The 72,089-nt window shown below is 35.7% G+C and overlaps 3 protein-coding genes and 1 pseudogene across 3 annotated transcripts; 1 reads left to right on the top strand and 3 right to left on the bottom strand.

The window, feature by feature from the left end:
* Positions 1 to 16,988: 16,988 nt before the first annotated feature.
* LOC121312717 (inositol monophosphatase 1-like) lies at positions 16,989 to 21,615 on the bottom strand. The gene is given in 7 exon segments (XM_041244416.1): positions 16,989 to 17,145; positions 17,515 to 17,623; positions 19,231 to 19,343; positions 20,016 to 20,057; positions 20,840 to 20,944; positions 21,146 to 21,285; positions 21,553 to 21,615. Coding segments are annotated over 7 exon segments (729 nt in total).
* A 14,116-nt stretch (positions 21,616 to 35,731) lies between these two features.
* On the bottom strand, positions 35,732 to 39,516 carry LOC121312715 (annotated as a pseudogene).
* A 457-nt stretch (positions 39,517 to 39,973) lies between these two features.
* LOC121312714 (charged multivesicular body protein 4c-like) lies at positions 39,974 to 47,772 on the top strand. The gene is made up of 5 exons (XM_041244415.1): positions 39,974 to 40,296; positions 44,262 to 44,439; positions 45,687 to 45,801; positions 46,252 to 46,363; positions 46,861 to 47,772. The coding sequence occupies exons 1-5, from the start codon at positions 40,110 to 40,112 to the stop codon at positions 46,926 to 46,928; spliced, it is 660 nt and encodes a 219-aa protein (XP_041100349.1). The 5' UTR covers positions 39,974 to 40,109; the 3' UTR covers positions 46,929 to 47,772.
* Positions 47,773 to 50,841: 3,069 nt separating this feature from the next.
* LOC121312713 (sorting nexin-16-like) lies at positions 50,842 to 63,082 on the bottom strand. Its single transcript, XM_041244414.1, has 8 exons — positions 62,935 to 63,082; positions 61,666 to 62,141; positions 59,386 to 59,472; positions 56,786 to 56,934; positions 55,341 to 55,410; positions 54,288 to 54,424; positions 52,229 to 52,345; positions 50,842 to 51,723 (listed from the first exon to the last, which is right to left on the bottom strand). The coding sequence occupies exons 2-8, from the start codon at positions 62,029 to 62,031 to the stop codon at positions 51,624 to 51,626; spliced, it is 1,026 nt and encodes a 341-aa protein (XP_041100348.1). The 5' UTR covers positions 62,032 to 62,141; positions 62,935 to 63,082; the 3' UTR covers positions 50,842 to 51,623.
* Between the last annotated feature and the right edge of the window lie 9,007 nt (positions 63,083 to 72,089).

Here is a 72,089-nt window from a genome sequence, read left to right as displayed (position 1 = left end):
TCTCTCAGTCATGTTTGATTCTGATTATTGAACAAGTAAAACAAACCCTTCCATGCCTGTTATTTTATAAAGCTGCCATTGCCAGTGTCAAGGCAACAAATCTCAGAGTTTCTAAAAAAGTTCCATTATAGATGGTCTCCAGTACAAATGAACCATTTCACTGCCAACTGTCATACAGATTTTTTCTTTCTAAAACATTACTGTTTACTGATATGCTGCTGAGAATGCTTTGGTTTTGTTCATAAAAAAAATCCTCCTAGTTTACAATCAGACGTTAGAGAAAAAAAAAAAAATTAATCTAATTCTGTACTGTATTTATCATTGGAATGAAATGTATAAGGGTACATATTTTGTCTTACAATTAAAGTGCTTTAGGGCAAAGCCCCAGGTATGAGTCATGTAAACATAGTTGCCTTCAAGGTAAATCTCTAGAGATAAAAAAAACTGCTAATAAAGCAGTAAGGGTATTATGATTGAATCAAACAGCAAAATGTGGTTTTATCTGGACATAGAATTGATTGATTCCCAGTGTTAAGAGATATAGGCCACCTGGCCCTTTTTAAAACGTTTTCTAAATACTGCCACTATTTAGATTGTGAAAATTTAAAAAAGTTATTTAAAAATGATTCTGGCTATCTTCTGAAAAAAAAAGTTCTATTCTGAAGAGATACCCCAGCTAAAGCTGTTACCTGGAGGTGTGTACATGTTTAAGAGATACAGCTGCTAAATGTAATTTCACATTTGCAGGTCTTTTTTCAGAGATATGCCTCAGAAAGTATTGGCAACAGTAACTAAAACCCTTATAACAGTACAATAACATATTTTAGAAATATATTAAAATATTATTTACTTATTTTGCATTGTTTCTGAAACTAAAGATATTGTCCAACACTACAAAACTTATAAAATGCTCTAGAAGCTAGAGGATGTCATGAAAAACCGTGGACACATTTGTTATCTTTCCAGTGCACACTGCATATAGTAATAGTGTCAGTCAGGGTTTTCATGAAATATCTTTAATGCCACAAATTATTACATTCGCTATAAGTAAGATATCAACAGCAACTACCCTGATTCATTAGAAGGTACTGTATGGTTATCATTACTTATAAGCCAGCACAGAATATGTGTTTTGTAAATGTTTTGAGATTCCTGTATTAAAATATCCAAATCTTAGTCAAAATTGAGTTTATTTCCATCAGAAAATATTTGGTATTGTGTGAATATCAACGTTTGGTAAATAGTTTTAAATGACACACAATATGTTTAGCAGTAGAATGTATTTGTGTTGCTGTTTGTATTTTTACACACCTTTACCCAGCATTGATCGTTTTATAACTGTCATCAGATTGCAGTAGGCTAGGGCTTATAACATTTGGCCATACCTACTCAAAGCTATTGTTCAGTATTATATATAATGATATGCTGTAGCCCGAGATGTACCGATATATTTTAATTCAATATAGTAACGAAAGTGAAGAATGAAGGTGGCACCTATTGAAGTAAGCTCACAAAACTGTGATCATGTCATGCTATTAAAACTTACAAAACTGCCCTGCTCATTTAAAAGCAAACTGAGCTGCTCACAAAAGAAGCCCGAGTACCAGAACAGGCAACACATGCAAGGCTATGTGTGGCTAGATACACTTAGTACCGTTTCTTTTATATAAAGATGATATGAGCTCATCATTTTATAGCCATGTGAAGTAACGCATTCCAAACTGATTCATGTTATTATAAGCATATGTCAAATTTGTGTTGGGTTTAATATGCACAGACATTTTAAAAAAATCTGACATTAAATAATAACTGCAGAAACAAACTGTAACAACCTAGTAATTATGAAGTATGAAAAATGTATTTATTTGCACACAGGCCATCAATGATAAAAAAAATCAAACAGGTGCACACAACAATAAGATGGTGCATTACTTGGAATTATTATTCTGCACTCCAAAAACTAGCACCCCCTCAAATAGCATTACCATACTAGAAGCTCTAAAAAACAAGAGATACGTTATTATGTTTTACACTTGTCAAGAAGCCAAGTGTCTCGCAAGACCAGTGTGTTGCAGTGTGAATGATCATGGCATGACCCATGGTAGTTTGCTAAAATTTTGGGAATAAAATTCTCTGCTTCACAGATCATTTGCACGTTAATGGAGTGAAACTTGTTCTCCTATTGCTATACATAACTTCAACATCAGCTTGGTATGAAGCCCATGTGAGTGCAGTCAACTGCAGAAAATTCAATGGTTGGGAAACAAACGAAATCTGAGGCTTGTTTGAAGAAACTAATACATGCATATGTGACACTTAAGAAATAAAGTGATAAACCTTGTCACTCACTATTGAATACCTGTGTCACAGGTGTGTAGTCGTGCCAGAGTGCTCTTGTCGCTCTCGTAATGGTTTTTGTGGTGGGTGCAGCTCAGCCACTCATTTATTACCTTAAGTCATCATTTTATTGTGGTATTTGTAGTTTATTGATAGACTCTTCATGGATCCCGGCCACAGCTCACACTGGTCATGGGTTTTTACACTTACATCTCGGACCTGGGCTGGCTTAGGGCTGATCCTATAAAAAGATACTTATCATTTGAGTCACCTGTTTACACTTGAGCTGGTTTTGGCCCCCACATGCACGCACTGAACTGTCGTGTGTGCCCAATGACATCATATCGATCACCCCTTGCATGAAAACATGTCCCTCCCCACAATACAGAGGCAAAAGTGTTTAAATCAATGACAAGCCTGTCATTTGTGTCACTTGTGTGTTTCTTCTTCAAAGTGGCCATTACATGCTAATTAAGATTTCTTTTTGCCGTCAGAAATGGAGTGAAGCATTGAAAACGTCCATATCAGTACTGTTTGCTTGGCAGACTCCTCTGATATGTAAATAGCACCTGTTTCTTCTTCAGGGGTAGTAGAGCTGCAAATTTGGTGCTACAGCTAGATTCTAGCACCAGGGTACCTCATATAGCAGCAACAACATTAAATTCTGTGCCAGCAGACTCTCTGGTGCTAAACTTTCAAAACAGTTTAGCACCAGTTTTCAAAACAATTTGCACACCTGGGTAGGTGAACATTTAAAGATATATGTGTTACTGTATACATTGACACATCAGTCTAACAACTCTTCTTATATGTAAATGTAAACAATAACTCCTGTTTATTTTCTTATCCATGAAAAATAATTATTTTTGTTATTCAACAAAAGCGAAACTCAATTTTTTAATAGCTAAGAAGAAACATCTGTGACTGTCAGTTGTGAACTGTTCCCCCCCAGAACTCAAGTTTATTCACCATATACTAACAACGCAACACAGTACTATCGATGACACAATTTAAAAAATAAAGCCTCTCATAAATAAAAAGATGTACTTCTCGGGATGAGTACGGTCCTTTGTTTAAAAGTAAAGTACTTTTGGACCTGAAGCTAGTACTATATATATATATATATATATATATATATATATATATATATATATATATATATATATATATATATATATAGACACACACCCACACACACACATCACTTTCAAGGATACTCTTTGAAAAACAAAGCCTATTTATTGAAATTATTAAACTTCCACAAGCTTGCTGCTTTATTTTTTAAGTTGTATAATTGTTAGTGCCAGGATGCATATAAACAAGTGCAATGTTCAGGTTTAACAGGAAGTTACTTTTTTAAAAAAAGGACTGTATTTGCCCTACGTACAGGAAACCTTTTATTTTCTTACCGACTTTACTGTCATTTTCATTTAATTCTAGATTGAGCGAGGACCCCACAAAACCGAACATTCCCTCATAATGATACATATAAAGATACCATCACAGCCTTTGTAGGTATGTGTAAAAAATAACATTTCTGACAACAGTATTGTGGCTTGTTTCACTTTTATCCTGCATAAATTATACATGTTTAAATGTCCTCTCACATTACAGCACAAATATAAAAGTCAGTTTGTATTTTGGAATCCTCTGCTTCTGTCTCTCAGCATCTTGTCAAATGTATGTTTTGGTTCTGTTGCCATAGTAACAATCCAAACTTCCTGTTGCTGTTGTCTGTGCTTGTTTGTCACTAACAGTGGGGGCGTTACCCACTAGTGTACATGGCCTGTGTGGGCTGGTTCAGGGACCAATGTGTTCACAGAAGAGCAAATAACAGACCAAAGCCGTCACAGCCCCCCTCTTCTAATGTAGCATACATTCACACAGAAACCCATCGTATAACCTTACAACATACCAGTTATTGAAAACAGAACAATTACTTTACGTGCCTTTGAAAATAACACCCTAAGTGTATATGACCCCCTTCTACCGTATTATAATAGGCTAGCACTGCACTAACAGATAAAACATGACTGTATAAATAGGCAGAGCTGAAAAATTCCTCTGTATGTGTAATGATAAAGGCAGTTTCTGAAATGCTTCTATTACACCAGTGTACCTCATTAAAGGTTTTCAAGTACTATTCATTAACTTGGGAGCAATAAACAGAATGAAAATACTGACATTACAGCTAATGAGTGTAAGTAAGTTTTCAGTAAATTAATTCATTAAAGATATGTGAAAATGTAACTCATCCTACCTGTAATAAAAATCAGAAAGCTAATTAAAATGTATACATTTAGACATGTAAATATACCCAAATATAAGTAGGTAGCGGAAAATCTGCACCTACACTGGATTATACTGTCCACTGGTACATCGATAATTGCCATTTAAATGTCATTTTAGAAGACAGTGCTGGTTATAGTCTGTATGGCTATGAATTTAAATATGGATTTATGAATTTAAATTAATGTCTGTTGTTTATTCATACTGTATTTGTGGCACCATTTAATTGCACTCTCTGTGCTATTCTAATTTTATGGTCTATGGTTTCAATTAACGTAAGTAGAATAAAAGAAACATGGTACTGGTAAACAAACAGAATATAAGTTGAAAAAATTAAACAAGCATGCATGTCAGATTGTTTTTCTCAGTATTTGATAGTATTTGCCTTTTTATTTTAAAATTCACACAATTCGCACAAACAATAAATTATACTGTAAGTCTGTTTGAGTTCTGGCAGTTGCCCTTAATTTTACTCATGCCAAACATGAATTCAGTGGTGCTACTACCAACAGTTTCCATTCTTTCAAACACAAAGTGCCGAGTACTTAAGAATATAAGCATGCCTTTTAAACCCAGAATAATTATTTTCGCTCTTCTCTGCACTCTTTCTAGAGCAGCAATATCCTTTTTGTAGCAAGGTGACCAGAACTGAACAAAATATTCAAGATGAGGTATTTATTACTAATGCATTGTATAGTTTTAACATTACTTCTCTTGATTTAAATTCAACACTTTTCACAATATATGTATTCCATGCGAATGGGATTGAGATTCCACAGCATGGGAAGAGGAGCAGTGCTCTGCCTCTGTTTCAAACAGCACCTCTCAGTGGATCCCACTCTGCTGCTCTTCAGTCAAGCCACCCCTGGGCCTTTTAAAGACTTCTAAATCATTACGGATCTTCTCACTTCCCTTCTTTGAGAGATCCAAAGCCTAATCACTCTGAACAGTCATTAGCAGATGATACAGTTCATTAAATGTCACATTGGTGAAATTTACCATGCTTCCTTTCAATTCATACCATATAAAGGATAAGGCTGGCCTGCTGGAAGTGTTTCAAGCTATTCATTCATCTACCGAAGCCAAAAAAGCTGCATTAGCTGAATACAACTGATTAAAAAATAGTTACCCTGTGCTCTGTAAATAAGGGAATTAACAGCTAATTTAAGAATAAATTGGAAAAAATGTAATTTATTTAAAGGTAAAAATAGCCTATATGTGCTTGCATTTGATAAGGTTGTTACCAAGTTGAACATTCATAGCCTTAAAGGTGCATAATAAAATAAATCTAAAAAAGGCAATTATCGTTTTTGTTTTATTTGCAGTGCTATAACACACTTTGAAGGAATATATTTGGAACCCTGCTGTTTTGAGTAATAGCAGAAGCAGACCTGTTTGGTTCACAGAGTAATGCTCTCCTAAGCATGAGCTTGAATGAGGGAGGAAAGCTTGATTGCCAACAAATGAATCATATATTTGTAAATTGAGCTTAATTGTGCAACACTGAAGGTTTTTTTTTTTCTTTTCATGTTCGAATGTTGCTTGTAATGATACTTTTTAAGGAAAGCTCAGTTAGTCCCAGAGGTGTTGAGTACATACAGTATATAATGTGCGTGGGGGCATTTTCTTACACTTACAACTAATGAAAAGCTGTGCAGATACATAGTCCCACATCCCAGTTGCTTTCTGCTGTATATAATATTGCATTCTTTCATATCGGCTTGCTTACTATCCGTTCACATTTTCCAAAGATACTTTACAGGAACAGAAGCTCAAAAAGATGTCCTTCATGTTGCTAAAAAAAAAAAAAAAAAAAAAAAAAACACGTTCTCAGTGAATTGCAACAACACTATTTTAATGCATACACTTTCCATTACGGAGCTGCAGTCAGCCCTACCTGTATTTAGAGGTCACCGTCACACTGTAATCAGACACATTGGCATTTAAGGCTTCAGCAGCAGCATGGATTTCTCTGGCCGATGCTTCACGAGTGCTTTATCTAAGTGTGGAAATGAGATTAGTTTCACATTTCTTTACATAAAAACCATTTTCTACCAACTTCTGGTGATAAACAGCTGAGAATAAGAAACATTTAACATGACTCTATGGAAATGTCCCACAGCAGGTAATTTTTGTGTTTCTGCTGGTTTTAAATGTACAGAATGCCAGCAAATGACATCGTTTGAAAAAAGTATAACAGTGACCTCTAGTGGAATAATTGACGTGGGAGGACATGCTAGAAAGTTTGACAACATAATGATAGTAAAAATAATGATTGTAAAAATTTAAATAAAAATTAAAAAACAGCACTGAAGAAATGTTAGAGTAGAGCATCCTATAACATAATTCAGTTTTCCCTGTACTATTAGAACATAAGAACATAAGAAGAAAGTTTATAAATGAGAGGAGGCCATTCAGCCCATCTTGCTCGTTTGGTTGTTAGTAGCTTATTGATCCCAGAATCTCATCAAGCAGCTTCTTGAAGGATCCCAGGGTGTCGGCTTCAACAACATTACTGGGGATCAGAGATACTGGGATGGAAATAACCTTTTTGAAGATGTCTTTAATGTTTTATTATTTAAATTTTAATTGCTAATATTTATTCCTAAAAAATTGTACTTTGAAAATAAAAATCAAAATAAAGCCTGGTGAGGTCCATTAGAAAAGAAGAAAAAAAAAAAGATTAAAAGCAGAATTCACATGTACCAATAATTCCAAACTGGGTAATACATATTGCATGACTAGGGAAAAGTTTAATAAAAAGTGTTTTTTTTTTTTTCTTTTTTTTTTCTTTTCTTCCAACAGTCAAGTATAGCATAACTCATGTCCACAAAGTAATATTGGGAGCCACTATATTCACACAGGTACAGTTTAATATACCTTAAATAAGAAAATATTTGAATTTCATACGAGAGGAACAGCTGCCTAGAGAAGAGGGGGGATAACAATGCATTTCATTCTCACTAAAATTGCACTCTTAAAAACAGGAAGGTCTTCTGTTCTGCATTGAGAATAAAGGATGGAGTGAGTTCCACAGAACAGAGAAAAGATAAATGGGTGACTCGAGAGAAATTAGAGAGAGGATTAATCAACTTACTGCACCAAGTGCTGGGTTACATGTCAGGACCAGCATGTACAAACCAAAGGTGATATGTTTATCCCTATACCTCAGACAGAAATTGCTATCTGAGTCATTTGTTTATGTGATTTAATGCTAAATATTATGATGATTAATGATGATGATGTAGGTAAAACAAATAATGTCATATAATCTTGCATTTGATTAATCACTTGTACCAGGAATGTTGAAAATGTATTGTGAATTTTGTGCACATACTAAATTCTTGGTGTTGTATATTATTACTGGGGTTGGACAAAAAGTATGAACTCCCAAACCAATCAAAAAGGTGAAGGGCCACCAGACCACCACTGATTTACTGTACCGGTTTAGTGATTGCTGCAAAGTCAGTTTCACATTGAAATCACATTAAACTGGTCTTCATGATATGCTTCACGATTACTTTCACAAGTGACTTTTAAAGGATATTGAGTGCTCCACAGGGGTAGTGACACTTGCCTGGCTGAATAAGTACATCCATCTAAATTAAAAACACCAACAGTGAGAATTTGCAACAACAAATCATTTTAAAAAATATTCCTTCTAAAAGGATCCAATAATATTTTGCAGACTTTTGTACAGAGACTATTGTTGTCTATTGCAATATTTACCTCACTTTCACTATGCATTACCTTGCTTTCAATATACTTTACCTTGCTTTCACTATAAAAAAAAAAAAAAAAACATTAAAATAGACACATAAGTTTCATAACATCAAACTCAATTCTAGCCACAAAAACAGACTTTGAAAAAAAAGAAACATTGTTTAATATTTCAGTAGAAAACACTAAACTAATTCCAGCACAATGTGTGAAGCAAGTCTCATCTTTTAGCCTCCTGCCAGTTATCTTGGTTCTTATTCCAAAGATGTTCTTTTACAATCCAGAAACAACCTATTCACATTCCTTTGGTGTTTGTTATTGGATTGGAAAGCATTTAAGACTCAAAAAGCCAGTTCATTTAAACATGGGTCAGTAAGGCTGGTGCTGCCTTCTTTTCCAGGTAGCATTGTTATGAAAAGCCCCCTGCAATGCCTTTTAAATATATCCAAACTAATCAGGTGTTTCAGAGAGAACCACGTGGCTGGAATAGAAGGCTATCAGGACAAAAACAGTAGCATACAATACCATTGCATTGCATTGTATCCAAATCCATGTATGTTTGTTTAGTTCTTCTTATTAAATATGATTCAGAGGCATAAAGCCACCTTACACTGATTCAAGCTACAACTTGCTGTAAAGCAAGCAGGCTTGATTAAATTAGCTGATCTATCGAAGGCCAGGCACTGCACTGTAAAGGCTATAAAGACTCCCTGTAGAAGGAAGGACTTTTTGATTCACGTCTTGACAGGATCGTTCCAGATTTACAAAAATTGTTTTTAAATTAAGAAAAAAAAAAAAAAAAAGGAGGCCATTTAATACAACAAGATTTCTAATAATACTTTGACACTAAAAGGAAATTTATGTTATTCAAACATAATTCACCCAGAGCTTACCTTAAATATATATCTGAAAATTATCTGTAAAACTAAGCAACTTACCATGATGACATTGGAAAAGATGCTTTTACCTCGAAGACACTGCAGAGGTAAAATGACTTAAGAAGTACAACGGTACCAGAAGCCAAGGAAAGCAAACTGACAACTTTTGACTAGTGTAGTACTAGATATGATGTTTTAAAATAAAATACATGTTGCATATTTCTAGCCTGTTGAATGTGTTAACTGCAACTGCTATAGCAGCCCAGCAAAGTTTTAATATACATTTGCTGGACCTGTTAGAGAGGTGGAGTGGGTGAGGCATGTACAGCAGATAATAATTCAAGTGAAGTCCCTTGCTAAACAATATGTTTAGCTAGACCTCAAAAGACGAGGCCAGAGGCCAAAGAATGTAATATAAATCATGTGCATTGTAGTAGTGTTGTCAAGTCTGTTTTAATAAATAATCGCATGAAATTTCTGACTGAACAACACATTTTATTTTTTCTAGAACAGTATATGCATTGATATGTTTTTGTAATAAATAAATATGCTCTCAATTACGTCATCGAATTTGACAAAGTTTACAAAGTTTAGTATTTCTAAAAAAACTGATATGACATTGGGAACAACATCACAAGGAGATCATTTTCCCATTGAACATTTTGTTGTTGTTGTTGTTGTTGTATTTTGGTTTTTTTTTTGGTTTTTTTGTATATTACCATTTATTTTTATACAAAAAATAAATAAAATATGTTCTTGTATATAGTAGACCAATTTTGTTTTTGTTTGAATTTTGACGCCTTAAACATGTAAAATGTTTTCCTTGTACCCAATAACAATTGTTTTTAATGTAAGGTAATACCCAAGAATACCATTACAAATAGTAGTAGTAGGACTAGATGGAGTGATCTTCTTAAAAATGGATTTTAGGGAGTGTTTCATGCAACATTACCAGCCAAATATCAAGTCAAAGTCTAAAGTATCTTGGTGCTAGTGCTATCACTGCTGCATTTGCTCTTTCCCCCATCCCCTACAACACGCTAAACCGTGTTTTTTTTTTAAATGAATGTTTGTGACATGCAAACCCATGACTGTAAATAGAAAATTAGAACAATCTGCAAAATAAAAAAAAAAAAGTTGATCACTGTGACCAACAATAGGACAATGGTTTTATATAGCAGATATATTTAATCCTGTACTGTAAATACAACATGTAGCCTCCAGACTCTGAAGCCAACAATAACTTGTGCTAATGTCCTTAACTGTTTAGAGAAATGTAAACTTCCAATGTGTACAATACAGTGTAGACAGATGTAAAGCCGACTGCACAATATCTGTATCCAGGGGGCAGCTTATCTGTCGCAGGTAACACAAACCAGAGCACGAGAACCTTTGCTACAGCTGTAGTTTAAGATATTTAAAAGGCTAGTTACAATGGGTTACAGTGAAATAACATATACATTTGTCTAGAGTCCAGATTTTGCAGTAAACTTTTTTTTTATTTATTTTTTTTTAAGAATACTCAATGCATTGCAATTTCTGGTTGGTAAGAAGTGTAAGCGGTTCTCTAACAACAGTCTTATTGTATTCTGTAACTGCATGTGTTATTAGGTGTATCTGCATTAGAAACTAAACCCTCCTTCAGGATAAATTCATTACCTAACTCAAAGAGAAGAACACAAATACCAATGTGCACAGTAGCTTCTTTAACTTCAATGATTCCCTGTGCTTTGGGTTTCAGTTAATATAATTTATTCCACCCCAATTTGACAACAAAGGTCCAATGCGGATATTCCAAGCAGAGAAAAAGCTCAGCTATTGACTTTACAGCTTGATGCACAATCCCACCTGGGAGTGAAGTATTGATGGGTTTTATTTTTTTTCTGTCCATGTTATTTTGTAGCAATAGCTACAAGAATCTTTTGTCATAAGTACATTATTCACACAGATTGCTGTCACCGTGTCTATAGTAGGCTGAAGGTCCATTCCCTTCATGTACAAGTTCGTTAGAACCTGTGGGAGCATCAAGGCAGATTATTATACTACACATGCTTTTTTAACTTGCTATGACACGTCAGTTAATCACAATGTTTGAGAAAAACTTAAGAAACTGCTGATAGTGTTGGAGATCGTGGGTGGAACCTGCACAATAAGAGTCTTTCAGTGTTAGCTATTTGTACTTCCACAGCAAGTTGCAAATCTCTGTCAGGTAACTTATTCTACTGGCAAGCACAGATAACTGTGGCAGGGAGCAGAGTTCGTAAACATAACCGATTTTCTGTAAAGTCAAGTAAACGTTAGAATTTTAAATATCCAAACTGGTTAGAATGCTTCAGCAAAATGCTTGGTTTTGCCATTTCTTTAACGCTGCTAAAATAAATAAGCCATTCACTGCCACCTGCTGGACATTGCGCAAAAGTAAATACATTCTCTTTTGCTCCTTGAAATGTCTGTTATTGTGTGTTTGTTATTTTGCCTTGAGGCTTTCTCCCATCAGATTTAAAGGGTTAATAACAAAGGCCTATCAAAAAAATAAAATTTGCATTCACATAAAAACGTTCTTGAAAGTCCATTAATGTAAATCACAGATGCACCTGCACTGAGTATTCACCTCAAATAAATATGTATATAGAGCAAAGGGAGTTTAAAATTTCAGCAGGAGTCCTTACACTGTTCCACACAGAGTCAGTGTACATTGCCAAGGCAGATTAAAAAGACTTTACCAGAGTCAAAATGAAAAAAAAAAAAAGTGCTAATGAAAAGTAAGAAAATGTCTTGGTAAATTTGACCTGATTTTTTAATTCACTTACCAATGGCTCACTTGACCACTGTAATGCAGGGATACACTGCATGCTCATTAGTCAGTGATCAGTACATTTTATTCATTAAAATGTTCTTAAAACAATTAAATAAACATCTGTCATAATGTGAACATATTTTATATGTAATTGAAACGTGTTATCTATGGAGGACCTTCGTACCAAGTCAAGAAACAACGTAAACATATCGTAGAGCATTATCTCAAGGATGGTGCAATGTAGACCTGAAACTTTCGCTAAATATTTTGGTTCTTCACAACATAAAGACAGGTGTTACATTTAATACTGAGTAATCAAGCATATTTTGTATTTGCGCAACCTTGAAAGCCTTAATTAATATTGCACTTTGGCAATTAATAAAACAACTTAACGAAATCTGTGAGTACACCCCGTGTGCACTTTTAATTGCTGCTACATGCACAAGTAACATTAAGCTTACTAAATTGTGTCAATGGATTTGTACAACCCTAGATCACTGTAACTACAAAACATAACAAATATAACTGTGTGGTTTCAAGGGCTATTTCTCCTGTTGTTAAAGAGAAAAGCAGTGTCAATGTGGTTTGCCCTTTGTGCACCAAACCAGAGGTAAAAACAAGGAGACACACAAAGGAAGTAATAGCTTCCCACATGCATTCAAATGTTTTCATAACTGTGATGGAAACTGTAATTTGTCTCCAACATTTACATATCCTCTAACAAGATTAAGATGCTGCCCCTCAGTAGTTCAGATGTGTTTTTGTTTACCTTCTGTTCCAAAGGTGTACACTGTGCACTTATTTATTTTTTGCCTTTAATTGCCATATCTCACCTAAAGCCTTGAAAGATATATATTGTTCATGCATATTTTAGCTGATCCTTTTAAAAAAGTATCACTAAAAAAAGTATTCATTTTTTTAAAATATTTTTTAAAAACATATTTGACCTTCTAGACTTACCTTTTATTTAAGAGAACCACCGTCCTGGGTACACTCAAATTGAAGAGCTTGACACCCATGTGTTATAGTTAAATGATTAGACATGCCAACAGTCTTGAGTACATGGTCACTTATTTTTGGAAATAATTATATCCCATTGGAAACAAAAGATGCAAAGAACTGTAAATGTTATCATGGGTTGGTACAGTATTTAATATATAAATTATAATATGTTATACTAGTCTACTCGGAGAAAAGATCCTCGAGCAGGTTCGGAAGCATTTAAACTAGAAAGGAAGGGGGGAGAAATCAACAAAAAAACAGAAGGGAGACCGCATCAAAACAAGAACAACAACTCAGGTAAGACAACCATTAAATGTATTTATCTAAATGCTAGAAGTATCAGAAACAAAATTCTAGAACTTGAAGCTACTGCACTAACAGGTAACTATGATGTGATAGGTGTTACAGAAACATGGTTATCTGAGAGTGATGGGGACGAATATAATATTTGTGGGTATACACTGTATAAGAAAGACAGGCAGGACAGAAGAGGAGGAGGGGTAGCGCTAGACATAAGAAACAGTCTTGAAGCCCAGGTGTTAAACCTGGACAAAGAAAATAAAACCGAATCAATATGGGTCAGAATAACAGACAAAAATTCAAAAGGCATAATAATAGGAGCATGCTATAGACCGCCAGATTCAGACGGTGAGCACAATAATCTGTTATACAATGACATTAGAAATGTGTGTAGCAAAGGAGAAGCCATACTAATGGGGGATTTCAACTTCCCCCAAATAAAATGGGAAAACCCGGTGGGTAGCGCGAAGGATGAAATAGAAATGGTGGAAATGACAAATGACTGCTTCCTAACACAATTTGTGAAGGCACCCACTAGAGGGGAGGCATGCCTTGATTTAGTCTTTTCAAATAACGAAGATAGAATAACTAAAACAGAGGTCAGAGAACCACTGGCAAACTCAGACCACAACATGGTCTCATTTGAAGTGTTTTTTAAATCCCCCAAAAGTAAAGACTAAAGCTAAGGTTTACAATTTTAGAAAAGCAAACTATGAAGGTATGAAACAGAGACTAACAGAAGTAGATTGGAGTAAAATAGAGAAAACACCCACAGAAGAAGGATGGTTGTTCTTCAAAAATGTAGTACTAGAGGCGCAAAACAATTATATCCCTAAAGTAGACAAATCTAAATGTAAAACTAAATTGCCAAAATGGTTTAATAGATCAATTAAAAAAAATATTCAGCGAAAAAAGGCACTTTACAGAGCATTAAAAAAGGACCAAAAAGAAAGTACGCAGAAAGAGTACACAGAACTGCAAACGCAAGTCAAAAAGGAAGTTAGAAAGGCCAAGAGAGAAATAGAAATGAACATTGCTAAGGGAGCTAAAACCAATTCCAAAATCTTTTTCCAATATTACAACAGCAAGAGAACATTCAAAGAGGAGATTAAATGTTTAAGAGATACAAATGGCAAAATCGTAGAGGAAGAAAAAAAAATAGCAAATATGTTAAATGATTACTTTTCACAAGTTTTTACAAAGGAAGATACTGACAACATGCCCCACATGTCATCCAGTTCCTATCCAGTTTTAAATAACTTTAGCATAACTGAGGCAGAAGTGTTAAAGGGACTAGGAGCTCTTAAAATAAACAAATCCCCTGGGCTGGATGAGATCCTCCCAGTAGTACTCAAAGAAATGAAAGAAGTAATTTACAAACCGCTAACCAAGATCATGCAGCAGTCTCTTGACACAGGGGTGGTACCGACAGACTGGAAAATTGCAAACGTAATACCGATCCACAAAAAGGGAAACAAAACTGAACCAGGTAACTACAGACCAGTAAGCCTGACTTCTATTATATGCAAACTTATGGAAACTATAATAAGATCCAAAATGGAAAATTACCTATATGGTAACAGGGTCCTGGGAGACAGTCAACATGGTTTTAGGAAAGGGAGATCGTGTCTAACTAACTTGCTTGATTTTTTTGAGGATGCAACATCGATAATGGATAATTGCAAAGCATATGACATGGTTTATTTAGATTTCCAGAAAGCTTTTGACAAAGTCCCGCACAAAAGATTAATTCTCAAACTGAACGCAGTTGGGATTCAAGGAAACACATGTACATGGATTAGGGAGTGGTTAACATGTAGAAAACAGAAAGTACTGATTAGAGGAAAAACCTCAGAATGGAGTGTGGTAACCAGCGGTGTACCACAGGGATCAGTATTAGGTCCTCTGCTATTCCTAATCTACATTAATGATTTAGATTCTGGTATAGTAAGCAAACTTGTTAAATTTGCAGACGACACAAAAGTAGGAGGAGTGGCAAACACTGTTGCAGCAGCAAAGGTCATTCAAAATGATCTAGACAAGATTCAGAACTGGGCAGACACATGGCAAATGACATTTAATAGAGAAAAGTGTAAGGTACTGCACGCAGGAAATAAAAATGTACATTATAAATATCATATGGGAGATATTGAAATTGGAGAAGGAATCTATGAAAAAGACCTAGGAGTTTTTGTTGACTCAGAAATGTCTTCATCTAGGCAATGTGGGGAAGCTATAAAAAAGGCTAACAAGATGCTCGGATACATTGTGAAAAGTGTTGAATTTAAATCAAGGGAAGTAATGTTAAAACTGTACAATGCACTTGTAAGACCTCATCTTGAATATTGTGTGCAGTTCTGGTCACCTCGCTATAAAAAAGATATTGCTGCTCTAGAAAGAGTGCAAAGAAGAGCGACCAGAATTATTCCGGGCTTAAAAGGCATGTCATATGCAGACAGGCTAAAAGAATTGAATCTGTTCAGTCTTGAACAAAGAAGACTACGTGGCGACCTAATTCAAGCATCCAAATTCTAAAAGGTATTGACAGTGTCGACCCAAGGGACTTTTTCAGCCTGAAAAAAGAAACAAGGACCAGGGGTCACAAATGGAGTTTAGAAAAAGGGGCATTCAGAACAGAAAATAGGAGGCACTTTTTTACACAGAGAATTGTGAGGGTCTGGAATCAACTCCCCAGTAATGTTGTTGAAGCTGACACCCTGGGATCCTTCAAGAAGCTGCTTGATGAGATTTTGGGATCAATAAGCTACCAACAACCAAACGAGCAAGATGGGCCGAATGGCCTCCTCTCGTTTGTAAACTTTCTTATGTTCTTATTTGTGCTGATGGGTATTTGTAATTGTCAATATTTTAGTGTAATAAAATTGTATTATTAATGTGTATCTGTAATAATGAAATAAAACAATGTGAAAAATGAAACAAAAAATGAATAAATAAAAATAATCTCTCTCTCTCTACATTATGAAGAAAATCCATCCCATTCAGCTGACTTCATGATGACCTATTTAACTTCAAGTTTACGTGACAACATTTGTTTAAAAATATTTTTAATAAATATAATAAAGTACACTTATAAATTCCTCAGGCTTGCAGATTATAACAGGAATGTAAAGGAAAGGGTCTGCATGTTACAATGTGTGTCGTTTCAGAATGAATGCATATTTTCTGAAATTACACCAATAGTTTAATGTATACAATTCACACTAGTACACTAGTCTGAGAAAACTTATGAACACTAGTAAAGTATTTTTGCAGTAAAACTTTCACACCAAGCTGAAAAATAAAAACAATACATGGTCATCATTATCCATGGTTTTCAATATAAATTAATATACAATAAACAGTTTTAGCCAACAATACTGACCTTAAAATAATCCAATGTAATTAATCTTCTTTCTTTCCATCATCTCTTTCACACAGAAAGGCCTGAAGCTCTTTCGCTATTCTTTCTCCAATGGCTCTATTGCTTGATGTTACCAATCTTCGGGACATTAAATCAAACGGTCCTCCTGCGAAATAAATGTGGGACAAATGTTACAATACTGGTAGTTAGTTTTTTGCAAAACGTTATTAAAATCTACTTTCAAAACATATGTTGTTGCCATATACAAGTATGATAACCTACAGAGTCAACAGACTACACTCTGCTACTTACCAGTGACATCCATTACAACGCTTCCCGCTGTAACTACGACTGCAGCTGCTGCCATGTCCCAGCAGTGGATCCCAATTTCGTAATAAGCATCTGCCCCGCCTGTGGCCACTAGGCACATGTTAACTGCGGCTGTTCCTACCGCTCGGATTCTGTAAAAGATCAAAACATTTACAGTAGCTGGAAATATGCTGGTAATCAGTTAAGGAATGTGCCATCTTCTGTATGTCTATGGTTACAGGTTCCGTATGTCTATGGTTTATTGTAATATTTATAAATTAATATTAGAATAAAACTATCTGTACAGTACTAAATATGATAAAACATTTGTCACACAAATACATTATGTGAAAAAAATCCATCCCATTCAAAAGCACAGCAACGTGGCAACTGACGTTTTACTTGCATAACTGTTAAAAGTAAAATATTCAATATATAATTTTCCATTTAATGCTAAGGCTTACAGAAATATATTAAAAAAAAAAAAAAAAAAAAAAAAAGTGTACATGGAAAAAGCTTACCCGTGAATTGGAATGCACAAAAGTCAATCCATGTTTGCAAGAACCCTTTTCAGAGTATCTGGGTTTCGATTGGAGCCCAGTTCAGTAATTATAAGTGATTTGGTTATATCTAGAGAGAAAATAAAAAATAAAAAAATTGAAAATGAGCTGAGATTTCAAATGCCATTATGCAATGGCTTCAGTAGACAGAATAGCGGCTTAACAACATTCCAAGCACTGCTGCTTGGATCACTGCCTCATTATTATAAGGAGTTTGTTTTCTTACACTACAAGTTTTTCTTGTCCATTTTCTTTTGCAAAAAGACACATTGTGGAGAATAACCACACAGATATTGGTTCTGCACAAGGCAAACAATATACCGCACCTAGAATATATTCTTATATAATTCTATATCCTTTATATTAACAAAACGATAGATAGAAAAAATTGGATATACTGCTAATCAGACCATTAAAGTAGATCAAAACTAAGCTTAGGTCACTATTAGACCCCACTGACATTTGCGAATTAAGACGGCCCAGGGCCAGCCTAGATTTAGGCCACCGTTTCGATGTGGCCCAGGGCCTGCAATCCAGGACCGGCCTTTACATATATATGAACGCAAAGCAGACTTAGGGCCCCCTTTTCATATCACATTACCTATTTGATTATGTAGTGCAGTAGCAGGGATACTAGGAATTTGTTTGAGGAATAACAAAGAATAACATGGATTTTCTATGATGTCAGAGATGTCAGAGTATTCAGAGGTGTTCAAAGATGCCAAAAACAATAACAATCACCCATAAAGACGGGATCAGCGAGTTTGGCAAGTACACATTTCACGTCGATGGTAATGTGCTATTTTGTACTTCATGCACAACGCCAGCTTCTCACAACAATCTGACTGGAATAATTTGTTTTACAATAGCCATCTGGATGATGAAGATTCAGCTACACACCATATATAATATATAATATATATATATATATATATATTATATAATATATATTATATAGATATTATATATATTATATATATAAAAATGTGTTTTTTTTTTTGTTGTTTATTCCTTTACAACAGGGAACTAGTTGTAATATGTGAAGTAAAAAAAAAAAAAGTAAGTCTATTTGTTTTATTGATTAATGGCACTGGTAAGGTTGTAGCTTGCTCAGAGTTTGAAAGTATAATAATTTTTATTTCCGCTGTAATATTTCAAGCATGTCATTGTGATTATTATTGTTCATGCTAATCTACTGGCAATACAGCAGTAATTTATTATATATCCATTACATATTGCCATAGCTATACACATGGAACAAGGGTTTTGTTATTGCCATATGTTCGGTAATCTTCCAAGACAAGGGGTAATGCTAATGTTCAGTCTTTACTGGTAATAGTTAGGGACTCGAGAATAACAACGATAATAACAACAACAACAAGTAAGCAATAGAATAGTTGAACAATATTGTTTGTAAACAGAGACGGTATTCAATCAGTTTAAACAAATAAGTATAAATGAGAAGAAACATGAGTAAAGTATATGAATGTTTATTGTAAATGGAATGAATGTTAAAGTTATAATTTAATTATTCTTATCCTCTCAAGGTGTGGACAAGTTTCTATAGTACAGCATCCTAAACAATATTCTTTCTCTCTTGCTCTCTCTCTCTCATTCTCTCTCATCTATTCTACAGGTTTTCAATCATTTATTTTTAGAATTGTTTTGCTATGTCACCTTCTTGCCCGGAGACCTTTAGCTGCACTCCATTGCAAAATGCTCCTTTCCCTTTTCTTGCAGTGTATATTTTGTCCTCCATGCAGCTGTAAACAACTCCAAATTCTAGCTCTAAAACAGAATACAAAAGGATTATTTACCCTTATTAAAGTGAGGCGGTTTTAGAATTAACGACTGCTGAGTAATTTCGAACTGGAAACAGTAATAGAGCAAAACCTTAGGGTGGAGGGTTAATTGGAATAATTAACCAAAGAGGTATTTAGTTTGGGATTCTGCTTTCAAGAGAAAATGCTTGTTCTACACAGACATGTGGACTGGTGAAACCTTGGATACAATAACAATCTCAATCTCAGACTCCTGCTAGTACGGCAGTTGTAAAAAGCAAAGATACAGAGGTGCACAGACAACCCCATCACTGTTCCTGGCTACACTGTTAAAGACCTCATCCTCAACCAACTTCTAAGGAACAGGTTCAATGAGTATAAACAGGTTCACATAACATTTCTACAGTCTGGGATACCGCCTTCCCACACAAACTTAACACATCATTGAAAATAAACTCTGTCCAAATGATCAATAGGTCTAGTCTGGTAAATAAATGTATACAGGGACTTGCACCGCCCCTCCAGTCTTGCCAGTGATCACTGCAGAAACATTTATTTGGTAGAATCAAGAACAATTATGCCACCTATTCATTTTGGTTTTATACAGCTGGAATGCAAATATATACCACCCATCTTAAAGCTGGATTTAGTTCCTATAGAAACAGAAGCATAGGTATATCTTTCTTCACAGCAAAGCCAATAGACACGGCTACAAATGGAAATCTAAAAAAGAAAAAAAAAGACAATAAGAAAACGTACTTTGAACACAAGACCTTTAAGATTTCGGATCTTATCAAACCACTGAATGGAGCTGCCAATCATTTTCTCTCTGGGTTGTGTTAATGTACAAGAGGTGCAATTTTAGTGGCTTGTGTGATCTGTCAACTGTGCTTTGCTATGTGGAACTTCATCAACAAGTCAATCAAAATACCTGAATATTTCTTTTAATCATCAAGCTTCAGCAGTACTTTCTAGATACACCATCGCTCACACACACACACAACTTAATCTGTTAACACAACATCACATTTCCTACGATGGTTGCTAAAAATAGCATACTATTGAATCTGTTGGCTAATCATTACATTGCCAATGAATCTATATGGGAAAGCATTGAATTAACTATAAACTGTGACACAACATATATATTTTTTAAGTTATGGCAAACTGTATCATCAGTATTTTAAATGTAACAGTATCAGTAGCAACAGCACATATCCATATGTCAAGAGGAAAATCTATAAATCTGATTAATCGTACTATAAGATGTAAAGAATGTTTAGTCAAAGAATGAGCAAAAACCCTACAGAAAATAATGTCTGTACCTGAGCTCTAAATAATAACTTTACAATTCAACCAGTTATTTAAAATCTTGCGGTTCATGTGACTGATATATTTTCATAACGCACATCATTCATTAGAATGTATGAAAATATGGTAATGAAATAACTCCGGGTATGGGGAGAGTCAGTCTCTGTGTCCGTTGAGGAAAGTTCAATTCAAACCTGTGCACAAAGTTGGTTGTCCCATCAATGGGGTCGATAATCCAAGTGGGGTTGTCTGTTAGTATGCTAGATTCTCCTGCTGCCACAGACTCCTCTCCAATAAAACTAAAATATAACAAAACACAATTTCTCACAATCACCTGAACATACAAAATAAGAACACAAATGTATTTACAATGATTCAGCACATGAATGTTTCATCTTGGGTGCTCAAGGTCAAGCATAAATAACTTTTTATTCTCAAGCGCACTTTAATTCTGGTCATGAGGATTTTCTTAACTTTGAACACAGTTACCTGTGTGTTACCTGTGAGTTGGAAATTTCTCTCTGATTGAAGATATAATCAACGACTCCACCTTCTGATCAGTCTCTGTTACCAGATCAGCTGGAGAACTTTTCAGCATTACAGACATACAGCCTTCATTTTTTAAAGCTTCCCGAACCACCTACAAAGGAATATATTCAAAACAAAGATACTAACAAGTGTATTGGGAGCAAACTAAGAATTGTAAATACAGTAGCGTTTTTATATTGCAAATATTATTAGATTTTAAAATACCAGTAATAAAAACAAAAGCTGGCTTCCAGTAAACACTGTATTTTACAGTGGTTAATCTTTACTTTATACCTGTATGCTATCTTAAAAACTGTTGATAACGTTTGCTTAAAACCAGGCATGAAATTGAAGCACAAAAGGTAAGTTTTTCACTCACTTCTCCAGCTTTTCTAGCAGCAGACACTCCATGGTCCATACACTCTTGCCAAACATCTGACATTTTTACTCAATGTATTCTTGTGGGGGAAAAAAAGAAAAGAAATTCAAAAATTGTCCTCTTACAGTCTGAAAATAATAATAATTTGTAATCAACATTTAAAAATCTCATTACAGGTATGTATTTATTTCTACTCAAACACTGATAAACAAAGCAAACAATCTTACACTGTAACTGTTATCATTTTTTATAAAAACAAGTAACTTATCATTTTTTGGTTTCAAATGTTTTCATCTGTTCTAAGCAAAACTGTTACTAACGGGTTACAGATTTAAAATGAGTAGGAAGTGCTCAAGCAGTCCCAGCTTTGAAACGCCTATTATAATACTTGCATTACTTAAGGTATTTTGTAAAAGTAAAGGAAGTAGACATTTTCATGAACAAAACCAAACCATCCCCGATGGCATAGGGTAAGGAACTCTAAAGCAAAATGAATATGATGAAAAACAAGTCTTTTTCTGATAGACAGCAAGGCGATTAGCATCAAGAGTGACCAAAAAAGTCTAAAAGCATAAAAAGCCCTAACAAGGCTTCAAAATGACACTACTATAACTAGTATCAAAAACCTGAACTAAGCTTCAAAAGCATCAGCCAAGCATCAAGTTTCCTATTAGTGCTAAAACACACAGAATAAGACCAAAGTGTCAAACAAAATATAAAACGTGGGTGACAATATTCTTCACCTGAACCTTGGGTACCAAAGAAATTAATTAAACAAACAGCATGCGCATCATTAAAGGGTCATGTTATTTTAATAAAGTCAGCGTGTACAATAATTGAACCGATTGGCTATTTACCAAATGCATGAAGTTTGGGGGGAATCTGAAAATGTGATCTGAAACATTTGTAATATAGCACACATACAATTCCAGCAGCCTTTTAGAGACCCTGTATGCACTCATTTCTTTCCACGCTTCTGCTCTGGGTGTCTTTTCTTAGCAAGTCAATAAATCCAAGCTCCTTTTCTGGAGTATTTTACATGGTTTCATTTTCCTCAGATCTGCAAATCGAAACCTCATGTTACAGTTTTGTTTAATAAATCACAGATTTGTATAAATGTTTTAGGGTACCAATCATTATCTTCAAGTTGTTGTAGCATTTTGATTGATGCACACTTTGTTTCAGCTACACAGGGACAGGCCTACCTACACAAATTAAAAATTAAAATCAAACCAAAGAACTTCTGTTCATGTGTACAGGATATTTATTGTTATAAATGAATACTTTATCTGCATATCATTGGTGTTTTCTTTTCCTGGGAACTCTTTCACGTGGTTTATTCTGTATTTGATATTTTGTATTGGTTGGATATCTTTTGGCACATGTCCTATTGCTACACGGGTTGCAATCTCCTCTAGTGTTTGCAAGGATGGTCAGACACACTCCATCTGATACTTTCAGATGTGGTTAGTAAATTTCCCAAATACTCAACAGCAGAGATTGTCTTACAGTCGACGAGTTCCTCTGGTAACTGTTCAAACCATGTGATCCGTTTTTTGTAAGAAGGTTGACTTTTCAATGATGCATAATACTTGCGTAGACTAAAGTTAGTGCACTTGTTTACCTCGATTGCAGCGTACAAGAAGATAATCACCACAGGTGGATCATCTGCTAAATCGAACTAACAAGATCCTGATTGCAGCGTACCAAATCAGATGTGAGATGATCCTGTTCTACTGTTAATGGGAAGATGGCTATAGCACACTTTGAGGGAATAAGGACAATATACACTGTCTAGTTACTTTGATCATTGTTTTCTAACTGTTTTTAATGGGAAGATGGGCAATATACACTGTCTAGTTAAATATTTGTCACTGATCATTATATAGGCTACAGTACACACACCGTAAAATTAACAGGTTTCAGCCGGTTGAAGCTTGAGTGAAAAGCATGTAAAAAGTTGTGCATCTTTTTTTGGTCTTTTAAAAACCATTGCACGTGGTACATTAATAATCATCAACTTGATTTTTTGCATTAATACTATAACAGGAAAATTATAGCTTAAATGAAGAGTTTAGCATAGCAATACCATTTTATTATTTTCACTAAACAAAAAAAAAAAAAAAAAAAAAAAAAAACTAAAACAATTTAAGAACCACCTTCTCAGTAAAAACAATTTTAAAACAGTGATCAGAGTTACTAGACAGTGTTTATTGCCCATTTCCCAGAAAAAATAAAAATAAAAAAAATAATGTAACTGCCATCTTCCCAGTAAAAACAGTGATCTGCCTAACTAGGCAGTGTATATTGGCAATGTTCCCTAATAAATATTTCTGTAACAGCAGGTGTAACCTAGATAGTTAGAAAACAGTGATTTTGTAGTGTTTTTTTGTATGTGACAGAAAATAGGAATTGCCATCTAGTGCAATGGGGGACCAATTGCAGGCAACTATCCCCTCTTCCTTTAGTATCACCCATAAACTTGACAATTGCACTACCTAATGATATAATGTACCTTAATATATTGTTGTTACCCTATATTAAACTATTCTTCATTTTCTTAGGTAGAGAGCGAATGTATACAGTAGTTTAAATAAACTACTATAGCAATGTGGCACCCTTTTACTTTTTGTCAAATTTATAATGGTTGAGTGTTCTGAAGGGTTGGTTTTGTTTTCTTTTTTTCATTAAAATATTGAACAAACTTTAATGACGTGCTGCACAATAAGATACGATGTATTTACATAATTAAGACGCAAGCACGAGTAATGTATTCAATTTAAACTGAAATGACAGTGCAATGTGTATTAAATGTAATGTAACGTCCAGTGTCAAGAAGCAATAGGCTACCTGCAAGTTAAAACGCAAGTCTGATCCGTGTGGGGTATGTGCATAAAAAGACATGTAGCACGTTACACTTACATTATGATTACAGGTGTACTTTTACTAAAACGTGTTTGCCCGATTCACGCCTAACGTAATACAAACGCTTTTACCATTTTATAATTAATATATTTATTATTTGCTTTTTTCACACCACGATTTGCTAGACCGCATTTTAGTCCTCTTGATGCGGACTAAGTAAATCACAGTGGTACACTGCAATCCACCCGGTGTGTTTCTTCTAAGCACAAATTCTCAGATGAATTTGTTATCATTTTAACAACATTCCTTTACAGGTTGCCTCTCTAGATCTGTACATTAGAACAAAAACAACCCTTAACAATACTTAATCGAGATTATATCATTTCTTTAACATTTGAAACAGTATTTTATAATAATAATAATAATAATAATAATATATAATAATAATAATAATAATAATAATAATAATAATAAATCCCCATATAGCACAAATATTAAATATTTGCTTGTATGAAAAGTATAATAATTCAATTGGGGTGTAATTTCTAATGGAAGTGAGTTATACTTTTATACTAAATACTATGCAAAGGTATTTTGTAATATTCAGAAATGCAAAGAACTATACAGTACAATCACGTTAAGCACCTAATTGTAGATAATTGCCTCAAGAAAATAACAATACAATTTAAAAGAAGGTATGAATAAACGTAGATGCTTGGAATATATCATGTAAAAGAGTTAAAAGCATAGTAATAACTTTAATGAGAGCCGCCTCAAGTTGCACCTTGGGGAGGATCACTGCCCATGGTAACTGGAATATAGCCAATTACAATCCGAGGGTGGGGAAATTAAGCTACATTTACGATGTGATTACACTAAATTTGTAATTACAACTGGTTCTGGGGCCAAACTGCTGAAAATCATCAAAGTAACATTTTAGTCTTAATTATACAGCTGACGTAGTTGAAGTATAGAATAAGTGGCAATTATTTGGCAATAAACTAACTGTACTTAATATTGGATTGTGCTTGATGCTTGTGACGAATGTTGAATTCTCTCTAAATTTGGAGATAATAAAGAGAGCTCACTCAAATTATATTGAAATACTTTTAATGTTTCAAATATACCAGTTGATTCCTCTGCATTGTATGTGGATATTCAGTGTCCATGTTAAATTTAGTTGTTGAGGGGTGAGCACTCGCCTGAGTCCGATCATTTCAGTGCAGTCCTGGTACTTATAACACTAATTCTGTTAGACCGCTGACTGAAATATTTGATAATAAAATTGGCATTATTTGTACTGCATTTTCGACCAAGGGTTTCATTGGTGGACTACAGTAGGGTGGATAGCTGAGACACCAGCTTTAACTTCCTTTTATATTGTAACCAGTGAAAGGAGTGCAGTGCCCAGAGCCAGCTTTCTACACGTATGTTATTGTACAGCAGAGGACACTGGTAGTGAGAAATATGGTAGGGGAAAGCTGTATTATTTGTGTTTCATTATTAGTTATTGTAAAGTTTCAATATTGTTAAATGTATTACCCTATGATTGTTATTACCCTTCCAACTGCCTTGACCTGAGATCCTTGGTGTGTGTCTGCAGTAAGTCCTATGCTCGCTACAATATCATTCATCATGATTAATTCATTACAACAATTTATTTGATGTCTGACATTTAAATTATCTGAATTTTATAAAAACCCATACCATCATACTGTAGCACTTCAGCACGGAAGGCAGAAAACAGGAGAGACACTGATTTCTTCTCGATGCTTTATTCAGCACGCCTTTCTCCACCCAGAGTCCACAGCTCTGTCAGCTTCTCAGGTTACATGCACACATTACAGGAACTCTGGCAATCAGAACACCACACTAGCAGAAGCCCTAAAACACAGAACACATGCACATACAGCAAGTCACAGACAGAGACAATCACAGGGAAGACACAGACCACGCACCACAAGTGATACAGAGAGACAGGACCAATCACAGGGAAGACACAGACCATAAGCAGCACGACTGACACAGACAGAAAGAGGACCAGTCACAGGACAGACACAGAACATGTTCACACGCAGGCCAGGATTACACAGACAACAGGTAAACAAAACAAGCGGTGGGAAATACAGAACGGGAACACAATTACAACAGGAATTACAGTACAACACAAATGCACAGATCGTTACGATACCTTAAAATAACACCGTTTGATTGGCAGATGTTTTCAAAATCCCTGATTAGCCTTAATTTTGCATGACTACCTTCCCCAAGGTAAAGTTACAGTCCAAGATACTACAGAACATCAAAAAAATAAAAAATAAAATACTCCATAGAAATAAATCCTGTAAGTCTTTGGAATCAGGACCAAATTAGAGCGAGATCCACACAGTAGACCAGGGCTTCTCAAACTAGGTCCTGGTTTTCATTCCAACTGTGCTCTCAATTACTTAACTATACCCTTAATTGAACTAATAATTTGATTAATTAGAACTTTTTACTTGTTTTCAGCTCTTGAACAGCTGCATATTTCAAGTTAGCTATAACATTTGATAAGTAACTTGAACCGCTACTGTTTAAAAGCTGAAAACAAGTAAAAATGTCTAATTAAGCAAATTAGTTAAATTAAGTAATTGAGAGCTCGGTTAGAATGAAAACCAGCAGACACAGGTGGTCCCCAGGACTGAGTTTGAGAACCCCTGCAGTAGACCATTCAACAATTTAAAATGAGTGTTAACCAGAGGTCTGGACAGTGTCTTGTGGGATGGGAGGAGAACAGAGTAAAGTAGCCAAATAACTCAAGACTTTAATTTTATTCGTTTTATTCAATTTAGCTAGTTAACCAACAGCTCTCTGCCCTTATCACAACCTGGAGATTGTAATGTTCCTGTAGACTGGACTCTCACTTTAAGAATATATTAAGAAGAATACATTCCCCACCCCTCTAGTTGCCCCCCTTCCCAGAGTTCTAGGGGTGTGAAGTATGAGCTTGTCTGGGCCTGAGCTGGGTACAAGGTCAAACAAACTAATTCTGTATGCTGTAATTACAAAAATATTGTGAAGTGTGATTAGTAAAGTGTATGCAACTCTGCTTAACTGTGTGTTCGCCTTGTTATGGCGAGTTCCCCACAGCTAGCTGGAGCACATGTTCTCAATATGTCTTGTCCGCATTTAAGGAGCAAATGAAATATTTGTGCAATGGTTCATCAAGCTGTGTGTCAGTTTACTTCCCTACTCCTACCCCCTCCCCCAAATAAACCAGGAAGTAGAGGTATGGCTGGAGTGTCCAGAAAGAACAAAAGTTCTTGGAACAGGATACAAACTTAAGTGCAATTAATACATATGATACCAGTAGTGCAAATAAAATGACTGCGGAAATTCATTCACACCCATCAATATTGAAGAGCTCTTAGGCTACATGTATGCCACACCTGCTAGATTGTTACCTGGAAAACAGTGCTGGAAAGGAACAAATATGTGGCTTGCTACTCACCATCTGTATCCATGAAGACACCACCACCAGCTTTCTGTAACAATTATACCACCAGCAGCTATCCCAACAGTGCAATCCAATATGATAATAGGCATCAGCTTCTCCAGCAGCTACAAAACACACATCCGTTGCTGCTGTGCCAGCAGCACGGAATCTGGAACAATGACAAAAGTAAGATTTCTGCTCACTTGTGTTTATTCATTACTCCTCGGTTTACTCAATTACCATGGTCTATCAAATACAGTGTGCAAAGAAAGAAGTGGATTTGTATATCAAACACAATTTGAAGTTTAAAAAGACATTTCAGAAACATTACTTTTACAGAGTAGTTATTTAACTGTTTTGGATTGCACTTTTAGGAAAACAATGACTAATTTCATACAGTCATTAACCTGTGGTACACTAAGTGCAGGAGGCTTTGCATAAGGAATACTTTATTATATGACCTGAAAGCATGATCATATGTTTTGACGTTAGGCAGTCAATACAAAATTCAATAGCAGTGTAAGAATTACTGAACAGGCTGTAGGGTTTAAAACACAACACATTACTTTCCCTAGCTTTCTGCTTTGTTGTACATATTCTTGCAATATCCTTTTCAAAATAATTGCGACTTATTTTTTATTAACATAGTGCATAAATCAGTTTGAACTCGTTATTTTAATTTCAGGTCAATCATGCTTCAGGTCTTCCCGTCAAAATGTCCTCTGAATTCATAACATCGACTCTTCAGATCCAACCGGTTCAAATAGAAACATTAACTGGTTTCTGACTCCTCTCCCAAGGTTCAGCATTTTCATTGGTTCATCTGTGTTACCTGCTCACTCTGGCACAGGTTCAGATGGGTGGGAACAAGTTTATTAACGATGGATTAGCTTAGCCGGGTTGCCAGTAATATACCGTATAAAAAAAAACAGTATCACAGTACATCATATTACTTTCTTAATAATAGTCATTTGTACAGTAAAAAAAACTTTATCTGGTGAGCGAATTAACGTATAAATAATGTTATTACGGTAAAACCGTGTGAAAATAGTATCATACTTCATGTTTTTACATATATTAGGGTAATCGTTTTTAGAGATTTAAAAACCATACATTTACAGTAAAATATCATCAAAACACACGATTAGAATAGCTCAGCAAATTAACTCCCGATAAAAAAAGTTTACATTCGTTAGAGCTGCTACAGCAACAGCAAGTTTCAACCAGCAAAAATCGCGCCTCGGATTTACTTTTTAGGTTACGATACTGCCAGCATTGAACTCCGCTGAAAAAGGAGATACAAATAAAGGGAATAGAAGATCTGACCTACCACAAGATGGTGACCGCACAAACTATGAACAAAATACATAGAATGATAAGGGAATACAAAGTACATGTAGATTTACATATAATTGTTTTAACGTAATATAACAGTTTTAACGTAATACGGTATTTACGCTACCCTTTTTTTTTTTTTTTTTTTTTTAAGAAATGTGGTTTGTTAAAACAACGACAAACTGCTGCTGGATGGCGTTGTTCTCTATATAGATTATTTTCTTGGTATAGAAATTTTAGATGATCATATATATATATATATATATATATATATATATATATATATATATATATATATATATATATATATATAATCTAATGCACGGGCTGTATTGCTCATATATACTGTAGCATTCTTAATATTAATTTTAGCAGGAAAAATACATTGATAACATCAAGATAGTGTGTCGTGCACAGGATTATACAATCAGGTTACTTGATATCGGACATTATTATTATTATTATTATTATTATTATTATTATTATTATTATTATTATTATTATTATTATTATTATTTTATTTATTTATTTATTTATTTTTATTTATTTATTACCGGTGTATCATAACAGTGTTTATTATTCATTTTATTTTAAAATTGTGCTATTCGCTTAATATATCTTTGGCAACGTATATAACAAGTATTTATTGTTGATTTTACCACGAGACATACCTTTTGCGAATGTTACAATAACCCTTTTTTTCGTTTTGCAGTACAGTGCAGCAGGTCATTTACTGGTGAATACGTGTTTTGCCGCAGGCAGGGGGCGGGCGTTCACAACTGAAGGCACTCACTTGTCTCCGTCATAGAGAAGAAAAACGAGGGCTGCTACACTTGAAATGTATTTTTTATTTTGACACCAAACTCAATACAGAGCATCTCCATATTAAATATGCACAAGTACTTCGACATTCAATGAATAAAACAAATATTTTAACACTGCTTATTTTTTTTTATATTACTATTAATTTTACAAAATACATCTTTTACAGCCATAAGGTCCCTGAGAAATATAAAAGGTCCTGTTGAATTACACAATTTGAGCATCAGTGACAGAATATGTGAACATCCAGCAGATATGAAAAGTAGCTTCTTGCTCATAGAATACCAGGCTGGTAAGAACTCCAAACCACGTGGCCTCAACAAACAGGAATTTCATTTAATAAATAATTATTCAAATCACAGGTTTGTTTTTTTTTTTTTTTTTTTTGTGCCGGTATCAATACAGTGGGATAAAATGTTTGTATTACTACCATGTGTTAGTCTGTCACGTGAGGGGGTGCTCATTTACAAATAATGTATTCCAGACCCCTTATACAAGTGTATTGCGGTATACAGCATGGTAAAAGCATAGAACACATGCGCGTTCAGCAACACTTTCTTGATTGATGTCAGTTTAGGGACACATCTACAATAACATTAAAAAAAAAAAAAAAAGTTTATCATGGGAAGGGCCAAAGAAGCTAAAGTCAACCAAGATGCTCCCCATCTCAACAATAGAACAAAATTGAGAAATATGTAATCGTATGTCAAGTCTGTTAACACTTAGTCTGACATTCACAGAGTTCTGCAATCACTGTCTCTGGTGAATGGTTAGACATCGTGTGCTGGAAGTCTGGTTGTAGGAGGTGGTCGTATCAGTAAGATAGCAGTTGCAGATTTACTGACACATGGTGTTTACTATATCTAATCTAATCTATGCTGTGGCGTGAGTAATTCCAATGCTTAAATAAAGTAAACCTTTTTTCTCATTAACTGAAGAATTAATGTTAGTAGGTCAAAATGTTCTGCAAACTTGGCTGGTACATGTTGGTTATGTGTCATTGGATTCAGGATAATGGAGACCAAAACCATTTAAATATTGATATCAGAGTGGCCACACAGCAGATTCTCACACTAAAAAAGCTTGCAAGTGTAGGTACATATATATATATATATATATATATTATATATATATATTATAATATATAATATATATATATATATATATATATATAAATATAGTTTTATTTATCATGTTGGAATTTTGCATTTGAAATAATCAGCATTAAAAGACAACTTTTATGAAAAATATAGCTTTTTTCCCCCCAGGTGTTCACTGGTACCACAGATTAATAATACATTGAACAAGGTGTGATGTGAATTTCTTTTAAGGGGTACCTTTTTGATCTACCTTTTTCTTATACTGTAGAACATGAAAAGCAGTAGCATTTCACAACCAGTGCTCATGACACAACAATATTGAAGTCGAATCCGCCTTTTCCTGCGAGAAAGCGAGCTGCAGGATCGCCAGTGCTAAGACACTAATTTGCATTCCAGTCTCAATAGCAACAGTGCTACAGACCGGAGAAGGCAATTTCAGACACTTGGTACAAAAGTAGCCAACACCGAGTCCAAAAAGCAGAACTAGAATACCAATTAGCAGCAAGCCTTTATTGATTCCTTGAATAAATGCAGTTCCCATTTTAAAACCAATATAAAATGAAATGACAGTGAATTGCTTTACAGAGCCCACAGAAGCCTTAGTTACTCTGGGAAAGCTCTGCTTAATTAATAAGAATACCAGAATAACAATAGATACATGAGTAATAATCATTTTATCAAAAGGGATGTGCAATGAACTCAACAGTCCTAACACCTGGCTATACATAATTGCTGTTATTGGTATTACAGCAATGGCAATATTGTTGACACAAATGTCATTGAGATGGTCAATGTGACATCTCCATCCAGCAGCAGAGCAAACAGGTACCCACCACCTCTGTTTATAAGTATCAACTGGCAGAATCATCAGAAAAGCAAAGCGAGGAAAATGTTTGATGGAATTATTTGTGTTCACATAAAGATTTGCTACCCAATATCTTCAAATACACGCTCTTACCTCTCCTCTTCATTAACATCACCACCCCCCTTTAATTGGATTGAGAAGGTTTGGTTCTTCAAATGTTTTTTTTTTCTTTTTAATATTTCTAATACAGTACAATGCTGGAAACTGCTGAATCACGGTGCCTGTGCTGTAGGTGGTCTGAATACATCTGATTTGGATTGAGTTTGAACTACAACACATTAATTGATATGGTACTTGAGAAGCTGCCCCTTTTTTTCAATGATGTTACAGTATAAGAATCTACCAAAGGATGCAAAAAATAGAAGTGTTGTGGTAATGGTATTGTCAAAGTAGGAAATTAATTAAAAAGCCGTGGTTTCCTTTCAATTCGAAAATAACCATCAAGGGTGGGATATCGCCCCCAGGCAGTAGGATTTAGCTGAGCTTATGTCAAAGCTCCTGATGCTGGTGCATGCACTGACGTCTAAGCCCGCCCCCTTGTCCGCTTAGAATACCCAGTGCACACAGCACCACGTTCTCCTTTGCTTTCAGCCAGGTAGGTATAAGCACGTAAGTATTTTTCTCTCTGAGAATCACTTACACCCTTGTATTACACTGTTGTACTCGTTTTAGCTTTAAGCTTTGGAAGCTGGCTACTGCCCTTCCCTGAGCTGATTCAGTGTTAGCGTGCTGAGTGATTAAAACTATATTATTTTCACTTTTCAATGCTTGCTCTTTCTAGCGTTTCTATCTGAAGTGTTGGCCTTCGGTCGCCCGTCTTTTTAACATATTAATATTTTATTAATATTGTATATGTTTTGTTTTTTGTCGTGTTTTTTGATCTGTTCGAAAAAAATAAATAAAAAAAAGAATAGATCTTAGCAGGTCTTGCCAACTAGGCCACGCATTGCAGCCTCAGTCTTTTGTTTCAAGCAGCCCAAGGTTGGAGCTCGCTTGTCAGCCAGCACAGTAATATCATCCGCGGCTTATTCTAACTCGCTGCATAGTCGCTATTAGCTTACCTACGTGTTGTGCATTGGCTACAGTACCCCTGCATTAAAAAAAAGGCGGCAACCACCACAAATACTTTATTGTACTTGCATTTAAAATTATAAAGATGGGTCTGTAGCACCTTAGGCCTTTGGCCTGTGTTTTCAGAGTACTGTAGGTAAGTATAGTACCAGCACTCTTCAGACTTGCTCTGTACTTCAGTACCTGCACCACTGGGAGTTTTTACATTCCTGAGCACATCACCAGCACCCAGCGATCTGCTTGACGGGTCAGCTGATGCTCAGGCGTCCTCGTGCAAAGCGTTCCTACGCTCTTGGTGAACAGCGCTTCGGCGCTGTATGCTCTGTGTACTAGTGCTCTGCGCTTCGTGATTCAGGCCTTGGCTCCAGCGACAAGGTACTCTGTGCTCGACGCTCGGTGCACGTGCTTGCCGCTTCGATGCTAGTTGCACACGCCTCGGTGCTTGGTGTACACTCTCGGCACGTGGGTCGGTGCTCTATGCGGCGCTTCGACACTTGGTGCACGCGTTCGGCGCACGATGCCTGCTGCATGTGCATCAGCTCGCAGTGCTTCAACATTTGGTGCACGCGCTTGGTGCTTCTGTGCTCGGTGCACACGCTTGACGCTCGACGTGCCATGTCGACGTTCGGTGCACAAGCTCGGCGCTTCAGTGCTCGACGCTCAGGGCACATGCCTCGGTGCTTGGTGCACACACTTCATGCTCGGTGCACGCACCTCAACACACATGCCTTAGTTCAGTGCACATGCTCGGTGCTTTGACACTCGGTGCCAGGTCCACGCGTTTCAATACTCGGTACAGGTATATTGGTGCTGCAACGTACCCGGTGCTCGCATTCATTGCATAATGTCCGGCTTCCATAGATGCCCGACTTGCAACTCTAAGTTGCCAGAGCATGCTGCGTCTGCCTTAGCAGACAAAACATACTGCCAGCTGTGCGCTAAATTTCATCCGCGCACTCTTCGCCACAGGGTGAAGGTGGCAGTTGGGGGTCATTCTCCCTCATCACAGGCTTGTCACTCAGTCTACCCCGCCTTCGGGGTCGGCAACGCCTCCTCAAACTGCAGCTGTCACGCAGTCCGTCTTCCCAGCTAAATGCTAGCCAGAGATCTCCAGACACCTGACGTGCTCGAGAACGTTTCCCCAGCCCGTCTTCGCAGCCAGGGGGCTACTCTCCCTCTAGCAGGGAACGCTCATGCTACCATTCACCCCATAGGAAGCGGATCACCCTAGATCTCGCTCCGGGTCACCTCATCGAAGGGATCAATCTCGATCTCCTCCTGGGACAGGTCGGGCGTGTCGGAGCTCAAGGCCAAGATGTCTAAATTCATGGAAGTCATGATGGGCCAGCAGTCTCTGGTCATGTCCTTGGTGCCAAATATTTCACCTCGACCCAGGGATGAACCAGTTGCATCACTTGTCGCCCAACCGGCAGTTCCTCCAGACTCTGTCGGCTCCACCTGTACAACAGAAAGACCCAACCTTAGCGTCTTGAGATCTGGAGGCGATCTCTAGGGATGCATCAGACGTGAAACCCCTCCGTTATGAAAAGGAGTTGGACACAGAGTCGGTCTTGCAGCACTCTGAACAGGGGACTGCGTTGGAGGTGTTGGGAACAGATGACCCTTTGTGGTCGGTAGTCGAGCGAGCAACTTGTCACCTGAGAGTTGAGTGGCCAACCGTGCAAGAACCTAGACGGTCGCTTTTTGAATCACCGTCTGCACAGGTACTTCATACCAGGATGCTTCTAGCATTCCCGGACTTTATCAAGGAGGTGCAGTCCACTTGGGGGGCTCCGGCCTCTTCTTCTGCCACATCACGAAAAGCTTCTTACAAAAGCCATTCCAGCTGGGACCTCAGCCATTGTGTATTTTTCAGATAACTTCTACTTTCTGTACTCCACTCTCTGGAATAATGATGAGCAACCCACAGATTGATGTTAAAAAATGCTGTACCATGAACTTTTCACCAAACATGCTGAACTATCCTTTACTGTAAGAGTGGGGCAAGGGGAAAAGTCCAGAACAGAGACCACATGGCAGATTACTTACATGGAGGATTGACAGAATGCATGACAAAAAAAACGTAAAACAAAAAAATGTAAAAAAATATATATTTTAATGAAATTACACTAAACAGTAAAGGGAAGTAAAAAGAATACAGAAGCTAATTATGAAAAGGAATTTTGTTTTAAAACTTTAAATTAGGGTGCAGCTTCATACATAAAACACTTCTAAATACAACCACATAACATGCTTCACATCGCTTTTGACTCATATGAGACAATCATATTATTACATATCCCCCTTTCATACATAAACTACCAATCCTAACAAAGCATACACAAACCAATGAATACTGCAGCAGTCACTGTTGGGTTACACAACCTGTCTACATGCATATTTAATTTATTTTTACATACTATACAGCATGCAATATAAAAACTTCTGCAGAATAACTACACCACCTAGTGGACTGATTTATTCCTCTGAACTAAACACCAATTTAAGGGATCTTAATCCTTCTATTCCACATTTAACACACACTCTCCACTTAGTACACTACATTTATGTAAAAAAAAAAAAAAAAAGAAAAAAATTGACATTCAAAACAGTATTTTAATAAATTGTGACATGAAAGAAAAAATAATCTGTTGTAAAATGTGTCAATGAACATTTTTAAAATGCAAGATAAAAGATACACATTTTTTAAATGGTTTCATTAAGGGCAGGCAAAATAAGAATTCACATCATCTACTCCTTTACAGTCATTGTCTAGGTATTCCAAAATGACATTTCCACCGTTATTGAGAGGACACCCAGTGTTGGACACCCACGATTCCAAGTTACTGTCCATTTGTAACGCTTCACCCGAGAGAGGATGGCACAATCTCAATTTCTGCAAAACAAACCAAATTAGGACATTCTAATTGCTTCAGATAGTAAAACAGTAGAAGGATTGGTGGAAATGATAAACATGCACATTCATTCTGTAGTATAAACAATAAAGAGAGCTGAAAACTTAAATAAAAAAAACACACTTTTTCTCAGAGTGAAGGCAGTTTGATAACTTTTGACTTGGATATGAATATAGGTGATGGTTATCTTAAAAAGGGTACATCAGCACTACATGAAAAGATAACAAACTGAAATTAGACAGCCCGTGTTTGTCACACAGACTAGTGTTTCCAAACGGAGGTACTACAGCTTATACAACGCTTCTTCGGGCATGCGCCGGTACGTTTCAGAGCACATGTGAGGGTACATGCGGAAGTTTTTTGGCACAGAAGAGATGCTCGATAGCAGTGATTCTGGACATAGCAGTGTGGCATTATGCAGATGTTTGGGCGCATACAGATTACTATACAATGACCAAATACATTCGGAACAGCAAGGTGGGATAGTTCATGTTGTATCTTTCATCTCATGCTGATGTACCCTTTAAATGCACTGATTTAATGGAGAAATGTTAGGCTAGGAGTATGCTTATAACAAGGTACTGATTTGATTTGGAAAAAGTGAAATAAAGACATTTGTGACAGTTTAACAAAACACTCTTTCCTCAATTCAAGATTTTGTCAAGGCACTGTTTACCTTAACATGACAGAACAGATATAGTTACCTTGGCTGTTAGTACATTATTGTTATTTTTGAGACTTGCCAGCGATGCCGCATAATCCAACACTTTGCCAACACTCGATTTTGAACTGAAGAATATGGGTTTACTTTTATCTGTGCCACCTTTTGGCAAGAACACTTGAAAATAAGTTCTTTCAGTCTGCAGTGGAAAAAATATATATTTCATTAAGGGATACTAGCCTTGCTATAGCAAGTCAATAATGGAACTCAGGAGTCAATAAAGCTGGAGGACTCTTTTATAGTTACTAATTTATTTACATTTGTCATTATTTACTATTATAGTCCACTGAAAGAGCAGGGCTCAAGCATCTGAGTGAAGAATGAGTATGCAATGGTTTTAGTACAGGTTTCACCTGAACTGTGCTCTGTTTGACATTCCATTATTGAGTAATAACATAATGGCTCACTTGCATAGAAAACAATGGGAGAGCTGTGTCTGGTAGTTGTGTAATCTTTAATACTTTGTCTTGAATTTCAATACATTTGCAGAATAACTACACCATCTAGTGGACACGCTTTTTCCACTGAAAAAAACACCAATTCAAGTGATTGTCTTCTAATAATCATATTCCTTTACCACACACTTTCCATTATTATTGTACAATAATCACTTTAAGATACTTTTGGGCCTTAAATTAATGTTCTGGTTTATTTGGTACTAGTTATGTTACATTAGCAGTAATGTTTTCCTTTCACCACTAATGGTGTAAATTGCATTTGCCTTGGGTAAGATGGTCCAAGATTGGTTTTAACATTAGGTGTAAATAACAAAACACTTTTGTAAAATAAAACTTGTGTTTCATAGTAGTTTTGTAAAATTAGCAGTTTTATTTTTCTTTCACACACCAAAATCAGACCCAGTGCACAAATTGCCCTGTAAATGGGCAATTGTGATGGCTCCTCTACAGCACAGTACATATTCACAGGCAAACTGATGTCAAAAAGTTGACATTGCAGCTGCTTATTCCACACCTGATCTGATCACACCTGACTTCATAACATAACAAGGGATACAATTAAACTAAGAAATACCTGTGGTAATGATTTATCTCCAACTGCATGCAATTTCAGTTTCATCAGTGCAACCTTTGCAGCAGTTTCACTGTTTTTTGCACCTCTTTTACCTCTGGCTGGAGCAGATTTCTTTGATTCTATAAAGTAACACAAGATAGAATGGCTTGTGATATGGAAGTATGCGTTAAGAGAAAACATAAAATTAAAGTCAAGAAACATTTTTAAACCACAATTTCCTTTTCCTAGATTGAGTAATTCTTAATTTATAATGCTGTTTTAAAATAAATAAAAGCAAAGTACAACTATCAAGACCTTATGTAGAATAGTTTTTTTTTTTTTGTAAAACAGACACACCCTTTCATTCTAAACATCTATAATATATAATATATATAAATATATATATATATATATATATATATATATATATATATATATAAATGCAATACTAACCTACAATTTCTTTGACCAGCTGTTGTGTGGCGGCCATGCAAGGTTTGGGAACCTCCAGCTTCTCACACTCATGGTCATCTTGATGACGGTGGCTGTAAAATGCAAAAAAGACAACTTACAGGATTTCAAATCACTGACTGGCTAGAACTAGTTGTGTTTGTAATAGCTATACTTACGCTAGGCAGAAATGTTTCTCACATTGTGAGCAGACAACTGGCAACAGCTCTTTCCCATTGCACCCATGGTATGTGCATGGATAGGATGGACAGGTGTTCCCTCCACACTTCACGGTTTCCCTTTTTACACTGATCTACATAAAAAAATCTTTTTTTTTTCCACAGAAAAAAATCAGAAATGTATGTACTCTTTCTTTTACACATGTACACATTATTATAACCATTAACATGTTGAGAAGTTGCAGTGCTGAGTTTTATAAGATGTATTAGCTTGGATATTGTGAATCCACAGTGAAACTATTTATCATGTTAATTGTTAAACAAACTCAGTTTCATGTATAAATGTGTTAAAGTTATTTTAGTGGGCACCACAATTGTGCAAAGGACTGACTTCAACTATGCAGACTATGGTCTTTATGCAGAAATATGTTAGTAGGTCAGCTCTGTTCCCTAGCTACCTGTTTCTACAGTAAACACTTTTGAGTAGCACAGCATTATAATCACCGACATACGCCTACCTCAGAACAGGACTGCGAGTCTCTTCTTCGGTGTTCGACACTTAAAAAACAAGCAACATATTGTTATAGCAACGTGGATTGCTCTCATTGTGTACGTTCACCATCAAGCACTTTGTGATGGCGGTCCACTATTAAGCTATATAAAATAAAGATTGATTGATTGTATTATTTTTCCTCTCAAACTTGTTAAAAGTAAATACAGTACTAAATAAAAGGCCTTACCAGAAAACTTCTGAACAGCCATCACAAATGGCAGAAAATCTGAAAATAAACAGATGATATTACAGCCACTTACATCACACACATAACACAAAATAAGTTTATGCTTTTAAAAAAAAAAAACATAAAGTGTACATTTTCTTTCTACAGTAGCTTTGCTTGCCACGTTTTTTTTTTTTTTTTTTGGCTTGGTTTCAACGCATAAATCACAAATCACTGAATGACACTTTCAAGAAACTTTGTTGCACATCACCATTGCTTAATACAAGATTCCCATAGTTGTTAGCAAGCAACCTTCCTTTACCCCACTCAAATGGGCGACATTAATGATCCGTTTTAAAGGAACTGGATGGATTGTTTTACCCTTTTGTTTACGGTCCTCCACAACACAGTGTGTGCCGATATCCAGTTCAACCATGTTTGTTTTCAACTCTCACCTTTGAAATATGACCCACTTCCATGACCACGTCGTGACAACAGGGATCAAGTAAATAATGATGTTTACATGCAAGACCCCCCCCCCCCCGAAATATATTTCGAATTGAATATATTTTATAATATGGGATTGATGATATCTCGAGTGTATGAAAATATATCCATTGCCAGCCTTACTACTATACTGTATATATTTTGTTGGACGTGTTCTCTGAAAAAACGAAAACAAAACATTGCTGTTTTGGGATCATTTTAGAGAGACGTCAATCAGAAATGAAGTCATCTGCAATTACAAAATTAAGTTAAATAATGGGTATCCAAATCACATCCTAGCGGTGCACTGCAACCCACTAAGAATCGGTTAGAGCAACGTTGTGTAATTATGTGATGACGCGTTTTGTACTGTGACTGTACCTGGTCAAGCATGTAGACACTCCCTTCATTCCTGACGTTTTGATTATGAGGAAGTGACATGTTTCGTCGTCGATTGTTTGGTACAGCATCGAAAGTTTAGTTTCTTGTCTTTCATTTTTTCTATTTACATTTCGATCACATAGTTTTGAAAAACATTACATAATGAGTAAAATTTCCAAGTTTTTCAAAGTAGGGTCGACTTCGAAAAACCAAGGTCCGACCCCACAAGAGGCGATTCACAAACTCAGGGAGACTGAGGAAATGCTAACTAAAAAACAGGAGTACCTGGAAAATAGAATACAACAAGAGCTAGTCACTGCTAAAAAGCACGGTACCAAGAATAAAAGAGGTAAGGACAATACATCGAATAATACAAGCTGTGAAATATAGCGGTGGGTGGGATGTGAAAAAATCGAAACGTTTGTTTTACTACCTTTATGGAACAGACGTAGCAAGAAAACAACAAACAGGTGCCTGTTGGACTCTGTGACGCACAAGCTAGATTACTAAATTATCATTCAGACCTTGCATTAATACTCTTTTGAAGTTCTTCTAATAAACCTTACTGGGCATACGTAGTGCAAGAGATTTGCGGTATAAATGTAGCTCGTCGCCAGGTTTTGTAACTTATATCCCATGTGGAGGTGGCCAACTGTTTACAACATTATTGTTTATCTTGAGAACCGAGAGAGTGCCGTTGACTGTAAAGAATCTGTCTTAATAATAAAGTGAGGGCTTCACCTGGTGATTTATTGCTTAAGTTCATACTATATACAGTAGTCGGTCCTTAACTGGATAAATTCTATAGCATCGGGTATTGCAGTATGTCTTTACCCATTCATTCATTATTACCCTGGCTTTAGACTTCTATTTTGAAAGGGACTGACCTGCAAAGAAAGCATGGGGACTTGTTGTAATCTGAATTGAACTTTTGTTAATGAAATGTATTGCAATGTGTTGTGAATTTTGAAAATGTTAGGAAATTCCAGATATTGGCAACTCCAACCTTATTTCAGCAAGGCAGTGTGAAGGATGTTTATTTCAGACTACTGTATACCCATCATTAACAGGAGGGCACATGAAAACTGTAGACAGTCAACAACATAAGCATGTTTTCTGTTTCTTTCTATAGATTAAATACATTTAAAGGTTATTGACCTACAGTATTGCACCATATGCAAGGTCAAATATCAAAACAGGTTTTGACTGATAGCCATTAAACATTGAAACTAGACTACTACTGTGTGTGTGTGTGTGTGTGTATATATATATATATATATATATATATATATATATATATACCGATGCACAATGAAAACGCAACGGTCTAAGTTTTACATCAATAGCTCATTAGGCACATACATAATGTTATTTACATTTTAAATAGTGAGCAGATCGGTTTGTTAATTGTTTGAGTAGTATTGTTACTTGGGATAACAAAATACTGAGCTCAAGACATGTGATTTCATAGAAACGGCAGATGCTCAGTATTTGGTATTTGAGTTGAGTTAAAATTGCCAAAATGAGTTGATTAAGAATCTTCATAAATAGCCATTTGAAAAGACATGATTTTAATTAACCCAAGAACAGCAAAAGATATGACCATGCCCCGCTTGAGTAATGAAGATCGCCTGGTTGCTATCGGCATGATTGAAGGCGGCCTCTGTGAGAGAAGTTGCCCGTAGAGTGAGATGTTCTGCTTCAGTAATCAGCAGACTAGTCCAGAGAAACCAGGAAACCAGCTATGTGAGAGACAGGCCATGTCCTGGAAGGCAGAGGGTCACCACACTGGCCCAGGACCGTTATGTGACTGGCGTTGTTCAAGTCAACTGGTGTGGCGGTGGAAGTGTGATGATGTGAGGAGGAATCTCCATTTAGACAAGAACAGCTTTGGTGCAGATTGAGGGCAACCTAAATGCTCAGCGATACATTGATGAAGTCCTTGAGACAACAGTTTTTCCATTCCTGCAAGCCAATCCGGAAGTGTCGATTTTCCAGCAGGACAATGCAAGACCACACAGTGCTAGGATTACAATTGCACAACTTCAAGAAAACAATATCGAGGTCTTGCGATGGCCAGCTTTTTTTCCTGACCTGAGTCTAATAGAGTATCTGTGGGACCAAATCACCAGTGCCACCCACAGGAGACAACCGCGACCAGCAAACCTTAGCCAGCTGACTGCAGCTGCAGAGGAAGAGTGGCAGAACATCCCACAGCAATCTAGAGGCTGATCAGGTCTATGCATCAACGCTGCCAGGATTGTATTAATGCTCAGAGAGGTCATATCCAGCTGATAGCAACTTTGTAATCTTTTCCTTTTGACTGTATGTCATGTTTCATACTGAAAACTTATCACTAATCTTTGATCTGTATTTTTTTGTTCACAGTTTCACAGTTTCTTTGCTGGATATCAATATTTAAAATATTTGATTAAATCCATTAGACCATTAGAGTGTTGCATTTATTTTGTGCATCAGTATATTTGAAAGCATGATAGTTTGAGCCTACACCTATGTGAAAATCAAAAGGCAATTGTTTTGCACATCTGATATTAATGGTATTGTGTGTATTAACTCCAGATTATAGTAAATACTATGATGTGGGTATTATATTGTACAGTGCTTGCTGAAATTATTCAAGGGTGTTGCTTAAACCTAAACCAAGAAAACAAGCTATGTGTGGTGTGTTAAACAAGCACTTTATACCATGTGTGCATTAGTGTACACCTTGGTAGCACAGTCTTTATCCATGTAAAGTGGTTTGTCACCACAGTACTCTACTACAAAGTAAGCAAACGCTGTTGGAATTATTTCATAGTCATATTAAACCATACAGGTATAATTCTGTTAACGTGGTTCTGTTTTTTTTTTTTTTTTACTCACGTTATGACATTTTGTTCTAATTTTAGCAACAAGTACAATTTATACAAGTACCTAAGCTTGGAGCAGCGGATTTTACAAACATTAAAATAGACTAGTGCTACAATTTTGTTTTCCGGTTGTGTTGCAATTGTATATTTTCTTTTTTAAGATCTTTTTTGGGCTTGTTCGTGTCGGCTCACATAAAACACAAGCTGCATTAAATTGCTTGACTCCATGAACTAAAGTTCAGTGCCAAGTCTAAACATCCAGTAATCAGGTTTAGATCATGCATAGTTGCTGTATTTGTAAAATTTGTGGATAATTGTTCAAGAAACAAACAAAATATTTACATTTTAATCAATGTATTGCTTCTTGGTATTTGTCTGTACAGTAGCATATGAAATCAATTTTTTGGTAGCAAAGTAAATTGCACAAATGCACAATACACTGCAGTTCTTTGTTAAAATAATTTTTGCATAAACCTTCATTATTTTTTAAAGAGGTGGTGTAAAGTAAGTTATTGAAAAATAGTTGAAATTGCAATTCCTGCCTTAATGGCTTAGACATTTCTGATGCTATACAAAATCACTGATGGTTCATACAGGTATATTTGACATATTACAGAATGCACAGTAATTTGGTTTGACAGTAAACAACAGTATTAATTATTAGTGTAGATCACGGTTTGAAAATGATGATTTGGAATGTTCTTGTACATGATAATGCAATGACTTAAAGTTTATTCATTGATTGGAAAGTATTATTTAGGTAATTAACCAACTGCATTAGCATTGACAGAATTGATCAGTGTTATGTTTTAAAGAAGGAAACGTCTCAAGTTCCTGAGTACATTCTGAAATTAGTATTACATTCAGTACGGAGATTCGACTCCTGTTTCTTTCTCTGTAACACAAAGCCGTCTGCTCCATTTTGATCTGCAGTCACATGGCACATGTACGCTTTGATGGGTAATGTGAGTTATAAACATCCCTCAGTCTAGTTTGAAAGCAGATCTTCAGCCCAGTCGGGAGTGGACCATTTTCATGTTTGTACAATAAATAAAATGCCTTTGTTTAAGATTTTTGATACTTACATTTCATCAAAAATTAATGATAGACAAAACAGAGACTGGTGTAGATGTTTAATGCATAATTCTGATATCGATGTTTGCTGTCCGCTGGCATTTCATTATGATAGTGTGCTTATGTCAAAATTAGTGTGGTTAGCAAGAGGTAAACTACTGCACCTTCATTTACTGTTTTAATAAGTATCTGAAAATGTATTTGTACTGTAATGAATTGATTAACAGTGCGTTTGCATTAAACAGCACCCAATATTGATGTGTTGAATAGTTGTACATCAAAAACAACAAAAGTTGTTAAATACATCAGATATTTAGAATGAATACTGTTTTTTAATATGTTGACTAAAGTTTTCCTTTATTTTTAAAAGCTGCTTTACAGGCACTAAAACGAAAAAAGAGATTCGAGCAGCAGCTGTCTCAGATTGATGGAACAATTTCTACCATCGAATTCCAGAGAGAAGCGTTGGAGAATGCAAACACAAATACAGAAGTGTTGAAGAATATGGGATATGCAGCTAAAGCCATTAAAGGAGCTCATGAGAACATGTAAGTAGAAAAATAGGTGAAGTAAACTGGAACATTTGACTGCCAGTTAAAGTGCAACTTTCACAAATAAATCTCTAACCATTATATCTTAAGCCGGATCCACACCTGAGTGATCAGTTGCTCAACCCAACTGCTGCCGAAATCACGCAACTCACTTGCGAGGAATTGCTGTGTCCACATCTGAGCAATTACTTGTGCAACAAGGTTCCCGCGTCTACAAGTTTCATTTTTTTTTTTATGATAACTGAGGTGACATGTTGTTGAAGCTGACACCCTGGGATCCTTCAAGAAGCTGTGAAGTTTATTTTATTTAATTTTTTTAACAACCAAACGAGCAAGATGTTGAGAATGGCCTCCTCCCGTGTCTACACGTTTAGAATTGTATTTATTTTTTGACAAATGAGGTGACACTTTTTTTTTTTTTGGTCAGGTCGTAATGTGTCCAGTAATTAACCAGGAAGAGTTAACTGTTATTATTTTTTTTCAACTGTTATTTTAAATGTCATATTCCCTAAAGAAAAAACAAAGCCACATTTTTTTTTTTTTTTTTTTTTTTAATTTTTAAAATTAGCACGTCTTTATTACAGGATATACAAGCCGTGCAGTCAGCATTATAAGAACCAATCAGAGTTCGCGAATTGCCACGTGATCGCCTGTGTGTACAGAAGTCGCTCAGGAGGTTTCATGGTAAGTAGAGCTCTGCTCTACTTCAAGCAACTGGTTGCAGGGACGTCTACATATAAGCGACTCGGTTGCATGCAACTGATCGCTCAGGTGTGGACCCAGCTTTAACTAACCAGAAAGCAGAAAGCCAAATTCATTTGTTCAGGCCAGTGGTATTTTTGTCCTGCAATTGTGATGAAACATGGTTTGGAACATTGTTTACAAGTTATTTGGAGATCAGAATCTGGGATTATAGGTGTGAACTGTCTGTCACGCTTGCATGTTTACATGTGCATACAGGGGGTGCAGCTCACAGTGATGTTTAGTTTCTAATGATACTATTCGGTATGTTACTCACATACTTGTTTAATTATGTAGGGTCTACTGTAAGTACCATATTGATCTGGCTTTTTTTGGACAGAACTACAGTATGGTACATGTATATTTCCACAACACAAACCACAGAATGAAATTTGTTGCATTGCGGTTACAATGTTTCCTGGTGTTTTGACACTATTTCAGGAATGGTATAAATTTATTTATTTATTTTTTAAAGAAAATAATCTGTATTTTATGCATTTCAGGGACTTGGATAAAATTGATTCGCTTATGCAGGACATTACTGAGCAGCAAGATGTTGCACAAGAAATCTCAGACGCCATCTCCCGACCAGTTGGATTTGGGGAGCAATATGATGAGGTAATGTATGAGCAAGACTACTGTTTGAGCGTTTGTTTTATAGGTAATAAAAGTGGAGGTTGAAGTGACAAATTTAGAATGTGTAACGAAAACAAGAAAGGGCAAAAAGCAAAGGAGGGAAGAGAGTGAGCTGACTGAGCAATGCCAGAAGGGCTGCCAGGTTGCGTAGATGGAGCTTCTCCTTACATGTTCAGTTGAACATCAGTGATTATACAAAATCTTGTGCAATTTAACATGTGTGCGTGCTGATTAACACCAGTAAATGTATAGGAGCAGGTTTAATGCACTCCAAATTAAACCCGTTTATTGAGTACTTTTCACTAATAGAGAAACCTTTCCCTTTAGTAAAGTAATATGGTTAGAAGGGCCAGCACCATTGGTCCATGATAATGTATCTTTCCAGTCTTAATTTCCATTAGAGTTTGAATAATGTGCTGTTTGCATCTACAGGATGAGCTGCTGGCTGAGCTGGAGGAGTTGGAACAGGAGGAACTTGACCAGAACATGGTTAGCATGGGAGGACTGCCCAGTGTTCCATCAGCATCTCTGCCATCTAGGCCAGGTAAGAGGAGCAGATTGATAATAGCAATGTGGAAAAGGAACAGGGTACCTACTCCTGGCATTAATTAATAGTTAAATGTTTGAGTATACACTATTATGATCTCCCCAACCCACAGGCGGTGAATGTCGTAGGTGACAGTGAACTATAGAGCTGTTTGTTCATCATACTCACACTACATATAGTCTAATGAAAATTCATGATAAGCACAATTACAAAACCTGGCTGTTTGGTTGTGTTCTCCTTCTCAACCAGATTTATTTTTATTTGTAATGTGCCCATGGTTACATTGTTTTTTTTTACTGTCAGTTTCTTCAAAACAAAAAGCAATGTGATTCCACAGTCCCCCAGTGATCTGTGATGCACAAGAATTTCCGAGGTTGGCCTGGTTAAGGGAAAACAAGCATTGAAACACACTTTGAAAATTAAGAACCATAACAAATTGTACTGTACACCCATTAATGTCATGATGTTATAATGTTCCTGTTTCTTTTTTCTAGTTTCCAAGAAGAAGGTGGATGTTAATGACGACCTTGACATGGAACAGCTGGCAGCCTGGGCAACATAATTTGTTTAAAAAAATATTTACATGTTTACTTACAAAAGACTACGTTTTAGATTTCAGTATACTGAACATGTTCTAGTATTGTGGGTTTTTTACTTTGTATTGAGGTGCTTGTGGGGATTTTGTTTTTTTACAGTTTTTCTGGAGTGAAAAAACTGTATATATATATATATATATATATATATATATATATATATATATATATATATATATATATATATATATATATATATCTTTAAACACTAAGTGCTTTTTTTCTAAGCTTGTAATCAAGACAAAAACCCAGCATTCATTGACACCAGAGGGCCTGGTGACTTAGTAACTATAATATTACAACCAGATATTGTTAAAAGGGTGTAATTGTTCTTTACTGTTGGATTAGCCAACGATAAACCTACTCTGCACTGCATTTTAATTATTGAAGGTCTTATATCACTTTCAAGGTTGTGTTGCACATGAATTATAGGACATGCTTCTGAAGATGTACAGCATGACGCCAGCATGTCTCCTAAGATTGGGAGATAGTTTGTATTTAATTAATTCGCCATTGAAGTGACTGTTGTGGGGTTGTATGAAAAACATCTTGCTCAGATCTCATTCTTACTCCAAGATCACAAAATTACGCTAAATAATGTGCTGAACAATGTATTTCTTATTACAGGTGATTTCCTCTTTAAATGCAATGTAATAATATATCAAATGCATTGTGATTATTAACTCTTGTTGCACCACTTTGTACTGCTTTTAAAAAAAAAACTTGTAAGGACAATCATCAGAAGAAGGCATTGTACCTGTAAATGTTTCTGCATGAATTTCTTGACAATATATGGCCATCATTTGCTTTGAAGAGGGGCTTCATCACTGAAACATCAGACCAAAATGACTTTTTACTTGACTTTTTGTTTTGGTGGTAGTTAATGGTCATTACGTGGGAAATTAAACCAGAGCCTTTACTGTGTCCTTTTCAGTCCGGTATGCAAAAATAAAGCCAAAATCACTGGATTAAAATACCTTATTTGTGACCCCAGGGCCTGGAATGGTTGTGGGTTACAAGAGACAAATACACAAAATGGCAAGTGTCATATTAAATATATAGATGCACAAATATGAATACTGTTGCTGCTGATAATTTACACATTATAAAATACACATTTATTTATAGTTACATCTCTTCACCACAAGGTGGCACTGTTGAATTTGAGATACCAGTTCATTTAACATAGCATGTATCCAGTAAAGAGCATGGCAATGTCAACACAATATTCTATTAAACACAGTGCATGTTGTGGTTGTGGTAAAGAATCCAGATTTCCTCTGTAAAGTTACATTATGTGATACTTGCTGATAAAAAAAATGTGTACATTATTTTTCAAAATATAATCAAGTCTTTAAAACAATGGCCTAGAGAACATAAAAAAAAAAAAAAAAAAAAAAAAATGCAATACAATTTGACTGACCTTATTGTTTAGGGATCAGTTGGTCAGTTGGTTTAAATTTCCCTAAAAGTAGTTAGAGAGGCAGACATATACAGCACATTTATGAAATGTCAAAGTACTCCCCAACAATTGAATGTCAAAATCAATCCAAGCCCAAATATCTACGGACATTATCAAGGGAAGGAATAAGTGGTTTGTTCCGTCAAATTAACATGGTGCAAAACCAGATAAGTGAAATTATACAGATTGTAAAAAATGTAATGGTGTAAGACTTCATTATATACTGCAATTAGTCAGCATTAATGATATAAGAAACAATGCTAAATTATTTCAAACATTGCTCACTAGTCTTGTGCAACTATTTGATATTAAATTATAACTATTTGAAATGATCATTTTACCAAAAAAGAAGTAGGGTCTTCAATGTTGACCTTAGATTAGAATTGCTATTTAAAGACCCACCTTTCACTGATGCTCTATAAATAAGGCATCTGGTTTTACCTTTACTTTTCTACTCTCCTTTAAGAATCCAGTTGACACCTGTTAGCCATTTGTGTATCTCAACCACAATTGAGAAACTTGTTAATAGTAAAATTGATTTAAATGACTTAATTGGCCTTTAAAATGTCCAAGCTTACATTTCTGATTTACAAGCAGAACGTACAAACGAGATCTGAACATGTTAATAAGCATCTAATTTTTATTAAAGCTATAATGACAAAGTATTTTATGCTGGACATACTATATTATAATAGTTCTGTGATTGTATTTACATTAATAAAGAGGAGTTGCTTCTCCTTAGAAATTAAAAAGTAAGACTTAAGATTTCAAAGCCCATTTCGTTAAATTATATACATTTTACTATTAACACATTTCTCAGTTGTGACCGCTCAGTTTAAATATCCATTTGTTTTCAAAAACTAATAAAAGCCATTATATTGCTCAGAATGCAGGCAGAGACAGCATTGCAGCAGGGGCAGGGGGTGTGTGGCCCCTTTGTGTGTGCCTTTATTTTACAACATCTATCCAAATACATATCAAAAAATATTCCTTCAAATATTCAGATATTTGTCCCAGCTCTAGCTGCGACTGAGATTCACGAAAGGCTTAACAGGTAATTTAATTTTTAAAAGGAGAGTAGAAAAGTCAGTGGGGAAAAAACAAACCAGAAGCCCTATCTATAAATCAAGTTCCTGTCCTGTCAATAAAATGGGAGAGGCTGTGCCTTGCTTACCCAAAATCAGTAATGTGGGGCACAATAAGAGACTACAACTGCATAATCATGTAATTTATTAAAAATGAATTTACGCAAAATAAACAATTTTAAGCACATTGATACAATTACATTGATACTATATATAGCCAGTATATCAATGCTATACAAATATCTGGGAAGTAATCACCCAAATACTCCATCATGCAAAACAAAACAAATTTGCAGATCAACAACTCAGATCAGAATAAAAGATAAAAATATTTTACATAAGGAATATTTCTCATTTTACCAAAGGCACAATGCAGACTTCTTTGGGATACAGATCTGCCTTTAGGAAATAATCGTCAGTTATCTCTGGGCCACCACTTGACAATAAATCTTTCTTCCAGAGGAAGAATAAAGACAAAGCATAAAACATCTCTTAAGATCATTTCCTATACTATCAAATGCCAAGGAATTCCACTGTACACACCAGCATGAGTAACTTACTAATAAAAAATGAATACATGTCATAGTAGCAACTAATAAAAGTAGTAGCAGAATTAAGACACACATTTTTATTCCATAGTAAAAGAAAGCAAAGCACTTGTAGCATTTACATATTAAAAGTGTGAAGAATAAGGTATAAGCTGAGCTGGCAAACTGATTGTGCATGAAACAATGAGACACATAAAAGGCACAAAGTTACTTTTCAAAGGAAAAAAAAAAACAGCTTGGTCAAGAAACTTAACACAAAGGATTCCTTTAATGTATATATAAAGTACACCATGCAACCCCATAAGCCTTTGAGTACCCCCCCCCCACCCCCCTTAAAAACAAAGCAGCATTTTTTTTAAGTTGTTAGATAATCTAGCATTGTACTAAAACAAGCATTCCTCTGTACTTGTGAGTTTGGCCAGGTTTTACGCTGTCACTCTGAATATGGCTTTTACTGAAATAACAGTAGTATTCTTCCCAGAGCTGTAACCTGCATACTAACAAAAGTGTTCACCTAAACAAAGACAGTGAAATTGAGAAATAATCAAAAGCTGTGTTTTTTTTAAAGTGGATTGTTCACTATATACATATCATTTAAAAAATATGTAGACTGATGAAACACAATATTGGGTAATACACTCCAATATACATATATATATACACACACACACACACATACATATATATATATATATATATATATATATATATATATATATATATATATATATACAATATTATATATATATATATATATATATAAATATATATATCCTGCAGGACGTGCATTTTTACAATCCTATGTATGGAATCATACCATTAATAATCTTTAGGTTTAGATTTCTATTTCACTCAGAGAATAAGATCACCCTATATGGTGATATATGGTGATATATATAAAACATTCAGAATCTTTTATTAATAAATGTAATCTATGAATAGCTATGATCATAATAAATATCCATGGCAATGTAAAAATGCCTATGCCTATTTCCCATGCCTATTTGCACATTATCACTTTTCAAATGACAACAAACTTAGAGCCCTGAATGTAGCACAAGTATTTGTTTAAATCTATGTGATCCGGAAGAATAGTCATGCCTATTCTCCCCAGGTTAATTTTGAGGTTAAAACAAAACGGTGATTGATTGCATAGTGCAAGACGTGCAGCTGCAGGACAGTGAGTAACTGACAGATCAGACCATCAGTACACCAGGTCCAAAAGAATAAAACAATGACAAAGAGCTTCTGTCTGAAAATAGTGAACACCTATGGCAATATACATTACAAATGTTACACAGGTATGTACACCAAAAGCTGCACAAAATCAATGCAATACAACATATTTTATAGATTTTTAGTACTGAGGCTGCCACAGTAAACTGGTTATTTAGCCCAATAATAGAGGTACACACACACTTGTTTACCTTTGTTGGCTTTGGTAATCAAATCAGTAAACTTAGTGAACTTGTTTGCTGACAATTTTTTTCTGCATAATCTGGCAATAAGTCTTGAGCAGCACTGTAAGTAAAAACTAAATATTCAAAACGCAGCTTTAGAAAAACCTAATCAATGTTCTTCAAAAGGTTCTGCAGCTTGAGCAACTTCAATCACAGGAGGAGAGTTTCCTGATGCAGGTCCACACCAGCAGGCTGCATGTATTCCAGGACTGGAAATAAAATAAGAATTTTAAACACAAACACACTGATCTGTAGCACTGCTAAAGAGCTGAAAGGAACATCCGACCTCATGTGTAGCATTGCTGTAAACAACTATTACAAAACAGGCTGATCATAAAAGCAGAAAAAAAAAAGTAGAAGAAAAAAACACCTTAACTCATGCGACTGAACATTATCAGCTCTGCATTTTAAAAAAAAAAATTAAATTCACAATTAAGATTATTTAAAAATGAACAACCCATTCTAAGACAAAAGATCATCATCTGTTCTGCAGGTCTAGAAATTATGACTTCAGATCAATCTTTTCATTTCTTTATTTCATAATTTTACAGCACTGGGAATCCACCTGTTTTAGGGGTTATGCAGTAGTTTATGAAATGCAGGGTGATTTCTCAGTGATGTGAAACACTAATAAAATCTAGTTTTGGTATATCCCAGCAAGGCATGGTACTGCAAGTGACAAAGTTGACTGCCTTTATGAATATGTGACATTACCTATTTTCCACTCCCATTTCTTGGTCTGCTTCCACTGCAGAGGACTCCACTTCGCCACTGCACTCACTTCCCTGCTCCAATGGTCTGCAGCTGTTTTCTTGGCTAAATGAAACATCCCTACAAAACCATGGATCATGCCACAGGTTGGTTATACTATATAACAGAATAATAATAATAATAATAATAACAATAATAATAATAATAATAATAATAAACACAAGCTTCTGTATTAAGATCAGAGACGTTCAAAATTAGAATCTTATCTGATGAGATAGGTGAGCATTATCAGATGGGAGTGTCATTATTATCTTACATAATAGATTAGATCTTCTGATATCTGCATTGTTCTTCCATAACACGAGAACAAACTGATTCAGCCATGTGCTTTTGTACAGACTCAAATAAGAGGACTTCTATAAAGAAGTCATCTTGGTATCTAATGGTGCACATTTTTTATTTTTATAGAAAAATAATTTCCAAAAAAGTGCAATTAACTGCTACCAGTTTATTAAGACTGCAGTAGTATATCCATTTTCATTACACTTATAAAAAAATACTGCAAGTGCGATGTCTCAGGGATTCACACTGTTCATATGGAATATACTGTAAAAAAGTCGATTTTCTAGGCATTTTTGCGGGGCCCTTAAAAGAGGGTTGTGACTAATACACCAGTGTGATGTATGCACCTGCGTGTGTAATATTAAACTACTGTACCAGAGCCACAGCGGGATTACTACAGCCACGGTTATGGCTCACACAAACTTAACAGTCAACAACCCAACTTATTTTTTCCGGATCTTCAGCATTCAGGTCATGTTGCTAGGTAGAAACATAAAACCAGTTCTAATTAAAAATTTGAATTTGTTACTCTCAATTCTCTTAGTCATTCTAAATATAAAACGCAAGCTTTCAGACTCTTGACTGACATCCTCTCGACCCGGACGCATGCGTACGTGGAGAAACAAAAAAGTGGTTAAAGTTATCAATCTTTGGAATATGAAAACTTCACAGCTATACTGCTTCACTGTTGACACAATAGCTGGCAGTCTCTCTGAATGTCCTTATTCCCACCTTCCCGAGCCACTGATATGTCAACATTCAGACTGAACTCGCCCCTGGGAACAGTAGCACACAGCTACTCGTTAGGAAGCAGAGTAAACTTATCTTCCATTCATTGTAACTGCATCTGTAGACCAATGCAGGTGACAGAGACTGGATAAAGCAGTACAATCAGACAAAACACGAAAATGCTACTCAACAGGTTTGAAATTGCACAGATGTAGAAAACATTTTGTTTGAATGGAGTACTCTGAATGACTATAATACATACTGTAACTTGTTCTACATGTCACTGCAACACAGTGGTACACTTGTAAAGTACGCATATGGTTCTGGCTCTGATTAACAAATAAATTGAATGTATTTGTACAGCTGGAAATTTAATTAAATTGTACTGCACTGTATACAACACTAAAATGTTTTGTTTACTGGTTAGATGTTGCCCTGTTTAGTTTATTGTTTTTTAGCTTTGTTTATTGATCCAAGCAGCAATGTTTAATACTTTTCTTTTAAATTTGAATTAATACAATGAATTTGTAAAAGCCAATGCAACTGGAACTATTGTCCAAGTATGGTATATATTCTTGAACTTGTTTTGGTACTTGATAAGCTAAAATAAAATAGGTTAATACAGATGTGATGTGGGATGTATAACTTGATTTTATGCTCCGTTAATTACTACTTTTTAAATATTAGAAATTTTGACTAAAAACAAAACATTATTTATGGAATAAAATGTTGCAAACAAGGGTTATTTCTAAACTAAACCGGTGTATCTTTCTTTATTTATCGGTGTTCAGCATGTAGGGGAAAAAAAAAAATTGTAAAAAAAGTATTTTATACACAAAAAAGTTTTCCTAAAATTGAAGTCTCAAAAAGAGGGCGTGACTTTTACACCAGTGCGACCTATACAACGATTTTTCCGGTAGCTGATGCCACTTTACAATGAGTCTTACTACCCCAGTGAAATAAAAAAAATGAAAATGTAAATTGAATTTACTTGATCCCCTTTTCCAAAAAATCTATACGTTGTTGTTTTTCTTTCATTTTTGTCTTCAAATGTTCTATTTCTCTCTGCTTTTCATTTAGCTCTTTTTGCAGTCTGTAGTTGGTTTCTTCAAGAGTTTCACAGAAAGCCTTAAAAACAAAAAGATAAGTTAGTCAACTCCTAAATATACTGCCACCTTTCCAGATCTTTTTCATTGAAAGAACTGTACAAGTCTACCTAATTAACACAAAACCCCCTGATAAAGACACAGAAGTCTGTCACAAAATCACTACACAATTTTGCACCAGTAACCTTTAAACTGAAACGAATCAAGGCAAGTTCCTATTTTCAGACAAGTTTCTGTAAAGCAGGATATTAGAAGAGGAACAAGCTTACACCTGAAATGGTGAGATTAAAATATGCCTTTTTAAATATAACGCATGGCTGAATATGATCTTTGGTGAACAAATCATGTCTTGTACAGAGAGTAATATTTATTTACAATATATGATTTAGTTCTGTTGTCATATGTAACCCATTCATCATTTTGTTTCTTCCTATTGGATACCATTATCATTTTTTTCAGTAGTACCTCTTGATCACCAAACAAGCAAGAATTCAGCTGTCATTATAAATTTTTATTATTATTATTGCCATGATAATTCCCAATTAATTAAAAAGATTAGTGCTATTCAAGATTGCAGTAGATATGCTTTAGTATCAAGATAGCAGCTTCCTTCCTCTTACGCTTATTTTTGACATGCAAAATATATACCAATTTACACATGGACGGTGCAACAATTTAATTTTTAGTCAAGGTATTATGTTAAATGTATAAAGGACTGTAGAAAAACTGGGGCAAGAAAACTGAGTAAGTTGCTAACTGCTTATCAACAGAAATCAATGTGTCTACATTCTGATTTGTTCGCCGTTTTTGGAATATTAGATATATTATATATAGTATAATATATATATATAAAATAATATATAATATTTTGACCACTAAATATATTGTGTTTATAAACTTTTTGTGATTGCCATACAACAAAACTGGTTTGGACTTACCCGACTCTCTTCCAAGCTATCAAATGGACCCGGGGGGTCATCTAGGCACAAAAACTCACGCACATGGAGGCTGAAATATAAATAAATAAACAAATAAAGTGCCTTTTAGTGACAGAACCTGTAAAGGATGAGTTGTAGACTTATCATAAAATATAGGATTGATTGAAAACCAATACAGATTGTTTCCCTATTAGGTTTAAGATTTGGAATTTGTATTCTGTAATTTAATATTAAAATCAATGTTCTTCTAATGTTAACGCTATATGGACATTTGTTCTATGTTCATGATTAACCACTGTTTGCATGCTTGTGACTTTTCAATATATTTCATAGAGCTCATCATCATCTGCATTCTTGAATCTTTGTGTCAGGTACCGGCAGAAGTAAAACATTTAAAAAAACAGAAGAATTTTTTTAAAATGGTATCAGAATCGGTATCCAATTATTGATAAGGAATATCGATAATCGGAAATGGCCCAAAAAGAAAAAAAAAAAAATCAGTGGGTGCATCCTTAAATCATATCAGATATTTCACAGGTTTTCCATACACAATTAAAAGCTGTGCAAATACATGTTAAAGTAATTTAGGAAAAGTGACGAAGGGCTTCTCATGACAGTTTTCTGATTGGTTACAAACACTCCCAACATGTTAAAGTTTAAACATGTTTAATCATGAAGTTTAGGCGTTCAGTAAATGAAACAGAAATTGCTCCCTGCAACTTCTGGTTTGTTATTGAAGATTATCAAGTTGAGATTACCCCCTGTCCAAGTATATATTTATGCTTAGCAAACCATATGCAGACACTCATTATATACTGTAACTTTTTCCTCAACATATCTTTGGTATGTCACTGCCACCTGTTTCGTGATAAATAAATCAAGATTACTCATAAGCAGAGCTGTTAATGATACTAACCACAGAGGAAATGGAAGAAATGTGTCAGTCACATAAGCTGACCACAGGCCATACGTAGTGGCAAGACAATTAAAAAGATAGGCCCAAGCTCTAGTCAAACCCCCAAAAAATACAATAAATAAATACCTGAATGAAAAGTAAACTGCAGAGTCGTTGGAATTCTCAAACTATTGTTGTAGGTTGCCTAGTTTGATTTCCTGGTTTTGAAGTTGCTAAAGTTACCTATTCAAAGAGCTCCATTACTATATTAACCAACAGTTTTTTTTTCAATTAATCTTCCCTTCAGTCTGTGTTTAAAGCTTTGACACACCGACAGATTTATAAAGGTCTGCATACCAAAATGTAATTTGCAGCATTTTTTGTAAGATAAAAAAAAAAAAAAAAAAAAAATAGAACACATTACCAAAATGACCACACATACCATATGCAAGTTTAAAAGTTGCTTGCAGAATTTCTTTTTGGTGTTTTGTGGAAAGGCTTTGATAAATTTGGCCCTGTATGCTTGCTCTATTTCTGTTAGATTACGTACCAGTTAGCAATGTCTTTGTGAGCTACCAGATTCTGTAGGAATGCCTGCAGTCCCAGTTGTCTGTCTTCCAGGAAGTCAGAGTTGTAATTGTCCTTGAACCAGCGCTTTGGAGGAAGAGCGAGACGGAAACCTGGAAACATCTCCTTCAACTGAAAAACAATGATTAAGGGCCCAGTAAATCATCAATTAATACCTGTCTTGTTTAACCTCACTATGGTTATGCTTTATCTTTAAGATTGTATTAACTAACAATTAAGATATCTTCAAAGACTGCTCTTACATTATTTGTTTTTGATTCAAAGTGGTGTATATGTTAGGAACCTAACCCGAAATACACCGCCATCTAGGTTGGGTGGACCCCATTGGGTTGGGATTAATTAATTTTTAGACCCCCCAAAATCTTTTCATGCTCGGGGTGGAGTTGAGAGTGACCCCCATCGTGATGCAGTACAGTCACTTAACCCGAACTGAAGATCATCTGAAAACACGAGCAGCGAGCACAGCGTATCGTTGCTCTTCTAATTAAAGCTAGAGGGTCACATTAGCTGCGCAGTACACAACACAACATAATAAAATAACACATCAAATAGCAACCTAAATATTCTACATTTGTTTATGCTCCAGAAAAAACAAACTAAACTAAACAAAGATAAGTTGAAGCTAAACTGAAGCAAAGGAAAGCTGGCTAAAGATCATTAAATAGTTAACAAGTTGGAATTATTTAACAGTACATTTTGTTGATTATTACTAAAAAAAAAAAAAAAAAAAAAAAAAAAAAAATAGCACTAAAAACCAAACACATTTATCATATCATGGGTAGCTTTTACAGTAGTAAATGTGAGACCTACAAAGTGATGCCAGTACATATTTAAGATTTACTTGAATTATTTTGATGGCTCTATGTACTTTAATAGGAGCATTACAGCAGGAGGTATGAATGTTTATGTAGGTTTCAACTTAAATGACTAATTGCATTTGGGTATTTTAGATTTGTATGTTAAGACTGCTGAACAATACCTATCTCCTATTAAGATTTAGGCGTGTCTTTCAATTATTATGCATGAAGGACTCATTCTGTAATCAAACATGTACATTTCTGCTTTGTTACACAAATTAATTGCCAGCTTGGGTCACATAAATAAAGCACACAGCTCCTTTCAATAATATGATTGTGAAACATGGTAAAACCACAGTGGGTAGCCTTAATGAATAAAATAAATTACATTAAAAAAATAAATAAATAAAACAAATGTCAATGGAACGATACCCTTTCCCATGGGAAAGACAGCACAGTGGAAGTTTGTGTCAATACATAATAAAGTTTAACAAATACAGTTTTACAAGACTTATTGGAATATTGCCAGCTCATTTGCAATTCTAGTGAATATTTAATCTGCATAATTACTATCTTCAGATACATCACATCTTGTTAGGTAGACTGGAAGGAACTGTGCAAAACAAAGAACAGTTTATTCTGCTTAACGTCATTACTGAAGCAAAGACAAACTCAATGAATTGACTCACAATTTATTCAGAACCCTGTTCTGCTGATAAGTTTAAGTAGCAGATGTTATTCATTATCTTTTGGATATCAAAGGAAAATGAATAACATCTAAAACCATATTTAAAGTTGCACTCAACCCTTAAATTCAACAGTGCTTGCTTTGCAGTAAGTATGGTTCTAAAATTAAATGAGCATCACAACATTTGGGATAAAATACACCCCCCACTCAATATATCGTGGGTGTCGGGGTCCAATATAAATCCACTATATAGCGAGGGCAGCGATATAGCAAGAGACCCATAGAAAAACAAACAGGCTAATAACAAATACTGTACAACCACTTCTTTGTTTTATCAGGGGCGACAGGGTCCAATATAAATCCTCTACGCAACCCGCTTTTTCTCATTTTCATATACAAAGCAGCACATTGTTTTAATTCGTACTGCAGAGGGTAATTGCTTCTCATCAACTTAAGTCTCCAATTAACTTCACAAATCTTCCTCTCCTTTCTCAAATGCAAAAAGCGCCGCACTGAAAAAACCCATTCCCAACATAGGATGCTTCTTGCTAGGAAGCGGACGTCACTGCCCTGTGACCTTTGCTAGTGCATTGCAGCCACACGTGAACACCTCATTGGCTAAAATAACAAACGCTTCAGCAAGAAGACATTTAATTTGCTTTGTGTTGCTGTGCAATGAGTGTGTATATAACAGTATGACATTAATACTTTGTTTTTAATTGTTTTGTATATTTTTGTTTGTGATGTGCAGTACGAAATAAAACAAACAACAATTCTAAGTGAAACTGCCTACAGATATTGTAGCTAAGTCATGCACAGTTAGACTGTAAAAATGGGGAGCCAACACCAGTACCGCGATATATCTGAATCCGCAGTATAGTGAGGGCTGATATAACGAAGGGTGGGTGTATATATTTAATCTAATAAAACAAACCCTATCTAACATAAAGTCCACCACAAGTACTGTAGCTTAATTATTTAGAGTGCAATTCTTCATATATGTGTTGCCGTGTAATGTAACAGCTGCACGGAGAGAGCCCAAGACTGCTTATACAGCAAGAGGTCTCAAATACAAACCTTATCATTCAGACGTGAGAAATCTGTGTATCTTCGAAAGACCACCCAACTCTCCTCTGGACTTTTCCTTACCAGGACCTTGTAAACCTAACGAAATATAAGAAAAATACATGTTTTACAATTCATCCATGTAGCTTTTAAGATCTTATCCAAAAGACTAAATGCCAGTGCACTTTCACTAGGACTTGGTTTTCCTTGGAGATAACCTAGCCAAGCATTAACCAGGTCCAGCCTTGCTTAGCTTTTCATATCACACAAGACTAGGTGATATGGCTTTTCATTTGCACTCTGATCTTGAATTGCACTGTCCTCATTTACAGTACTTTCTACAAGAGTTTAAATTAACACTCACAGATAGTACTTTAAAATAGGGTTATAAATGTTTTCTGATACAAACCTTAGATGTACCGTGGGCGTTTTGTGCTTTGACCTTGACATAGCAAATGGAATTGAGTGTTTTGTACTGGAATTGTTTTCTATTTTACAATATGTACGTATATGATAGTCAAGATAATTGCCTTTTTTTGGATGATTTAGAAATGTTTAGTTTGTTTATTGTATCTGCTGTGTTAAATGTGTCATGAAGTTTATATAGTGGAGAATGCACCCATGGAAATGTATGCTTGTTGCCACAGGGCAAGATAAGGGGATTTTTCTAGAGGGCAACTCCTTACTGATACAACATCAGATCAAAACTCTCTACAAATATTCAATTCCTCTGTTGCCTAAAAATATTTTCTGACAGCACATGGACAGTAACACTGAATTGTCACACAACTTCAGTGTCATTGTATTTAGAATGTCTGTCAGTCAATGCAGTGACGTTAGAATACATCATTTAATTAAATGCTGAGTATAAACACTCACAGATTTTCCTACTATGCACATAAATAACCAATGGATTTCTTATCCACCAACTTCAAATGCAAGATAAGTCTGCAACTGAGAAGTCTGATACTGTAGCAACAACAAAAAATGATCTATTGCAATTAGATTTGTCTACGAGCAGTTTATTGAGCACATTAGACAACTATATTAAAGCTTCTTACAATCGTTTTAAATCACACAGCACATTCCTCAAAGGTACTTTAGCGGCTTATGAATGGGTAAGATGACACTCCTGAAGAATGGATTTCAAATCTGCTTTAGAAATTAAAATAGCACAGTCATAAACCATATCTTACTATGATGCATGTTTTAACTAATACACAGTATACTGGGAGACATTACAGGTTTATGAATTTTCTAGCATAGATTAGCTACTCTCTGGTTTATAACTCTAGCGCTTGACCATGCTGCAGTCATTACAGTGACAATACTGTATGCAGTAGCAATTGCTAAAACAGATGTTTTTATTTGCAATATTTGGACTAATCAGTAATGGGGGAAAAACATGTTACATTCTTGGAGAGATTTTTACAGCAAAGGAAGTGATAATGATAACAACAAAAAGAGCTTTAATTGGCAAATAAAAAGAGCAATAGATTCCATCGTGATCTGCGTGTGTGCTGGTAAAATAGTATGAAAATAGTCAGTGTTTTTTCCACAGATGTGTGATCTTTACTTCCTTGGTTACTGCTTATTGGTTATCTCCTAAAATGAAAGCTGTTCAGTCATGGAACTCACATCAAACCCCAATCCAGGTAAAAGGGGATTTAGAAAAGATAAATATTGGAGCAACAGAAACTACAACCACTTAGATTGATTGCAAACTTCAGAAAAAAGAAAGGGAAAAAAAATGATACCAGTAACTACTTGCCCTTTTGACCAGCATTCAAATGTTTTTTTTTTTTTCATTTCAATGCCATTGCACTTCAGATCTTTTTGAAGCCAATTGAATCACTGGTTTAATGGAATGGTTATCTTTCTAAAGTTGACACAGGTGGTGATTGATGCTATATGAACCAGACTTGCAATGTTTTTTTCAACTTACTGTATCCACCCAAGTGTTTTCCAATTACTCTCACACCTGTTCCCTGTAACTCTGAGCTTAAGTCAGTATTATCAAACTGCTCATTGTAGCTGCTTGCAACAGGCTTATTATGTTTGCTGCATCCTGTGATATATTTTTCAACATAATTGTTTTTATTCACACATCCTAGAATAAAAAATTAGACAGTGAATGACACTGAACACATTTCACAAATTATCCACATCAACCCGGTGATGTTGATTTGCTGTTCTGGCAATTGTCATTTAAATCAGACTTAACCAACAGCTGTATAAACCAGCTTGCCTCTCTTACAATCTGAAAGTGTGTAGGAGGGGGAGGGCACTTACTGTGAACTTGGCTCTTTCCTCCATCACCTCATAGCCCAGCACAGTTGGCGTAGAGGGTCTATCCTCCCAGCCGGTTGATTCTGAGGTTTGTCCAATGGGAGAGTTTGAGTATTCAATTGAAGAGTCTGCGCCATTAAGTTTAGTCCTGATGACTGGACTTTTACATTGTGGTGGAGTAGAACTAGGCCGGTCAGAAATGCTACTCTTTTTATTGCTGCCTGTAATGCAGTCTTCGGCCTGGCCCTTGGATGAACTGGAACTGGTGGATATGCTACCAAATGAGGAACTTCTTTGGCTTCTGCTTCTTGCTATACCTGGTGAGGCACTATCCATGGGAACTGGAACAGGGACAAATGGGGTAGCCATCTCCTTGAGAAAACACTTTGCATGTACAGTACTTCTGAACCAGTCATAAAGGGAAGAAATAATGCAAAGTAGCTAGCAGCGGAGACTTGTTCCATATGAGTCTGAGAATGCTAAAAGGAAGAAAGAAATATGGATTAAAAATGTCAAGAACCATATATTATAAAAGTTTCAAACCTGGTTGCATAGACTGTATATGTGTCTATATATCTATCTATTTATCTACCTACATCCACACACACACACACATTATATATATATTTTTTAATGTAATGTACTAAATAAAAGTCGCCAACATGTCTAACACAACTTCAAAAAATGTATTAGTTTGATTCAATTACATGCCAGTGCTGACAATAAAACGTGCCGTACAAATAAATTAGGTTCTGTTAAAGAATACAGATATGACCTTGATCGGAGTATCTATAATAATATAATGAGGCACAGATACATTATGATGAAAACAGATATCAAGTTCATTTTTCTTTCTTTTTCTTTTTCACGTGAACAGATGTATATTTTACAATCAATACATTTGTCAAGGGGTACACATGTTTCTGTTGTTGAAAATCAAACACAACATGTCTTCTTTTGTGGCGATTACAGTAGAATTATGTTTAACACTAACACACACACTGTATTACTATAGTACAGTATATAATGATGTCGTACACCAGTCTGTACTTCCTGAAGTGTTTTATATTTTGTTTTAGACAGAACTTACATTACGCCCGCTAAATATTGTCAGAACTTATTTCACAAAACCAAGTTAACTAATTTCAAAACAACTCGAGCATGTTGTTTGCTTCCTGTTCCACACTACATAAACAAGATCATGTGCTTTATTTAATCCTGCTTGAAAACCCTCATGTGCACCATACAGTGACAACACTGTTTCATACTCACGGCTATAATGTTCTTTATTTTCTATTTTGCTCTTTCCCTTTCACTGGAACATCTCACAGTTTTTACGTGGAACTTATTTGGCTCTTTCTCATCTTTTACCGCATCCTGAAACACCTAGACAGCACACGCTAAAGACGTTCTTAATGCAGTAGCAACACGTCAGCACGTTCATGTCGTAACCCGTAGACTGAGAAGCCAATCGAAAACTAAACCCCCGGAGGCTGTTTGCTGGACGTGCTTTGGAGTTGTTATGTCTGGTAGTATTTGTGAATTACCTATTTATTCTCGATTATGCCTTATTATTGAGTTCAAATGTTAGTCCACATTGATTTTCTGACCTCGACCTTCCAGATTTATAATCCAATTACATTGTGTGTGTGTGTGTGTGTATATATATATATATATAAATTCTAACTTTTAGCATGTTCTTGTTCTGGTGAAAACATGAAAAGTAACTAGCATTTCTACTGCTCGTACGGGTTCAAGTGACATAAGGCTGGTTAACGAGTTGTTGTGTTAAAAAAAAAAAAAAATCCATCACCCAGTTCAATAAAATAAACAAAGACGAGCGTTTTCCAACTACCCACACGTTCTTGTCACCACTAGCAACTGCAGGAAGTTTCAGTTACTATTAAGGAAAAGGTTGGATGGGGGCACAATTTTCAGGTATCGTCAAAAAGACAGTCTGGGAGTAACAAAAATCAAAATAAAAATAAATATAAAAAGGTAATTTATTACGTTGTAAAAACGCAAACGACATTTGCTTTTATTTGAAAGTAGGTGTTTAGGTGATGGCTATATTGCTACCACTCACTCTTCGTTCACTGTGGAACACCACTATATGTCACATCTGACTGTACCGACACCAGACACCAACCACCAATTCAATATATAACTGTATATATATATATATATATAGTAATATATAATATATAATATAATATATAATATATATATTACCAATATTTCTGTTCTAGACATCTCGAATTCATTTAAACATATCTGCAAATAATTTACAGTTATCTCTAAATATGTCAAGATATCTTAAAATATAATTTGAGATATCTCTAAATTATAATTCGGCTTGCCACAGACAGTGTGGTGAATAAGTTAAAGGCTACAATGAGAACACCTGAGTTTATCAGGGAGTGTACCACACTGAGTAAAAGCTTAGTTCAACGTCATTAACGTGTGCGTGTGTAATCTAACCTTACAAAATGTTATACATTACAAATAACAAAGGTGGTCGTCATTCACCAGATACTCATTTTGGTTGGATTCTTATTAGACTTGACTTAAGGTAAATTCAATTGAAATACATTAATTATATTTGGAAGCAATTTTGGTACAGAGGAAACTGCCTAATAGAATGCTCATTGAATTACTCATATTGTAATTATAAATTACATTCCATTTGCTGTTCAACCAAAACAAAACCTACTGCTTTGATGAATGAATCAAGCACTTTGTGTGATCAATACAAAGGTGTACAAACCTGATCACATTAAGAGGTTTTCACTGTAACTGTCAAGACAGCTCCTGGAGGTAAAAATCAACAACGCCCTACAAATGCCCTTGGTGGTTGTTTCCTTTGCTTGATCATTATCCCCTCCTGTCTTCTAAGTGAAAGCATCTCATTGGATGCAAAGGATGACTGTAATAAGGAGAAGCAGCTGACAGGTTAATTAATGGGTGTGTCCAGTTTAATTGTTTGCGTGTTGTATTTTTTAAATGAAAATTCATGTTTGCTATGTTCAGAAATGCATATCCGGAGGTCCCCGAGTTGCTCACGTAGTAAAAGTGCCGCGGCATGATGTGCAGGGTGAGTCATACAGCGCAGGTTCGTGTCCTTGCTGTGCAGAGTCACTGGTCTTTGCTGGGGATTCAGAAGGGAGCGTCACATTGGGTCTGGTGCTTCCGTGGGTTAGGGAGGCAAAACCGGAAGGGACTGTTTCTCTGCATCGTGCGACAGCGAACCCTACTGAACAGGTGCCCAGTGAACTCAAAGCGGACACCTGCAGGGCTGGTAGCTCGCTGACATCCACTCTCGAGTTCCTGGGTTAAAAAAAGTAAGCTTGCTTGGTTTTCGATCAGAGGACGTCGCTGAAACTTCGGATCTCCTGAGCTGACAGTGAGGAGAAAAAAGGATTGGACATTCCAAATTTGGGAGAAAATCGGGGGTAAAATAATTTGACACACTTAAAAAAAAAAAAAAAAAAATGGCCCATTCGCTGGGGACCAACAGGGATCGTTCCATATACCTGTGGGGTCAGGGAGGAAAGTTGCCTTGGGTATGTGATCATATCACGCTTTAATGACCACTGAGGGTCTGGCACCCGACAGTAGCAACGTAGTAATTTATTTATTCATTCACATTTATATAGCAAGGCGCTTTAACACAAAGTTAAAAATCAATCCATTCTAATAAGACAGTTAAATACAAAATTTGGTAACAGTAATGGAGGTTGCCTATATATTTAAATTACATTTACATTTAAGTCCCTTGTGGTCAATACAAAAGTTGCAGCTAATGCAACTGTGTTGTCATTTAAATACAATTTTCATATAATGTATTGTTTTGTTTAAAAAAAAAAAAAAAAAAAAAAAAAAAAAAAAACTATTTGATATGTACAGTAGCACCCATTTTGTAACAATGGGCTGTATCTCAGGTCTGAAAAGGAGTATGGTAGGGTAAGAAAACAAATTGAATTAGTTGTCTGCAAACGAGCACACACAATAGCAATGCCTATGCTAGTAAGTTTCCATGTGTTGATTTCAATATTCCAAAAGGTACACACCTATAGCGTTAACAGTTTTAAACAGAAATCAGATAATGATCATTTACCTAATTCTCAGTGAGATAGCTCAGGTATGGAGATGGTCTGTCGTCAGGAGATGTTTCAGTTAAGCTGGTCTCGGTCACACTAATGAGTGCCTGTCTTATATCTTGTACCTGCGTACTTGTGTGAAGCGGAACTTTGTGAGCTCTGCTTCCATGTTTACCTAACAATATCTAAAAACTATTAAATTCTTGCTGTGTGTTGTAATGTTGTTCCAGACGCAGAACATATGCAAGGTCAAGATGTACCCCAGTGTATTAATTCCTTGTTGCTGCGTCATCCAGTATGATTGAGCAGATAAACATATTCCCACATTGCAGCTGGGCTCCAGTGTTCTTTGTTTACCCTTTGTTGATCCCTACAGTAGGTTTTCATAGATAGGTTTTTATTTGCTGTCTGCTTGACTTATTGCTTCACTTAGAGTGGTTTGATTACACATGGACCTTTCGTGTCACCATTTCATATGAGGAATGGGAATTAATGTGGCAGGTCCCTCTGTATTGGAGACCACAGCAATTATTGTATTTTCATGAGAAACTGTCTCAAAGGCAATGCCATTCTGGAGAACAGACTTTTCTGCACATTATCTCTAAAGTGTCTAAAAGAATTTGCGGTGACAGTCATTGAAGAATTATCATGTATCCCCCTTTGAACAATTTAAAAAAATAGACTTGTGCCGTTTGTCTCAAGCGTCATTTTGTCCACAATATCCTTTTGTCGACACAGTGATGCTCAAGTCAAATGTCTTCCCATAAATCAGTGACGCATGACAGTCCATGGGGGGGCCTTAGTTTCTGTTTTCATCCCCAACTATATTATGTTAGCCCTTCCAGTGCAGCCAAGAAAGGGTTAAATATTCAAGACTATTGATTAAATATGAATGTCTGACAGAGCAGTGCCTGCACTTAACGAATGTCAGTTAAAATTAATTTTTAAGCTATATTTAGTTCAGCCCGCTGCTTGAAATTTATGTTCGAGTTTCACAATTCTTGAGTCTGTAGCTGTTTAGAGGATAATGATGCTCTTCTTGGAAGCTGATTGGCTAAGCAATTCATTTTATAATTGAAAATAAGTGGATAGAATTCCATCAGGTAATTTATTCCTCACTGCCATCTAGCCTTGGTTTCTATGGACCTGGATTGTAACCGTAAGAGCCTAGTCAGCATCCCTGACCCGTAACATTTAACAATTGCTAGCAGAGCAGCATTTCCTGCTCTTTTTCAATAAGGCTGAAGATGCTAATGATAGCATTGTGTGATTTATGATGTGAAATGCGAACTATAACAATGAAAAGTCATGTGATATTCCATAACTTAATGAAGCAACGGGAGAAGAAAGAGCTTTGAAATTAAATATAATTAAGCATGTCCAAAGATTCAATCTTTGGACAAAAAGAGAGCACAGTATATAGCACCACCTGCAATAAGTTATGAAGATGTATTACCAGTTTGATGTATACCCAAGTAATACTTAGGAGTGCTGAGGAAATGATGCAACTAAGCCAGTGTCATGCTGCTCAAGTGGAATAAATCTAGATGCTTTCGTGTTTGTAAACTGACTCTTGGGACCTTAATATGTATGTTCCTTGCTGTACAAGATTCCGAATTGAGCATACATTAGACAGCTAAGGCAGTTGACAGGAATTGTATTACACTAGTTATTTCCCTGCTATTGCTTTCAATTTCATTTGTTTCTCTGATCAACAGTGGACCTTGCAGTTGACAGTCATAACCTCCAGATGCTGCAGGAAATAAAGCAACATGTGGAACTGAGCACACATCATTTATAAAGAGGGAATCTTGTATGTCTACTACCATCAGTATAGGGAATATAAACAAACTAGACAGCCAATATAGTCTTTTTTTTTTTTTTTTTTTTTTAAAGAAGTTCACACAGAAATGTACCCAATATTTGAGGGATAACTGGCATTGCTGTGGCACTAATGGTACTCACTGTTAACTCCTGAGTCAATTCTTTCTACGAACAAGTTCCATTATTGCTGAGGAACGTGAAACAGACACGCCATCATCACGATTACTCTACAGCTTTTAAAGATGTATCTGTATTTACCAATTTCCTAATGCTGCTTGTAGTTATAAGTTCACAGATTTCTAAATTAAGTCAGCATTCATGAGGAAACTATTACCTTCATTAACTGATTAAGTAGTTTAAATATTGATTTGGTTAGCACCCAGAGGAAAATAAGGAAACATGAGGCTTTCCTAGTGACTCAAGATGCATTTGCTGCCTGTTATAAAAGGGAGTCTAGTGTTCAGAAGTTTGATCACCATCACCTTACTGGGCTGTTTGATTACACTTTTAAAATCAAAGAAAAATATAACAATAAGACTACTTCACATTTTTATCTGCTGTGCCTTCCCAATAGTTTAGTGCATTGTATCTAAAAATCTTTAGGGCTGCAATAAACTGGTGCAGAAACAAGTCAAAAGGTCGCAAGGGCAACTAATCCAACAGAACCACAAGGTGGCAGTATTTTACTATAATAGGTAAAGTACTATAGCAGTGAACACTACAGCAGCAGACCTGCCTTAACAGTGTGCTTATAATAAATAAGTACCCCAGTAAAATGATACCCCAATAAAAGTTTACCATGGAAATTGATTTTAAAACCGTGGCTTGCACTTCTTTAAAGATTGTATCCATGCATCCATGCCCATAACAAAAATGTAGAATTAAAATACCAAATGTGTGGTCTTGAACTAGAACAGGCCTACTACCTTTGCAGTAGACTCGTTGCTGTCAGCAACCAGGCAATGTGGGGAGAGTTTCAAAGGCTAATAAAATGCTTGGTTATATAATCAGAACTTTGTTTTTTTTAATCCTAAAAGGAGTCAACAAAGTTAACCTTAGTCACTGTTCAAGGCAAAAACAGAGGAGACACATTTATATGTATGTATGTATTTTCAGTTGTATTATCATTATTGGTATATTGTGTTTGTGGGTGGGCGGACAAAAGCCATCCGTTATTATTTATTATTCGAGGCCAGCGAAAAGTGGCTGTATAATGTGCATCTGGGTGGATGGGGTTAATTCCCCATCCCTATATAAATCTCGTAGGAATGTGGCTGGCGCCTTAATAAGGTAATTATTTACTTAATGGCTAATTAAGGCTCCAGCCACAGAATATAAAAGACCCACTCCAGGCTCTTTAATAAAGAGCTGTAGAGAAGATGGTAAATTGAGATCAATAAATTGCTCTAATTGTTTGCCACCGCCCCTCCCAGGGGCATCTTTTTTTCCTTGTCTCTGGGGACAGCCACCTCTCCTTTTATTTGGCTCATGTACAGAGTGGCCAGCGCCACTGCCACTGCCGGAGAGCCCTGCGCTGAGGTAAGCATTGTCTCTAGTGCCACAGGGAGAAGCTCACCTGTCTCCAACACCACATGGAGAAGCCCCGCTGTCTCTAGCGCCACAGGGAGAAGCCCCGCTGTCTCTAGCGCCACAGGGAGAAGCCCCGCTGTCTCTAGCGCCACAGGGAGAAGCCCCGCTGTCCCTAGCGCCACAGGGAGAAGCCCCGCTGTCCCTAGCGCCACAGGGAGAAGCCCCGCTGTCTCTAGCGCCACAGGGAGAAGCCCCGCTGTCTCTAGCGCCACAGGGAGAAGCCCCGCTGTCTCTAGCGCCACAGGGAGAAGCCCCGCTGTCTCTAGCGCCACAGGGAGAAGCCCCGCTGTCTCTAGCGCCACAGGGAGAAGCCCCGCTGTCTCTAGCGCCTGAGGGAGAAGCCCCGCTGTCTCTAGCGCGTGAGGGAGAAGCCCCGCTGTCTCTAGGGCTATAGGGACGACAGAGATCCCGGATCGTCCCTCTTAGTAGGGGGAGAGGTCTTCCGGTGTCCCTCTCTTAGATGCGACAGAGGCCACCGGTGTCCCTCTTCGGGCGACAGAGGTCGAGTGTCTAATATTGGTATATCAACATTATAAGTTGTCTTATAATATATATAAGTTATATATATAATATATATATATATATATTATATATAGATATATATATAATATATATATAATATATATATTATATAGAGTATAATATTTTACATGAATTTTGCAATACAATACCGGTATTACAGTTATTTTTTTCATGTTTCTTTTTTTCTGCTCAGTCAGAGGATGGAACCCAACTTCTGGACAGGCTGTTAACTCTCAGTTACAGCTCAGTTAATAGGCTTAATCGTTTCTTTGACATGGTAATCTTGTAATGTGTTATAATTTATAAAAAATGGAGACCTTTTTCTTGTCTGGGTTTAACTTTAAAAAGAAAAGTAATGGCTTAAACATATCCAAAGGCCATTGTTTTTAATGCTATATGAACTATAATTTCTAAAGATTATCAGCTATTATACTAACGTGTAAGTACTTATTTTTATGTGCTTTGGAAAATATTATTGTACTCATCATGTAATGTACAATAAGCCCAATGTTTTATTTCCTGACACAATGTAACCTGCTAAACCCTATTTGTATGAGTTAATTGTTTAGCCTGATCCTAGGCTTTGTCTTATTTAATTGAAACTGTAATACATAGTCAATTTGTCAGAGTATATTATATGACTACTTATGTTGTCAAGCTACAGGGATTAATAATTAATGATATCTTTTAAAAGGTGAAACAGTGGAAGCACAAAGCAATAACAAAGCAAGGGGAAAGTTTGTTGTCACCGATCACAGGGATGTAACACAGCTTTCTAAAAGTGTGGCTAAGCAAAGACAAAAAGAATGTAATTATGATTTTCACATTGAACAGATTTATTAGGAAAACCTATATCCAGTACATTCACATCTTTTACCACATCAGGGTAAACCAGACTAGTAAAAGGGGACATTAATAGCTTTTAATAGGTCTTATTAAAATGGTTTTAACCTGGCTTTAAAAAATAAATAAACATAAGAAGAATTCTCATCATATCTCCTATTTGTACGCCATAATAAGATTACTTTGAAACTAATTTATCCTGCTAACACAAGACTTGAAGAAAATAATCTGTCCAATGGCAGTTCACTTCCTGTGTGGCATGTTCTGTACTGGGTCTCACCCTTACTTTCTAGGCTGTAAGATTGGTGTCAATCTGTAATTTATAATAAACAGAATGAACATTTTTAAATACACACTCGTTCTATAATTATCTGATAGTATCACTTTACTTAACAGTAACACTTCTAAGGCATAGGATTTAAAGCATTCTGTATTAGAGTAGTTTCAAGTCATTTTTAAAAACTGCAGCTCAGCACATTCACACAAAAATAAAACAAAGGCTACATGAAGGTAAAAAATGTAGTTGACAGCTGCAGTATGGAGCAGAGTGTTTTTATTGCCAGTATTGTACTTTACAGAAGGCTAGAACCAAATCGATTTCTGATGTTGCCAGCTTGGAAGCCAATGTAAGTGATTTAACAAGATGGAATTCATCCCATTTTGATTTCTGAGAGCTCAAAATGTAGCCAGCTCCTATTTGATTCACTCTGGTTTCGTTTTTTAATAATATCAAATGTGTTTTTTTTTGTTTTTTTGTTTTTTTTTGGCAGACAAAATAAATAAATAATTATATATTTAATATTTCTGCATACAATTTGAAAGGCAAATCAAATTTTCACATCTAATTTCAATCTTACGTCTAGCCATAGCAATATGATGCATGTTAAGCTCTAAATCTCGTTAACAACACAATAGCAGCAAATATATACATAATAATTCAGATTTTTATAATTCAGATTTTTCATATTTGTATAAGTTACGAGCACTGAATCATTGTTGGACAAAAAGTCTGTCTAATACAGTTTCCATCGTCACTGAACTCAGATTGTTGTTGGTGGTTTTTGTAACACATTATGTCAGGCAGTGGTGATGATGAGTAATTAGGCTTGGAAGCCTCTTTGTGCACTACATTTACAAAACAGATAACACTACTGTAAAAAGCTTTTTATCCGTTGTATATTTTTCATTATAATTCTTCTAACTAAAACATGTTCATAATCTTTTATCTACTGCTCATTCTTGACAGTGAATACTTCCTGACGTTGAAACTCATGGGCTGTTTAGTGCTGCAGATAAACACCACTGCTTCCAAGTATAGTTACTGCTACAGTTGTCTAGATTATAACCAGCGAAGCTCTGATATCAGATGTAATCCCTGACTGATGGAACATGTTGCTAAAACAGATTTACTGGTATCATCAAAAGTTAAACAGCAGATTCAAATTTAGAACGGGGCTAAACTGCAGAATACCAGTCAGGCTCTCCAGCAAGGTATATGTGATTTAAATTAAGGGTTTTATAATGGTACAAGAATATTTATGAATTAAG

The sequence above is a fragment of the Polyodon spathula genome, chromosome 3 (genome assembly GCF_017654505.1).
Source record: "Polyodon spathula isolate WHYD16114869_AA chromosome 3, ASM1765450v1, whole genome shotgun sequence".
Taxonomy (NCBI): Eukaryota; Metazoa; Chordata; class Actinopteri; order Acipenseriformes; family Polyodontidae; genus Polyodon; species Polyodon spathula.
This window is presented reverse-complemented; position numbering and strand designations above follow the sequence as displayed.

What these genes read in the sequence shown, in the direction of transcription:
- LOC121312714 (XM_041244415.1), top strand. Translation starts at nt 40,110, where the DNA reads ATGAGTAAAATTTCCAAGTTTTTCAAAGTAGGGTCGACTTCGAAAAAC. An exon ending in AAAGGAGCTCATGAGAACAT is followed by an intron (nt 44,440 to 45,686) that starts GTAAGTAGAAAA and finishes TATGCATTTCAG; the next exon opens with GGACTTGGATAAAATTGATT. An exon ending in ATCTCTGCCATCTAGGCCAG is followed by an intron (nt 46,364 to 46,860) that starts GTAAGAGGAGCA and finishes TCTTTTTTCTAG; the next exon opens with TTTCCAAGAAGAAGGTGGAT.
- LOC121312713 (XM_041244414.1), bottom strand. Translation starts at nt 62,031, where the DNA reads ATGGCTACCCCATTTGTCCCTGTTCCAGTTCCCATGGATAGTGCCTCA. An exon ending in CACAAAGACATTGCTAACTG is followed by an intron (nt 55,411 to 56,785) that starts GTACGTAATCTA and finishes TTTATATTTCAG; the next exon opens with CCTCCATGTGCGTGAGTTTT. An exon ending in TTTTTGGAAAAGGGGATCAA is followed by an intron (nt 52,346 to 54,287) that starts GTAAATTCAATT and finishes ATGGTTTTGTAG; the next exon opens with GGATGTTTCATTTAGCCAAG.